The sequence below is a fragment of the Protomyctophum parallelum genome, assembly GCF_964188405.1.
Source record: "Protomyctophum parallelum genome assembly, chromosome: 3".
Taxonomy (NCBI): Eukaryota; Metazoa; Chordata; class Actinopteri; order Myctophiformes; family Myctophidae; genus Protomyctophum; species Protomyctophum parallelum.
The window spans coordinates 50,706,587-50,772,194 of record NC_139698.1 but is presented as its reverse complement, the minus strand read 5'-3'; the positions used below and the strand labels follow the sequence as shown (position 1 = coordinate 50,772,194).

Below are 65,608 nucleotides of genomic sequence, written 5' to 3'. Positions count from 1 at the left end.
GGAGCAGCTTTTTGCTTCTACGGGCCGTCGGCATGGAACAAGCTCCCACTGTACCTTCGCCAGGCAGCCTCTGTAGACATTTTTAAAGCTCAGCTCAAGACCCACTTCTACAACATTGCCTTTAATTGATCTTGTATTTTTTATTTTTCATGTCCTCACTGTACTGCATTACTGCTTGTTTTTTAATGTCGTTGCCTTGCTTTTCTTTTATTCTCCATTGTTCTGTAAAGCACTTTGAGCTGCATTTCATGTCATGAAAGGTGCTATACAAATAAAGTTTTATTATTATTATTATTATCAGTGAACCATGGTAGTCAATGATCATTCTTCTTAGCTGTATCTCATTTCTTGTCTTCTGTATGCACTGAATTCCCCCCACGGGATCAATAAAGGTCCATCTATGTTTAATAACGCAACATTGGAAATTCACTTCTCTCCTTTCTTTCTGTCATCTTTAGTGCACCCCTCTTTCTTTCCATATGGCCGTGTGTGTGTGTGTGTGTGTGTGTGTGTGTGTGTGTGTGTGTGTGTGTGTGTGTGTGTGTGTGTGTGTGTGTTAGTGTGCGTGCGCGCATGTGTGTGTGCTGTGTGTGTAACTGGGTCTCTCTGTCTGATTCTCCCTATCTCACGTCCTATCAGTCTGTCTCTGTCTACTCCCTCTGCCAGGCCCTGTCCATCCATCCCTCACACACACACGCACGCATGCACGCATGCACGCACGCTCTCTCTCTCTCTCTCTCTCTCTCTCTCTCTCTCTCTCTCTCTCTCTTCCATCCAATCAACCTGTTCCAGATTCACAATTACATTGCTTTGTTGTCAGAACAGAAACAATACTGCTTGTATACTAACGTTTTCATTTCTTTCATTTTCTTCTTCTTCTTCTTCTTCAGAACGAGAAGCAACAGCTTCTCCCATCTGGATCACATCGATTTGGCAGATAATTGCTTAGCGATTTGACAAAAAAGTCTTCCCTCTCTGACTGTCTCTCTGTCTCTCCTCAAACCAGTTCTACTGTTTTTGTTCTTTTCCATTAAACCTTCAACTACCCTTGACTTCTGTGGTTCCCTCTTTCCTGTCTGTCTCGTTTCTTTCCTGTCTGTCTGTCTGTCTGTCTGTCTGTCTGTCTGTCTGTCTGTCTGTCTGTCTGTCTGTCTGTCTGTCTGTCTGTCTGTCTGTCTGTCTGTCTGTCTGTCTGTCTGTCTGTCTGTCTGTCTGTCTGTCTGTCTGTCTGTCTTTCCGTCCGTCCATCCGTCCGTCCAGACTAGATGTCTGTCTGTCCAGACTAGATATAGTCCCCTTTTTTAACTCTGCCCTGTCTGTCTTTCTGTGTCTGTCCTCTGTATCTCAACTTTGGGTCGCTTTCGGAAGGATTGGCAGCTCAATATCAAAGCCCGGCCGGCATGTCAGGGAGGCAGAACGGCTTTCCTGTCGACAAAGTGTTTTGAGCGACAGAAATGAGATTGCTTTTAATCAAAGAGCCTATAATTACGCTGTTTCGTGGCTGTTGCTGCCAGTGTTGTCACCAGCGCTGACAAACGGCACGCCTCTCCTGTCTATCAATCTATCTGTCTATCTGTCTAGACTACACTGTGTCTTTACTGTCTCACTGCCCAAGGGCTAATTCATGCTTTGTTGCACGAAACACATTGCTCAACTAAAGTAACTGGTTTTTCATTGACGCGATATGGTTGTACGACAATTTAGTACAACCATATCTTAACTTTAAAGTAAGATATGGGCTCTGGGCACAGCTTACTGCATGAAGCCAAGCAGTGTTGATGTGTGCCATGCCTTCCAAGATTATTATAGTAAAGCTAAAGCTAACCAATTAATACACAAATCACAGCCGTGTGAAGTGAGGGGCGCTCTTATATCATCGTACATCATCATGACATAACAGGCCAATTTGCTCAGACGTATACAGTATATTCTCCATTCATTGTCAATGGGAATTTAATGTTTGTGTAAAACGAAAATCTACAGCTGAATATAGGAGGGGCTAGCGACCCTCAAAAACTAGAGTTAGGGGAAGAAAAAAAAAAAGCATTTGAGAGCCATGCGTGTACACAAAACCAACTTAAACCATGCAGAAAATATTGTAGTCTTTGGAAATATTTCTTGCATAATATTGTGTGGGTGTATTGATTCTATGTTCCGATTTTTGTAGCTGTGCCAGTTTTAACTACCATTTTTTTAATGGTATATGTTTTTGATAGCCCAATAACAAAAACAAGAATGACGAGTGAATGACTGCCAGGTGCAGAAAGCGCTGCTGCTTTGCATGCAGGGCCGTCTCCATTGTGCATCTTTTCTTTTTCTTTCTTTTTTTATTATTTCCCCCCCCCAAAAAAAACGTTTATGTCTCTCTGTCACAACCTCATGGCCATTGTTTTTGTTCGTTTCCGACGTCCTTTTGTTGGTTTCACTCACTGTGTTTCGTTATGGCTTTCCTCTATAGCTCCAGAACAGTTAGCTCATAACACAAGTAAGACGCGCAAACGCGGGAAGCGAACGCAGCTCGTAAATGGCAATTTACGAACAACAATTAGAATAAATTACATACTTTTTTAAGGTTTTCTTTTTAAAGTTCTCTTTTTTGTGTTTTTTATTTTTAAGTTAAGTTTTTTGAAGTTAAGTGTTTTGTTTTTTTGTTTTTTTTTTGCGGCTTACGCCTTTCATTGGTTTTTTTGAAGGGACAGACAGTAGGCTGACAGGAAACGGGAGAGAGATGGGGGGGAAGACATGCAGTAAAGGCCGTGTCGGGCTCGGGAGTCGAACCCGCGGCACACTGTGACTGGATTACCAGTCGGGTGCCCAGACAGTTACGCCACTGCCTGGGCCGTTAAGTGTTTTTAAAGTTTTTTTAAGTTAAGTTTTTTTGTGTTTTTTTAAGTTTAAGATTTTATTTTTAAGTCAAGTTTTTTGAAGTTAAGTGTTTTTAAAGTGGTTTTTTTAAGTTAAGTTTGTGTGTGTGTGTGTGTGTGTGTGTGTGTGTGTGTGTGTGTGTGTGTGTGTGTGTGTGTGTGTGTGTGTGTGTGTGTGTGTGTGTGTGTGTGTGTGTGTGTGTGTGTGTGTGTGTGTGTGTGTGTGTGTGTGTGTGTGTGTGAGTGCGTGAGTGCGTGCGTGTGTTTTGTGTGATACAGCTGCGCCCTCTGGTGGCGGGCGGGTGGTGTAACAGCGGGACAGACAGACAGACACACACACACACAGACACACAGACATGATCTGCAGGGTCTCATAGTTAGTGCAATTAGCTTCTATTGCCACTAGCTCCGTCCATCCAATGTCACTTACACAACAGCAGACTGTTTGTTTTATGGGTAAGTCTCCCATTCGCTTAGAGGCAGCCTAGAGGCAGTCACTCATGAAAAGGTGTCTACTGAGGTCGTGTGTCCAGGCACTTTTTAAGCACCTCGCGAAAAACCTCGAATTAACACAATAAACGAACAACTTAACTAAAGTAAAAAGGATAACTATACTAGCAAACACAATAATTAATGAACACTAAATTGTAATTGAAAACATAAAGCCAACACCAAAGAAAAATAAAGCATGAAAAATTCAAAACTATACAATAACATCGATGCCTTCGTTCGTGTGTCTCTCTTGTCCTTTTCCCCTGCAGACCTGTCTGTCCCAGACCCCCAGACCTGTCTGTCTGTCTGTCCCAGACCCCCAGACCTGTCTGTCTGTCTGTCTGTCCCAAAGATGCAGGAGGGTCAGAAGGACATGCACGAGCAAAAGAGGTTAGCACATCCCTCCGCAATCTGGGCACCACGTTTTGGTGCACAAATCAAGAAAATGCGGAGGCATAGCGTTCTCCCGGGTGCTTCAAACGCCACTGAGCAACTTCCCTTGTAATAAATAGCTGGGGGGCTCTCTAGTTTATATATAACTGGCCACAGACCACAGTGCCGCTGCTCTGTCCAGTCTACAGGTACCTGTCTGTCTTGCAGCATGTAGGCACACTCACACAGCAGCCATGGAATTAGCTCCATGCAGCAACACATCCCTCACGGACACAACGCTCATGTCTGCTTCCCACCACCAGTCAAGAGGGTCACGAGGGCAGGTCGGTGAGTGTGGGTGCACGGGTCTCAGCCCTCCTGACCTCAGCATGCTGCATCAACAAGGCGGCATTCTAATCTGGAGTCTGACGAGTCAGTCCCTATGTTGTTTGTCCGCGCGTTAAGCCGCCGTCCGTCCGTCCGTCCCGACTCGCGTGTCCACCTGACCAAGCCGCCCGCGAGCCTCTGCCTTTCTGTCTCTCTGCACGTCCATCTCTCTGTCCCGTCTAGCCGTCACTCAGTCAGCGCTATAAGCTGTCTGCCCTCCTGTCTACCTGTCTCCCTGCCTCATTGATCTGTCTGTGAGTCTGCCCTCCTGTTGTATATGCGCCTCCCTTTTAGCCTAAAGCCTGAAGCTTTTATTATTCTGCCCGCCCCGTGGCTGGTCTGTCTGGTCGGTTGCCGTTCGTTCTGTTGCTATGCCTGTCTAGTCTGTCTCCATACCTACATATTGTCTGTCTGACTGTGTGTGCGTCTGTCTCAGTGTGTGTCGACCCATCCTGTCTCTCTGTCTGTCTGGCTCGCTGTCACTCTCCCTCATGTTTAATTTAGTCGTACGGCGGCGTCGCACACCAGAAATAGCCGATCTATCATCCACCTGTGCATCTGTCTCCCCAGCAGTCATTCTGTCCGCCTCTGTGTCTCACTTGTTGAACCACTTTTAGACCGACACCAATGTATATATTGGTCTTTTGAACATTTTTCAGAAATGTCCAAAAAGAGCAGATGTACCACTGTGAGCTTGTATATTGGCTGCTTTTTTAATAGCAACGCTAAAAAAAAGGGAAATAAATTGATCAAAGTTTTTCAACAAAAAAAACAATCACACTCGTGTGAAGTAAGGGGCGCTCTTATCATCATTACGTCATCACATTCTGGCCAATCCCAATTGCCGTCTTAAATTTTCTGCCCTCACTTTTTATCCTCAATATGTACTTTGCTCAGCCAATCAAATCATCGCTATGGGGTGATCACTGATCAGCCAATCAAATCATCGCTAAAATTCGAGAGAGGGCGAAATCTCAGAACGACGTTCAACCTAGGTTGCGACTGAATCATTTTAAGTCTGGGCTTTTTTTTTACGTCGCAGCGTGTTTTGAATAATTCGTCGCAGCGTTAAGAATCCGTCGTGGCGTGAGGAGGCATAGGAGGGGCTAGCACCCCTCAACAAAACAACATTTTTTAAATAGCAGATCTACAAGCGGTGCCAGGCGCTGTGAGCTCGTAGATAGATTTGTCTATACTTTCACTGCGTGACACAAAAGTACACTAAGTATACATCATCAGGCTCATGTGGATGAAGCTCACGCATCCTCTTGTCTGTCTGCCTGTCCGTCTGTCCAATACAGACCCACATGCATGCTTCTACCACATGCATACCACCGCGGAACCCTGCGAAAGATAACAACCATTCAGTGCAGCTTCCCAGTCGCATACGACGACTTAGCCCCGAGGCCTAATTGATACTTCATCAACTGCTTTTCTCTCCAAAGCATAAATTAGGCTCGCTCTCCTCCAGACACTCTCCTCCACGCGCCGCTGAGCCCTGCTGTCGGCGCGGCGCTGAGGAATCGTGACACGGCTTTCATCACGACGCGTTGACCCCACGCTGGCGGCCCTGGCATCTGGGGGCACGGCGGGCAGGACGGGGGCACGGCGGGCAGGACGGCCGGAGACACGACCACGCACAGCCTGGCAGAGGTCTCTCTCTCTCTCTCTTCTCCGTCTCTCTCTCTCTCTCTCTCTCTGTCACCCCCATGGACTGGCAGAGGTCTCTCTCTCTTCTCCGTCTCTCTCTCTCTCTCTCTCTCTCTCTGTCACCCCATGGACTGGCAGAGGTCTCTCTCTCTTCTCCGTCTCTCTCTGTCTCTGTCACCCCCATGCATGGACTGGCAGAGGTCTGCTCTCTCTCTCTCTCTCTCTCTCTCTCTCTCTCTCTCTGTCACCCCCATGGCCTGGCAGAGGTCTCTCTCTCTTCTCCGTCTCTCTCTCTCTCTCTCTCTCTCTCTCTGTCACCCCATGCATGTCGCGCTGCCACGTGTCAAACTGATTCCTTGTCTGTAAATCCTTCCACACACACACGCACACACACACACACACACACACACACACACACACACGCACACATGCACACACACACACACACACACACACACACACACACACACACACACACACACACACACACACACACACACACACACACACACACATTTCGATTTCTTTATTTGAATCCACAAATTACAATAAATTTTACAAGGAAACAAATATAACGGGGTTGACAGTTCATGTTCACTTAAGGATACACATCGCACCTCCTTCTCTACACAGACAAACTGCCTATAACAGACGAGACAGAACAGTATTTGGCAAGTTGGCTTTGCTTTTTGTCATGCCAGCACACACACACACACACACACACACACACACACACACACACACACACACACAAGGTCATCACAGAATGAGGGACAGGGACAGAAAGGGAGTGAGATGGAGTGAGATATACATACAGTAGATAAGAGAGGGCAAAATGAGAGAAGAGTAACAGAGGATGAGAGAGAGATTAATGATCCAGTGGAGAGAAAGAGAGGACATGGAGAGAGAGAGAGAGAGAGAGAGAGAGAGAGAGAGAGAGAGAGAGAGAGAGAGAGGGGGAGGGATAAAAGAGTGAAAAGAGTTAGAGAGGGGGGCAATTGACAAATATGACAAGGAGCGATATAGTGAGAAAGAGATGGATGGAGGGAGTAATGGAGGAATAAACAGAGGGAGAGAGACGGTGAAGTGAGGGATAGAGAGAGTGGGGTAAAAACAGAGATGAAAGTGAGAGAGAGAGTGAATCGAACCGGGAGGAAAGTATAACTGCCGATAGAGAGAGAGGGTGAGGCTGAGGAGGGTAATGGAGAGAGAAGGTCAAGGCCAGGAGAGAAGAAATGGAGAGTAGTAGAGCATGGGAGAGACTGAGGGCGAGGAACACACACACACACACACACACACAGAGAGAGAGAGAGGGAGAGAGAGAGGGAGGTTTGAGAGACAGAGGAAAAAGGCTGTATTAATATTCACAGACTCCCAGTGCATCCTAAATATTTTATAACTTCCAGCTGTTTGATGTTAAGGAGACTCACCAGAGACACCCCCCCCCCCCCTTCCCATTCGCCCCTCCATTCGCACAACACACACACAAATGCGCGCACACACACACACGTACATGTGTACGTGCACGCACGCCAACACACATGCCATAAAACGCAGGGTGCGTACGTATATATACAAACGCGCACGGACGCACCTCGCTCACAACTCTGCAAACCTTATACACAGGTGCAGACAGATGTACAGTATACGTGCGCATGCCCGACTAGCGCCACGAATAGACTTGCCCGTACGTGCGCTGATGCCAACCAACATGTATGCAGTATGCACATGCACAGATTACACACCAAAAATGGCATGCATGCATGCATGCAGACACATGCCAACGTGCCAGCACGCTGGCGGAGGCACACTTAACTTGTCATCAAACACGCGCACATATGCGTCGTGCGAAACATGCTTGTGGACACACACACGCACGCACGCACACTCACACACACACACCAAACATGCATATATGCAACAAAAAAAAAAACCCAAATGTCTCTATGAACGGTTGCCAGCAAACATGAACAAATCCACCATCAAACACGCCAACGTACTCCCTCGTGAGCATGCACGCACTCATGCACACACACACGCACACACACACCCACACACACATATGCACATATGCACAGCTAGGCGGTCTGCACACATAGATCATAATCCGTCTTTCAGGAGTTCTATCACATTTATTCATTTATTTATTGGCTTATTTATTTATTTGTGCATTCATTATACGTTGGCCTGACTTTCTTTCTTATTTGTGCGCCCGGTTCCGAGGGGAGAGTGGGCTAGCATTCATCTTCTGACGAGAGCACTCATTAATTCAGAACAGGCACTTCCCTCCTCTCTCCGTCTCTGTTAGTCCTTCTGTCCCCGTCTCCCTCTCTCTCTGTCTGTGTGTCTGTCTGTCGCTCCGTAGCATTTTCCCTCTTTTCGCCCTTTTTCACAATTTCTCTCTCTCTTTCTCTTTTTGCTCTTGTTTCTCTGTTGTCTTTTTTTCTGTTGGTCTTCCTCTTTCCCGCACAAACTCTCTCTCTGTGTCTCTGGAGGTCTCCGTCGATCATTATGTCTTCTGGTCTCTCTCTTATCCCTGTCAGTCAGTCAGTCAGTCAGTCAGTCAGTCAGTCAGTCAGTCAGTCAGTCAGTCAGTCAGTCAGTCAGTCAGTCAGTCAGTCAGTCAGTCAGTCAGTCAGTCTGTCCACCAAACTCTGTCTGTCTGTGTGACTGTATCTAGTTGTCTATGGATTGTTCTCTGTCAAGCAGACTGTCACTTAACCCATTCTGACCTGAGATCAGATTCTAAAAGTGTCTTCGATTTTTCAAAAATAGCAGACCTACAAGCTCATATCGCGCCACTCGGTGGCGCGATATGAGCTTGTAGATCTGCTATTTTTCAATAGCTAAAGCATAACATGATGCCGACACCAAAATGGGTGCCCGTTCAGAATGGGTTAACCACATTTCTGGCGCCCCTATTTTAGGCATGTCGTTATAGGAAACATGTTCAAACATTTTAAGCATTTGTTCAAAATCTACAACCTCACAATGCGTTGAGCTTGTTGCACTGTTTTTGCCACTTTTGCACGACATTATCATAGCCGTATGTCGTTAATGTTGCTCTGTCTTATCTCTGGTGTGTTTCACTCTCCCTGCATCAGTCTCTATTGGTCTCCAACTTTTCTTTTTCTTTCCTTCTTTCCGCCTATCTCTTATCGTCGCACTTTTCCATCTCTCGGTTTCTGCAGTTTCTCGTTTTCAGTCAATCTCTCTCTCTCTATCCGCTCTGTCTGACGAGTCTTGTTGACTGTCATAACACCCCTCATTCTATGCTTCGGAAATTCATCCCCCTCTAATTCGCGCACACATCTCTATACAGCGTCTCCTCTCCTCTCCACTCTCCTCCCTCTGTCTCTGATCTATGTACCCCCCTGTGTTCCCATGCCTGTTAATCAGCAGATTGTTAATGAAGGCCCAAGTTCAAAGACAGACAGGGAGGGGAGCGGTGGGTGGTGAGGAGGAGAGGAGGCACAAGGGGGGCGGGGGAAGGGGAGGTCCAAACTGTCTGTTTGTCTCAACATGCGCGTCTGTCCGTCTGCTCACCTCCTCGTCTGATGTGCGTCCCTCAATGAGCTCCCTGCCAGGACCACAGCACAGCCAATTGCTCTTTGGTTCCCCTTTAATGTTCCATTAAATGGGAGAGAGAGAGGGGAGGAGGGAGAGTAATTAATAACTTCCATAGCTTCCATAATGCCAAATGTAATGTCATAGTAATGTCAATGTCATAGTGTTTTACGGAACGGTCTCTGTGACTCTGTTAACCCATTAACCCATTCTGACCTGAGATCAGATTCATACGAGGTTTCCACCGGACACACACTGGTCTGATGAACCCATTCTGACTTGAGATCAGATTCTAGAAATGTCAGTCGCTCTTCGATTTTTCAAAAATAGCAGACCTACAAGCTCGTATCGCGCCACTCGGTGGCGCGATATGAGCTTGTAGATCTGCTATTTTTCAATAGCTAAAGCATAACATGATGCTGACACGAAAATGGGTGCCCGTTCAGAATGGGTTAAGACCGGGGAAGCATCTGTCATTCTCTCTATGATCTTGTAGATCTGCTATTTTTGTAAAATCGTGAAAATCGGTGCAAATCTTTGAATATAAATATATTTTATACGACTCAAATTTTTGCTGCTGGGGGATCCCTGGAACAAAATATTTTGAGATGGGGGGTCGGCGGCCAAATACATATCTTTTAGGGGGTCCTTGGCATTGGAGAAAACAAATTTAGAAGACATTTGTAGAATGGGGACCTCCGGTTGTAATGGGTTAAGGGTGAGTTAGTCCCTAGGGGTGACTCAGGCAGCCGAGTCATGACGAGCTAATCTCCCTCACCGTCTGTGTCCTCCTCTCAACTGCACCTCCAGAGTATACGAGCCCTCGACCTCCCCTCTGTTGCCTTGTCTGCTAGCAGCTCTGCCACTCTCCTGGGCCCTTCTCTCACCATGGCTGACCCTCTCCAGAGGCCAGAGCGTGCATGTATACATGTACTGTGGTCAAGCCTTTTCCTGCAGGCAACCAGCCAAAAGAGGAGGCTCGGCCAGTGTCACTGGGGGTCTTGACGAGCTGAAACACATTGTATAGGGAGTGGTTTGGCTCCCCCAGCTGCAACAACGCCCATGTGTCACTCTGATGCTCCTCACTGTTAATCATTGTGAAACCATCCAGTCCCATGGCATTCCCTTCTTCCAAGCTCCTGTGGTCCTCAGCCAGCCATGCATGGCTATAAGACAATATAATCCCCATATCTGGCAGAGTGTGAGTTGGGTTTCATTCTCACCATTCCTCATGCGGGCAGTCTGCTCTTGTCCCAGCAGTGGCTGGGACAAGATCTCTGAAGCTCTGGAAGGCTCTGAAGTTACCCCTCGATCTATCATCCACATGCCCTCTGTCTATGGTGGGATCTATCATCCACATGCCCTCTGTCTATGGGGGAACTGCCCATAGATCCGAAGTCCCGTTAGTCCGAACATGCACTGCTCCCGTGCTTGCGGTTATAGGTTTAGGTTTGCTCCCGTGCTTGCGGTTAGGTTTAGGTTAGGGTTAGAGATAGGGATAGTCATTTCGGAACAATGAACCTTCTGACTAATGACACGGCGACGTCTATGGTGTGATCCTCATCCACATGCCCTCTGTCTATGGTGTGATCCTCATCCACATGCCCTCTGTCTCTGTCTATGGTGTGATCCTCATCCACATGCCCTCTGTCTATGGTGTGATCTTCATCCACATGCCCTCTGTCTCTGTCTATGGTGTGATCTTCATCCACATGCCCTCTGTCTCTGTCTATGGTGTGATCCTCATCCACATGCCCTCTGTCTATGGTGTGATCTTCATCCACATGCCCTCTGTCTCTGTCTATGGTGTGATCTTCATCCACATGCCCTCTGTCTCTGTCTATGGTGTGATCCTCATCCACATGCCCTCTGTCTATGGTGTGATCCTCATCCACATGCCCTCTGTCTATGGTGTGATCCTCATCCACATGCCCTCTGTCTATGGTGTGATCTTCATCCACATGCCCTCTGTCTCTGTCTATGGTGTGATCTTCATCCACATGCCCTCTGTCTCTGTCTATGGTGTGATCCTCATCCACATGCCCTCTGTCTATGGCGTGATCCTCATCCACATGCCCTCTGTCTATGGTGTGATCCTCATCCACATGCCCTCTGTCTATGGCGTGATCCTCATCCACATGCCCTCTGTCTATGGTGTGATCCTCATCCACATGCCCTCTGTCTATGGTGTGATCCTCATCCACATGCCCTCTGTCTATGGTGTGATCCTCATCCACATGCCCTCTGTCTATGGTGTGATCCTCATCCACATGCCCTCTGTCTATGGTGTGATCCTCATCCACATGCCCTCTGTCTATGGTGTGATCTTCATCCACATGCCCTCTGTCTATGGTGTGATCCTCATCCACATGCCCTCTGTCTATGGTGTGATCCTCATCCACATGCCCTCTGTCTCTGTCTATGGTGTATCTTGGTGGATTAGGAAATGTTGAGGGTGACGATTGACGAATGGCAGACCGCTTTTAACACTCCACTTGGCCACTTTTAAATATAACATTAAATATGACATTTGGCCTATAACTAAACTAAACCAGCCTATTAAGTAACGAACCGTCGATTTTTCCCAGGCCCTGCATGGTGAACAATTAATGTCCTCTGTGATTTCCTCTATCTCGCCTCTCACCTCCTTTTCCCGGACTCCGATACCATCGTCTACAAGCTAAAGAGGCACACTAAAGAGGTCTAAAGAGTTCACATCCACACCTGTCTGCGACTCCGCATCCGCAGCCAGAGCTTCTTGCCAATCCATGGTGGACTTTGACACCTCCTATATAGACATATCCGTGGTCCTGTAGGCCAGGTGTAGGCAATCAATGATGCAGTGTCAAGCTGCGCCTAATGTGACACCGCAGCTATGATTGCGCTCAAGGCAGCCTGCATGGATTTGACTATGGGGTCGGAGCTATATACTGCTCCCTCATTCACCAGTAGCGTCCCAAACAAGGCTGCATGGGGAGGTGCTCATGAGGAGGTGTGTCCTGTCATGGCCACAGTCATGCCTCAGTATCTTCCTTTCTGTATTTCTTTCTCCTTCTGGGTCCCCTGTTAGTCTCTGGCGTGCCTGCATACATATCTATGCGCGTGCCTACGTGTGTGCACTTGCACTCTGCTGCCCACTCACCTGCATCCTGCACACCTGCCTTCAATTAGCTCCTCACCTCCCTCCGCCAACACACCTGCCTTCCATCAGCTCATCACCTCTCCTTTATGTAAACCCTGGCTCTCCCCCCCCCCCCACTCATCTTCACATTGTTGTTTCTGCTCCAGAGTTAGTGATTAGTTCTTGGTGTTATAGTGCCCAAGTTTGCACTAAGTGTCTTCCATTGTGCTGCATGCAGGACCACTCCTTGTCTGCCTCATGCCTGCTCGCTTCCCTGCTATTCTTCAGGCTACACATACGTCATGTCCTAGCGAATAGAGGAAGGGGATCAACATCACACGATTCCCTTGTTTGACTCGGCAAACACACGGATGTGTGTCTCAAAGAATATGATTATTGGCAGAAGGTTTAGAATGTTTGGCAGTCCAGCTTTTTCATCTTTCACAAGATCGGTGGTTGTTGCAATTACCTGCACTATACAATTCTTCACCATATGTCGCACTATATGACGAAAGCAAAGCCGTAAACTGCAGACACCGTTTCACCGTTTCCTCCACTCCCAGCCATGCATCCAATGCGAAAAGATATTCGCCCATGTCTGTGTTTTGGGTTTGGGTTTGCTCTGAATTATTTAACACCTAATGTAGATTCATTAGCATAATGTAAAAGTTTATATTATCAACCAACCCAAGTGTGAGGCACACACTTGGGTTGTCATTTTAATGAGCAAAATGATTTCCTGACAACCTAAAAGTTGTTTCTTCATGCTGTCATCTCCCTTACCACCTCTCATTCATCATTCAATACTGTACAAACATCCCAACCAATTTTCAAAGCGTTTGGCCCACACATCTCTGACCACCATTTTTCTGACCATTTTGGTGTTAGCATCATGTTATGCTTTAGCTATTGAAAAATAGCAGATCTACAAGCTCATATCGCGCCACCGAGTGGCGCGATACGAGCTTGTAGGTCTGCCATTTTAGAAAAATCTAAGAACGACTGACATTTTTTGAATCTGATCTCAGGTCAGCATGGGTTCATCAGACCAGTGTGTGTCCGGCGGAAACCTCGTATGAATCTGATCTCAGGTCAGAATGGGTTAAATCAGGAGATCAGGAGAGTGTGAGGCAGCTTGATATACAAGTACACTCCCTGCATGATGCTAGTATGTCACAGGGACTAACCCGCCATCCAACCATTGATGTGTCAAGCCCATTTCATAGCATAGTATGACCCGAAGGGGATCGAACCCCAATGAATTGCATTTTTATAACGAATTGCATTTTTATAGCGCTTTCCCAAGTTCTCAAAGCTCTTTAAAATGGTTCATTCATACAGTACATTGGGAGGTGAAGCGGCGAACAGTCGACGCCAGCGTCCTCACTTCCCACATTCACACACCAATGGTGGCAAGCTCACACCGACCAACTTCATTGGAGACAATGTAGGGTTCATTGTCTTTCCCAAGGACACTTTGACATTGTGGACGGGAGGAGCTGGGATTCGAACCGCCGACCCAGAGCTTATTGGACGACCTGCTCTACCTTCTGAGCCACAGCCGCCCCAACCTCCCAGTCTCAGAGCGGACACTCTTAACCACAAGGTCACTGAGCTGGTATCTGACCACTTAACACCACTTAACAGCGGTCAGATGGGTGGGTTGCATGCATTTTCAGAGCATGTTTATTTTAATGATCAATCAATGATCAATCGATTGTGTTCCAAAGGCACAGATCAATGGAAGTTTCTGTATCACTATGAAAACGATTTAGGTTCTTAATGTGGGGTCTGGGGCCCCCCTGAGGTGGGGATTCCAGGGGGGGGTGGGGTCCCCAGTGAATCTGGTTCATAGAGTGTACCAACATTTGTACACTCCCAAAGTTGAATAAATACTGGGGATTTCGCATCGTAGATTGCGGTCCCAGAGATCAAATTCGTATCAAATGGGCAACTGTGGCTTAATGCATATAAAATCGGGGGATACTTGAAATTAAAAATAGCAAGACTCGCCTACAATTAAGGCAACAGTTGCATTAAGAGACAAAGGACTGATTAGCATAGAAGACAAAACTCCCACACACTGTCTTCAAATGCAAAAATAGTTTTTTTAATGGGAAACAACATTTCTGTTGGTAGAGAGACCTTCATCAGGTGATCTCTGTCCTTCAGCAAATAACCTGATGAAGGTCTTCCGACTGAAACATTGTGTTTCCCATTAAAAACTATTTTTGCGTTTGAAGGAATGTTTTGTTCTACTTGTACTTGAAATTAAAAGGTTCGAGAATCACTTTGTTACCACATACTTACCCGGCACATGCTTGCTCTCTCCCTGGGGAGTGCAAGAGGGAAGAGAATGTCACGTTAGCAAACATCTAGAAGTCACGCAAGCCCGTCAACCCTCCTCCCCCTCCTCCCCTTTCCCTCCGTGTTACTGGCGTCGCGCGGGCCTTGGCGGTGGTGGCTCCCACCGCAAAAAGTGAAAACACAGGATAAAGTGCCAGCCATTTGACTTAATAATCAGGCAAAGTGGCCTAGATGTTGTCACAAGTTGTCCCTCTCTAAAGACTGGCCCTCATTTATGAAATGAGTGACATCTAATCCATTCTGACCGGGCACCCATTTTGGTGTTAGCATCATGTTATGCTTTAGCTATTTAAAAATAGCAGATCTACAAGCTCATATCGCGCCACCGAGTGGCGCGATACGAGCTTGTAGGTCTGCTATTTTTTGAAAAATCGAAGAACGACTGACATTTTTAGAATCTGATCTCAGGTCAGAATGGGTTAATCAGACCAGTGTGTGTCCAGTGGAAACCTCGTGTGAATCTGATCTCAGGTCAGAATGGGCTAAGTATAGAGAGGAAGGACATGGAAGGAAAGCAGCAGGACAGAAAGTGGAGAGCCAGAAGGATATGGGGGTAAAGAGAGAGCGTGAGCTTCTAAACCACACCCCGACACCGCAGACCGGCTTCACCCCTTTTAACGGCACCATATTTTCCCCAAAATGTAACAGCCAAGGCACGTGACAGCCAAATGGCAGTGAAAATCTCTGATGTATAGTATGTGGGGACTGGCTTTTCTCAAGAAGCAAGATGGGGGACTGCTTGGGCACGGATGTCTGTTCTAAGAATTTACAAGCTAAAGAGGCAGGCAGGTCCAGCAGGGTACAAATAACCAAAATAAGCTGGCACTCACGCTCTGTGTGCTCGGCTCGCTCACACACACACACACGCATGCACACACACATACACACACACACGCACACACACACGCACGCACGCACGCACGCACGCACGCACGCACGCACGCACGCACACACAGCACACAGAAACAGAAACACATTCACAGATGTACTCTACTCACACATGCGCATGAAGGCAGACACATGTACACCCACACATGCTCATGTGTACAACGAGACACATGCGAAAGCAAAAAATACATGCTCTGCACGCGGAGAGAGAAACGATAGAATAGAGATGTTCAGTAAGGGCACCTATGGAGGCTTATTGCATGTGACCTTATATAACCCTGTAGCTTTGAACTCCTGTGAATGAACTCCGCAGAGCGGCAGGTGTAGTGCAGGCACACACAACCAAGGTTGCAATTCAAGCGATTTGCATGATGCAAAGCCAATTAAAATAGGACAATTTGTACTGGCCTGTGTGTGCGTGGAGGGGGGGAACTTGACTGAGATGTAGGCTATATACTATCGTGAGTGGGTTGCATTTATAGCGCTTTTTCCTAGTCTTTCCAACCACTCTAATGCACTTTACAATCTACTTCACACTCACCCATTCACACACACACGCACGCACACGCACGCACGCACGCACACGCACACGCACACGCACACCACAATGGCAGAACGCTGTTACACAATACGCGTTAAGCGGTATACACATTCACAAGAAGCAAGCCTCCAACAGTGCCCTTGCAAATTGCAATCATGCAAAGCAGCATCGGAAGGAGTTAGTGTCTTGCTCAAAGACACATCGGCATGCAGGAGGAGCAGAGGAGGAGCCCGGCGATCGAAGCGGCTCTACTCTACCCTCCTGAATCACCGCCGACCTGTATCGTTTATATGTCATCATTCATCATCATATGTTGAAAAGCTTGCGCTTTGATTTTTTAAATATTATCCAGGGATTGTTTAGTCGGATACGCACATGATGCCCCGGCTTCACATTCTTACAGTTCCGTGCATTCACACCTTGGGGCTGCTATTGCACATTAAGGTCCATCGACACCGGGAAAGCATCTGTGTCATATAGATTTTATTCGTTTTTCAGAAAACTCTTAAATTTAAGGACGGTGGTTCTCAGAAATAGCAGATAATACATCTGCAATTTTATGAACATTTTGTTTGGGGTTTTCATTTTGAAATCTTCTCGTCTGGGGGTCCCTCCCTCATGGCACAAAACTATTTTAGATGGGTGCAAATGCAATATCATTTTGTGGGTCCTTGGCGTGAAAACCTGAGAAATGTGAGAACTACTGATTTAGAAGGCATTTGTAGAATCGACCTCAGCCGATCTTATAAGGGGTTAGACAGGGATCCTCCATTGGCCAGAGTGGAACTCATCCATGTCAGAGTATACTATAGAATGGCATGATGTGGGAAAAGAAGACGTGTGTTTAACACATTCTGAACGGGCACCCATTTTGGTGTTAGCATCATGTTATGCTTTAGCTATTGAAAAATAGCAGATCTACAAGCTCATATCGCGCCACCGAGTGGCGCGATACGAGCTTGTAGGTCTGCTATTTTTGAAAAAAATCGAAGAACGACTGACATTTCTAGAATCTGATCTCAGGTCAGAATGGGTTGATCAGACCAGTGTGTGTCCGGCGGAAACCTCGTATGAATCTGATCTCAGGTCAGAATGGATTAAGCAGTAAAGATCTCTGGTTGAACTCTCACAACATGGAGATGAAGGCACTGGGGGGAAAAAAGACGAAAAAAAGAAAAGGAACAGCGGGCATCCGCCTCACACTCGGCTCTTGCAGGGCGTGTGTGTGCATGCGTGCGTGCATGTGTGCGTGCGTGCGTGCGTGTGCATGCATGTGGATGCGTGCGTGTATGTATGTGTATTTAATGTGTGCAAACGGGTTGCATGTGCTGTGCTGCGTGTGTTGTGTTGTGATGTGTTGTGCTGTGTGCTGTGTTGTGATGTGTTGTGTTGTGTTGCTTCGATGTGTATCCTTTCTCCGGCAGGACCCCCAGATCAAAACCGCAAAACCCACCCACCCTCCCTCTCGCTTTCTCTCTGCCTCTCTTTCTCCATCTCTCCACCCCCTCTCTCATTAAAAACTGCAGGCCCTGGCTTCTAATTAAATCCCACTTGAAAAGTCTTAAAGTCAGCCTCAGATTGATTCAATTTGCATTTCTGAACAGAGAACATTGCCTAAAAGGATTAATAAATTGGACGAAAAAATGCCTTCTTTTCCTGCCGCACGCTGTCGGAGGCTGTAAGACAACATCCAAAGAGAACTATCACCCCCCCCCCCCCTCTCCCCCCTCCCCCCCCCAACAAACGTCTATCCAACATATGCTCTCGCTCTCTCCTTCGCACGTCCCTCCCAGGAAGCCAGCATAGATAGCAAAGTGTGTGTGTGTGTGCGTGTGCGTGCGTGCGTGCGTGCATGCGTGCGTGTGTGTGTGTCCTTGTCTGTGAAACAAACTTGAAGTCCTCTGAGGCATAGTCAGGCTGAGACACACACACACACACACACACACACACACACACACACACACACACACACACACACACACTATATTCCCACTCTATGTTTATGTGAGTGTAAAGTGTGCGTGAGTGAGTGAGTGTGTACCAGATCCACACTGGCATGCACGTGTATGTGACACGAATATGCGTGCACGCGTGTGCGTGTGCGTGTGTGTAGAGAGAGAGAGAGAGAGCATGGTGGAGGAAGGCTTTCTGGAAGTGAGAGAACAACAGTGGGATAAAAATCCATCTTGGCTGTAAGTAAAGTGATGAGAGCATAGCCCACAGGGCTTCCCACCTACGTACAGCCGTATGTCCACCATTACAGCACTGCTCTTCAACACCGGGAGCCACATTCAATTAGTGAGATGAATTGAAAAGAGCAAGTGATGGGCTACATTTCACACGCCAAGGGAAACTGATACCGACAACCGGAGTTCCCATTATCATCCTGACAATATATACTGTAGCCTACTATAACTCTAACCCTCTCTTTAGGCCAGTGAGTCCCAATGTTTGAAGGACCTGCAGTTTGACATGCATTAGGCCGCAACGACCCCCATTTGATATGATTGTGATTGTCTTGTTTTTTCCATCTCTGGGGCCTCAGTCTAAACTGTGAAATCCCCAGTGTTCATTTACAGTGACATTGAGAGTGGAGCTCATCCAAATGGGCCTGTATAAGAGTTCATTGGGTTCCATTTGTACACTCTTGGAATTAACAGACCCACAAGATTCCATTGTGTTCCTATTCCTAACTATCAGCTAGCTATAGGGAGGGACATGCTGGAATCCCCTCAAGGTCACCTGGGTTCCCAACTTCCCTGGAGCCCACATTGAGAACCATGCAGGCTGCACATTGGCACAGTCTTTCACAGTGGGTGGTGTTCTACCTACAAGTCATTTTGTTAACCAGAATTCCTCTCATAGGTGATCAAAATACATTTGCTTGAAATTTGACTGCATTTCTAAGTTCAGAATTTCTTCAAATGATTGCCATGTGTGTAACGTGGTTTGAATTCAAGTATTGGCTTGGAGCATTTGAGATGGGGTTTTTTCTCCATATGAAGAGTGATAGAATGTAGCCTGACGTATCCTGTCAATATTGTCCCAACTTCTTCTGACGGAAGATTTTTTTTTTAACAGCCAGGGACATTTCTCATGACAAAGTCTTTGTGGACTTCTTAGATTTATTTTTTACAAGCTTGAGAAAAGAATGTTATATGGAGAGGAGAGCAGCTGATCCCAACCTTTTCTGGATCAAGGCCCACTTGAAAATCTTCGCGGCCCACCCATCTGACCTCTTAACCCATTCTGACCGGGCACCCATTTTGGTGTTGGCATCATGTTATGCTTTAGCTATTGAAAAATAGCAGATCTACAAGCTCATATCGCGCCACCGAGTGGCGCGATACGAGCTTGTAGGTCTGCTATTTTTGAAAGATCGAAGAACGACTGACATTTTTAGAATCTGATCTCAGGTCAGAATGGGTTCGTCAGACCAGTGTGTGTCCAGTGGAAACCTCGTATGAATCTGATCTCAGGTCAGAATGGGTTAACTGTCAGCTGCCTGTGTGATCCGATGGGTGGGCATTTTCAGAACATGATTACGTTAATGATCAATCAATTGATTGTGTTCTGGCCTGTAATGGAACCAACACGTTCTTATTTAATGGTATCACTATGAAAACACATTTTTTAATTTTTCAAAGAATACCATGTCATTTTTTAACATAAAATGTATTTTATATTAACCCATTTTGGGCGGGCATCCCTTTTGGTGTCAGCATCATGTTATGCTTTAGCTATTGAAAAATAGCAGATCTACAAGCTCATAGCGCGCCACCGAGTGGCGCGCTACGAGCTTGTAGGTCTGCTATTTTTTGAAAAATCGACTGACATAGAAGACATTTTTAGAATCTGATCTCAGGTCAGAATGAAAACTGTCGGGATGTAGAAGACATTTTTAGAATCTGATCTCAGGTCAGAATGGGTTAAAATCTGCCCACAGGGTGGGATTCATTCATGTAGAGGCGTAATGTGGCCTGGCGTTGGATGTGGCCAAACACCCATAGTGTTACTATTTCATTTATTTGCCAGGCTAACTGGCTTGTATAATGGCTGATGGACTTTCATAGACTCCCAGTACCGTAGCCTAGCGGTTGAAGAGGCTTTATTAATAATGAAGCAAAACCACATGGAGATCCTGAGGCCTTGTACTGTATACTCTGTTGCGTGTCGGTGTGGTCACTCTGAAAATAGCTGATCTACAAGCTCACAGTGCTTTGCATAGTGGCGCCTAGTGAGCTTGTAGATCACCTATTTTTTCCCACACAGCCAGGCACACAGGAGGCATGCACCAGTGGTGGGCAAAGCATAATTATGCTCAATGAAATACGTCAAGTGTTCAAGAGCACAACTTTACAAAGTACATTTTCATCATTGCAAAAAATGGAAAAGGAAATAGTGAGACATTTTAAAATAGCCGATACAAGCTCACAGCTCGGCTGTTTTCAGTAGGCCTAGTTTTGATAAGCCTTAAGTGGTTAATTCATAATGAGTTTGGATCTCAAGAGTTCCTTGCTATAAATGTAGCTAGTGGAGACAAAAGCACAATAGTTCTATTTGAATTGTACTACTACAAATACTAAACAAAATACTAAATAAAAACATTTATTATAAGAAGGCTATACAGTACTGAAGTACATATACTTAGTTACTATACAGTACACCACTGGGCACAACACACACACACACACACACACACACACACACACACACACACACACACACACACACACACACACACACACACACACACACACACACACACGTGTGGAGTACATGACGAAGGATGTGACACAACGCTGAGGTATAAACATGACCAATCGATGAACAAATGCGTCAGCTATTGATCCAGCTGTCATGTTAAAAGGATCAAAACACAATCGTAGAACTGGCACAACTGTAAGGAATATCTACGGGTGCTCACAGGAGCAACAACAAAAAAAGTCACTATAAGGTGCACAGTACACTGCACAGCAATATCCAGAGTTATAATTTAAGTCTGAAATATGAGAATAAGACGGGAAATAACGCTGGAGTGTATGGTGAAGTCGGAAGATGATACTTAAATGTACAGATAATTAGCTAGATTCCCAGAGATGTGTGAATATATAATAATTATAATAATGCAGTAAAGTGCATGTATATTATTGAACAGAAGTAAGGGAACCCAATCAACCCGTGGAGAGTTGATGCATAGTCATTTGATAAACCAACACTGACCCCTAGTGTTCTTACTCAGAACTAGGCTGCCTGTGACAGTGAGTGAGCACTCTTAAACCTGTGTACCTAGAGTAGTGCATCTGTGTGTGTGTGTGTGTGTGTGTGTGTGTGTGTGTGTGTGCGTGTGTGTGTGTGTGTGTGTGTGTGTGTGTGCGTGTGCGTGTGTACACGTGCAGGTGCATGTTCATGCATAGACTTCACTAGTGCACGGACGATGTGTGAGAGTGAGTGGGGGAGTGTGTGCACACTCCACATGACACACAAGGTATTGTCTAAGCCCTACAGGCTCTGTGTGTGTGTGCGCGTGTGTGTGTGTGTGTGTGTGTGTGTGTGTGTGGAATAATGACTCAGAGAAGCTTCTGATGGACTGAGGGGTCTCCTTTGATGCAATGAAGGCCGACAGGCGTGAAGCAGGTCCAATCAGGCGCGTGGGCGCCGCCAATTAACCCTTTTCACCGTGTGAAACCAAACATAATTGCCTGGGGTGCAGGGGGCCATTGGGCCGTGGCCTGTCCTGCACCGTAGGCTGAAATGGGCATTAATGTTGCTGCCAGGTGACCATTGCACGCAACTGAACCTCACTGCGGTATTCCTCCAAATCACACTGTTACAGTTGCTATCCAAGACCTAATTGGCATGGCATTACCAAATGGCCACCATTTCTCATTTTCACGCATACACTGATTTCTTTCTTTTAAATCTGAAATATCTTCACGATGTAGCTACTGTACTGTATTGGATTTTGGTGATGTATTTCAAAGCTGTTTCAGGTTTGTATGTGACTTCACGTTCAATGAGGCTATTATTGAGTTCAGACTGCGAGCAAATCCCGTTTGTTTCTCAAATCTGATCTTTAGGACTGACTGTCAAGTGTCAACACAGTCATTTCCAAGAAATCTGATCAGATTTGTGTATTCGGACATCGTCAACCTATCTGCATTCGCTGCTGTGGTATCGAGAGCAATTGAAGAGAAAAGTAAGATCCTGGTCAACAGCTACAACCAACAACCAGTCAACCACTAACCAACATTACCATGAACAGGCAAACAAGCCGTATACACTGGACAAAGTGAAGGACTTCAAATACCTTTTGGTCCTTTGTATTGTAAGTGAGGAGGGCAGTTTCACAAAATAAATAAAAACAAAAATTGACATGGCAACATCAGCCATGACAAAACCTGGCAGAATATGGAGAAGCAACACCATCAGCAGTGACTTTGTAAGTCACTGCTCTGTCACTACTCTCCACCCTAACTGGCTATGGCAGTGAGAGCTGGACACAGGATAAAGTCCTTTGAAAACAAGTGGTACAGAACATATGATTATGCTAGACAGTTATAGTTTTCCACCCATGCTGGAGAACAGGAGCCTCTACTTTCAAAACGTCACAAACTGAGCTGGTATGGTTATGTCACAAGACATACAGTTGTACATCCCTGTCAAACATCATCCTACAGGGGACAGTGGAGGGAAAGCGAAGAAGGGGCAGGCAGACAAAGTGTTGGAGAATATACACACAAGGGGATATATGTGCCTTCCTACTCTATTGATGATTATACATAAGTTACCTCGAACAGGATCGACATCAACAGGTGAACAAAGTCCATGAATGTGTCCTCTGTCTGTACAATGGGTCAATGCTTTAAGGCCCATGTTCTTAAACAACATGTAAACGGTAAACCAGGCAATGCACAATGCACTGTGAGCTTGTAGGATCTGTTATTTTGGCTGTTTATGATAATAATAATTAAAATAATAATAAATAAATAAACATTAAAGAGGGAAAAAAAAAAGTAATTATTTGAAATCTTTTGAAAATGTTTGCTTATAATAACTTGCCAACATAGGGGCAGCATGTGTCAAAGTGGTTCACTTAAATTAAAGCAACTAGATTTTGTAACCTACACACACACACACACACACACACACACACACACACACACACACACACACACACACACACACACACACTGCGATTTTCTTTTTAATTGGTCTACAGAAGACAAAACCTATATATTTCCTACAATAATGGTGTAGAAAATGGGTGCAATAATCATGAATATTAATATTCTGTAATATATTGTTTATTATTCATGACCCCCAAAATAAAAAAAATATTCATTGTCTCAATATATAGATATATTATATCGATATTGTGATATTGAGACTGGATATCATCTGGAATTTTGGATATCATGATATAGCATATGCCTAAATGTTGTCTCTTCCTGGTTTTAATCACTTATGCCTATTTGTTTTGCTTTAAAGACAAATTCAAACTTAAAAAAATAATAAAAAATAGAGGGCATTACGACATAATTGTGAGCTTGTAGATGTACTATTTTCGCAATTTCTTACAAAATATTTGTTACTGTTGCCTGACTTGCCTCTGTTGTTTACCCAAACCAAATCGATGGTTGTTATTCATCATCATCGCCATCAACCACATTTTGGACAATAACACATTTCGGCCGCCAGGGGTCAGTGATTCCCTGTTTTTTCCTTCCAGTCTGCGTGTGTCTGTCTGCCCAGCAATGTTGGCAAAACACCCCCTCCTCATCGCGTAAGGGGGAAAAATGGCGGACAGGCACTAAATCCACATCAGAAAAAAAATAATAACACAAACATTACAAAGCCAGGTAAACATGGTCGGGTGTGCAAACTAAGCAACATCTCACCCTATATGCACGACTTCAGTGTTATAACCCCTCATTATGCTCGTACAGTAGTCTTAACTTGCACGTTGGTTTGGGAATGCGCTGGCACGCTCATATATGTTGCTAATGCTAATATTTATAATCAGGTCAACGAGCTATTCGGCTAGCATGTTCGGATAGCTTCTATGGGCATGAGTGTGTGTGAGTGTTGTTAGCATAGCATAGCATGTTGGATAGTAGTAGTATAGTAGCAGCACACTGGCAATGAAGCCTGTTACGTCCCCGAGCGAGCGAGCGACGCCGTTTTTCGTGGGGGTGGGACACGTTTTTTTTATACGGTATGTAGCCTGATTTGGAACGACCGGGTCTGAACTGGAGCACACAAAACTGAGCACTGGCGTTAAAATGAGCTTGTAAAGCAGCTCTCATGTAAGTGTAATAGTATAATGTAGTAATAATATCAACTCGTGTGTCAGAGAGAAGCAGGGACGGCTTGGTTGTTGGGGAGGAGAGAGAGAGAGAGAGAGAGCGTCCATGTGTTGTTGTTAGCTTTTGTGTTTTGAATGGGGGAAAAACAGCCGATCTCCAAGCTCACCGCGCGTCGCGGCGGGACGCCCGGTGAAGCTTGTAGATCGGCTGTTTTTGTCGGACGCGCGCGACGCCGCAAGGTATGTTGTGTTGTAGTCTCAGCACTGTGACAGGCAGCGTGTTTGCATCCTTCTCATCTCACATGTGTCTCTGTCAGCAGACTCACTCACTCACTCAGCCACACGGGGATACTTTTGAGGTTACAGATGAGGTTTCTTGTTTTTGTTTTCTCGCTTTGTTACACGTATCAACTTTGTTATTGCTTATAGGTTTATAGGTCGTGAGCTTGTCTTATTATAGCCACCACCATGGCATGCATGCATGCAGTGAGTGAGTTTTGTTTCCCCCATCCATCCTGTCACTTTTCTTTTCCCCAGACGGGGAAAAAGGAGGGAGGTAGCGCTCTCATTTTGGACGCCGTCCCCCCTTTGACGCAAGAAAAAGGCGCACTTCTATTGAAAGGAAGAGAGAGGAAAAACCAACTGGGAAGAGGAGAGAGGAGCGTTTCCACACTGGTATGAAGTTCTAAGGTATGTGCATTCATTCTGTATCAACGTTTTATTCAGCTCTGTATATAAGTCAGTGTTAGTAGCTGGATTGTTCGTGTGGAAAAACAATTGCCAGAAAGTTGGTTGTGATCTTTTTTGTTTAGATGAAGATGCTATGGATTTGTTTATATTCATAAGGCAGCTGCATATTGAAGACGGAAAACAGAGTATAGTGTAGTATAGTCAATAGTATCAGATGTAAACATACCGCATTACTTAACTATTACCAATGCTTATTCATTATTTAGACTTTGTATTTAATAGCTATACCGTTAAGACAGGAGTATGGCTGTATGTGCACATGGCTATTTGTGGCTAAGAGTGTGTTTACATCCATTTGACCCGTTGACCTGTGTGTTGTGTCTAAGTGCCTACCACAGGTTGAGTTTACAGGGGTCACAGAACCTCAAAGCTGAACCTCTCCGCACACACTCCGCATCAACACTCAATGACAAGCGGCGGTGTAGTGGAATCGTTTCCGGCCGATTGATACAATGGCCATTTGTTAATTCGGGCATTTGTGTATTTAATTAGGCTTATCGCGTGTTCAGTTGTATACTCGCCTGCTGCAACCACATGTTGAGTAAATAATATCCTGCGGAGTTGAGTTAACCGAGTCAGCCGGTTAGCCTGGTGGATGTTGTGTAGTGTGTTTTGGGTGACTGACTAGGGCAGGCTGACAGCTGGGGTACCCTTTTTGTTGTAACCCTCCCCATCTGCCTCCCATGGCGGCCCCCTGCCTGCCTAAACAGGACAGCAGGCCAGCATGCTAACAAGACTGCCTTTGAAGCACTATAATACAGTGCAACAAGTTGAAGTAGCATGTCTGTAGCCCCCCTTTTAAATGTATTTTCTGCACCCTTAATTATTCTTATATTGGTGGTGTGATTGTTTCGTATGTCTTGCATTGTGTGACCGTAACCAATGCTGTTGATCAGGGGGTTTTAACTGATTGTGAACGACGGACCACCACCCTGACTTAGAACCAACCTGGGGACCACTGTTGTGTTGGGTGGGGATATGTGCTTTTGTAACACTTGCTATGCAGCATCCCATGTGTATACATGTGTTGTACATTCCACTGTTTCTCATCCAATGGTCCATTGACTAATAATGTCCTAATAATAATGACTCAACACACAACACTTCCCCCTCTTGAGATTCTAACTCCCTTTTTCTGTTGAATTTCTTGACCTCCAACTTCGGGCCAAGATCACTGGCCCCGCCATTATAACCACTGGCCCGGGATTCGTCAGAAGCCCATTTTTTTCTACCTTCTTTTTTTTTAATGCATGTAGCATTTGTTTTTGAAATACATTTTATAGCAATAAAAGACAATAGGTCTAAAAAAAAACATTGGCGACCGTACAGTTAAATTATCGGCAACTAAATAAATGAACGAATTAGAGATTGGTTCATTGGCTTATAGTAATAATAAGTAATAAGCAAGTAAGTAATATTAGGCTGGTCATTCAGGATCGAAAAATATAGTTGTCCTATAAGTTTCTTGCTGCACGCACGCACGCACGTACGCACACACACACACACACACACACACACACACACACACACACACACACACACACACACACACACACACACACACACACACACGTCTTTTCTCTCGGCATATGTGGGGATTTATCTGCAGAGCTCACAAAATACCTTGTTTTTTGCTGCATCATACCCCAGCCAACTCCAGTGGTCTCACCACACAGGTACATTTGAATGAAATCGATGAATAAGGATGATATGTCTGCGGCACGCGTTCTGCGGGAGCAAGCGAGCTGTGAACTGCTTGCAGACCAGCATACACTTTTCCACGCAGGCTGGCACAGCACTCCGTGCTGCACGCAGACAGTCTGTCTTTGAACGATCAGATTCGGGATCATGTAACGCTTTTTGTAAACTTTGATATCAATTTACATCCTAACTCGTGTCATCTGGAAAACATAATGCAGGGAAGTGAAGTGGCTCAAGGCAAGCCTTCAGGACAAGCTTTCAAGTGCAATCAGTCTCATCCTTCTATCAGATGCTATATATTGACCATCAACATGGCCTCAACGTTTTTAACCACTGTTTAGCCAACCATATAGCTAAACAGTTGTTAGTCCTTCGGGAAATTCATTGTGTGCCGTACAGTGGTTGTCAGACAAACTATTACCACAACCATTACAACAACAGCCGATATCAAAACACAAATATGTCTGATGTAGACTTGGAGATCTCTCATATGAAGTTTCATGATCTTTTGTAGTTTTTTAATGATTAAATTGTGAGTCATTGTGGACAGAGTGGCATTACGTAGTTCATAGTACAGAGACGAATACGGTACCTCATTCCAATGTCTTTACAGCTCATGTAATTGTCTGTGAACGAAACTGTTGAACTCCACAAACGCATGGCTGCTGCTATCTTTTATGTTTTTGTTCTTTTAGAGAGCTCACTGTTGTAGTGAACAGTATCGCTGGAGCATGAGGAAGCCAGTGCCACAGAAAGGTACGTCTTTTTTTCTCTTCCTAGGCTTTTCTCTGTCTTTGGAACGATTTCAGCAAAGATGTGAGGCAACTTGTAAACACATTTAAAAAAGATGTAGTACTACTGCTACAGTTATCGATCCATTATCTTTTTTAGTGATTATTGTATCGCTTTGCTTTTCAATTAATCAGGTAATCGGGAAGCGTACCGCGCTGAGCGGTGTCTTGCAAAAATATTGAATACAGCTGATCTACAAGCTCACAATATATCGCAATGCAACGTGGTGCCTTCTTCTTCTTATTAAAGCATCTCTTCTCTATCACATTCTGCTTTAGCTATCGAGTGGAAAGATGCCAGACGGATCAAGCATGCCCGTAGTGGACGCCCTCCCCGGGTGCCTTCCCAGTACCAAGGAGGTACAGCAAGTAAAGCACTGAAGTAGGGCTGCAACTATCCATTGTTGTCCTAGTGATTATTTGATCGATTTATTTTTGGATTAATCAAATAATAGAGCAGCAGTAAAAAAAATTAAAATTTGATATATTTATTGTCAACAAAACAGCATGAAAACATTCAAGTTTTCATTCAATAGTTTTTTAATAATCTGCTAAATCGATTAGTGTGATTTACTGTTGCAGCCCTATTAGACTTTTTGGTCCATTTATGCTACTGTATTTAGAGACATCTACTGTCTGTGTATTGTGTGTACTGTATAAAATATATTTCACTGTTATCTGTAGATATCATCGAAAGTGTTCAAGGCTATAATAATAATCGCACACACTAAATAATGCTTAATAACACTGTCCTTTCCCTTGTGCGCAAAGGTGAAGTGACAAGTTTAGTTTTTCCAGAAGCCCTTGAACATAGGTTGGAATGCAGTCAATGATGAAACGATGATTGTGTTCATATAATAAGCTTACATTTCATATAACATATCATATGGACTCCTGTAACTTTCACCAGCAAAGAAATACATTGAATGAAAATAGGTTATTTTATTAAATTGATATATATTATTTTCATAATTGATTGAATTTATTAGTTTAATTGTTGCAGCCCTTACACTCAAGCACTAATATGCATTGTTGGCGGAGAAACTCGCCTCAGTTATCTTATCTGTCTCAATTTCTTTCCTATTGTGGGGGAAAAATTGCACAAATTAATACGTTACCGGTATGGCTAATTTTGATTACAAATCACTAAAAGACTAAACTAAATCCCTTAACAACACTGCAGCCCTCTCCAAAGGATGTCAAACTTCAGCAAGACTTGCTAAACTTCTTAGAGGACACCACAATTTTAGACTTACCACAGGCTCTGTCTTCTGAACGTTTAGACCAGCTGAAAGAACTGCTGAACAGGACGTCAGCAAGTTTTGTTCTTATTGTCCTGCCAAAGCAGCACATAGTTCTTGTTTGGTTGGAGTATGCTGCAGCCTTTACTGTCCTGCAAGGTCATCTAAAATAGTATTATTGTTTTAAATGTCATTGCTGTCAGACAGAAAGCATGTCCCAACCTTTTGTTGTTGTTGTAAATTAATGTTGGCTTAAAAGAGTAATCCGATCTACAAACTCATAATCCAAACTTGTAGATGGCATTTTTAGCTATTTCTGCTATTTTTGTAAAGTTTAGAAAGTGAAAGTGTCTGTGTGTAACATAAAAGGTTGAACCAATTAACAAGAGCTCCACTGGAAGGAACACAGGTTCCCTTTTCCATTTCCTGAAAAGTAACGACTTTGGACACACAAGGTTATCATCCGACAGCGACGTTCGTTTTGACTCCATTGTACTTGCAACAAGTTTCAGCCCATCTGTGTGCTCCTCCGTTTGACCCCGCAGGTCATTTCAGCTGGGAGAAATACCTGAAGGAGACTGGAGCCAGTGCTGCACCTGCCTCCTGCTTCAGACAGGTGAATGAACTGCTAGAGCCAGACCGAGGCATCGGTTTGGCCCCATGCGTTGGCCATTCTTTGGCTTTTTTGATCATTTCATCAAGATCAGGAATTATGCAGACGATGTGTCCCAACATGATGACGTACAAGGAACCTGGTGTGTCCATATTTTGGTCATGCCATTATAGGAGAACATTTGAAAAAATAGCAGATCTGCAAGCTTATAACGCGTTTCGTTGTGATGCATTGTGAGCTTGTTCAATTATTTTTAAAACTTTTAATAGGTAACCATAAGTGTTTAAATAAAAACGTATTTGTGTTCATTAAATTGTTTTAGCTTATAATTTAAATGTTTCTGAAGACAAACTTTAATCAAATCTATATGTTTTTCAAATTGATTAAAATATTTTGCACTATGACAACATAATTATCGGTTTAATGGTCTCTAGGATCAGGGATTGGGATCAGCACCAGACCCAAAATTCTGGCATCGTCCCGGCTCTAAAAATTAACTACTAATACTACTAATCTACTGGTCACTGTTCTGGAGATGGAGAACCACACATTCTTGGATTGCTTTTGTACCTTAACAATCAAGCTTTCACACATGTGTGAAGCCCGACACACACCGTCTGCGACCGCCGCGCGTACCGCCGCGGTACAGTATTGCCGCGCGCCATAGCCGCACGGCAACACCAACAGGACGCTACCACGCGGTTGGGGAGTTTTGTTGACTATTCCATTGCCACGCCCACGGATAGCCGGGTGGAGGCCGCGCGGCAACGCCTGGAAAATAGAACAGTGGTGCATCGGCGCGGCAGGCGAGGCGTGACCGCGTGCCAGCGCGCGTCGGACGCAGCCGGTGTGCGATAGGTTCATTGAATGGAGGCGGCTGTGTCCGACGCGCGGGGGACACAGCTGGTGTGTGGTGGGCTTTATAGGGTGAAAACAGCTGTAACTACAGTAATATGATTAAGAGTACTTCTGATTTGCAAGCATTGACATTGACAATACTATTAACTATTGTCAGTGCCTGCTCTTTTCTCTAAATTAAACCGATTAGTTTCAATGAACTGCAGCTGTCATTAATCTGCAATGCCATGTACCTGTGAAAAGGGTAGATAAAACAATACTGTATAATTAGATATTTACATTTTAATAGATTAATAATCATAGAAAATATCAATGACCAATTAGCCATTGAGACACATTGAATTTAATTTCGATCTGCTGTATAGTTTATAGTGAGAGAATATATTCAAATTATTTCCCTGACTCATTGAGTAACAATTATGATTAATTAGCATGACCACACTATGGAAGAAATAATCACATTGATCACTTTATCACCGCTGTAGTATATAGCGCGACTGTGCGAGAGAAATAAGTACATTCCAATAATTTCCCTGAATCATCGAGTCTAACAATTATGATTAATAGTCAGGACCACACTCGGTTATCATTTTGTCATTACTGTGCAAAGTGGTCGGCCTCAGATACTCCATTGTTGTCGTTCTCTCCTAACCCATTCTGAACGGGCACCCATTTTGGTGTCCGCATCATTTTATGCTTTAGCTATTGAAAAATAGCAGATCTACAAGCTCATATCGCGCCACCGAGTGGCGCGATACGAGCTTGTAGGTCTGCTATTTTTTTAAAAATCGAAGAACGACTGACATTTTGTTAGAATCTGATCTCAGGTCAGAATGGGTTAATCAGACCCAGTGTGTGTCCAGTGGAAACCTCGTATGGATCTGATCTCAGGTCAGAATGGGCTAATCGTTTCTAACCCTCCAATCGCAGAGCGCCACGCCGCCGGTGAACGAGTTCAAGGCGGGCATGAAGCTGGAGGCCCAGGACCCGCGCAACACCACCTCCACCTGCATCGCCACCGTGGTCGGCCTGACGGGATCGCGGCTGCGCCTGCGGCTGGACGGCTCCGACAACAAGAACGACTTCTGGCGACTGGTGGACTCCTCCGAGATCCAGCCCATCGGCAACTGCGAGAAGAACGGGGGCATGCTGCAGCCGCCGCTGGGTGAGAACTTGCTAGCGTGCACACGCACACGCACGCGCACGCGCACGCTCACACACATCCATGTTCTCGTAGAAATAAAAGCATTGCCACGAGGGAACATTTTTTTTATCTTGGCTGTTTCAGCATTTCCCATGTCGACCACAAGATGTCAGTCAATTAACCTGCTATGGCAGATAACTGTGACCATAAATAACTGGAAACAAACGTTTAGTGTAGCATGCAGCTTTAGGTCAATATAACAGGCCACAAACCTTAGGGCTTTGTTTTGTTATGCTGTGAGGCCAGCTGCCTTCAGAACTTATAAGCAGGCGACAAATGATCTGACCCAATTTAACTGTATTTTGTATTGCACAATGCTCTGGGTTCTTTGACTGTGGTCAGGTCAGTGTTATAATTATCCAGAATGAGACGTTTACTACATCATGCATCTAGTTCCTATATATATATATTCATATATATATATATATATATATATATATATATATATATATTCATATATATATATATATATATATATATATATATTCAGTATAAAAAATAATTATAAAGATCAGTATAAAATTAATTCTAACGCATATTTTAGGTATGGCATGGAAGCCCTTTTGGTGTTTTAAACATTGTTATAATTTAGCTATTAAAAAATAGTAGATCAACAAGCTCATAGCACGCCACCGAGTGGCACGCTATGAGCTTGTTAGGTCTGCTATTTTTGAAAAATCGTGAAAATGTGTCGCAAATTTGGAATATATATATTTTTTAACTCAAATCTATGCTTCCCCCTGGAACAACATATTTTTAGATGGGGTTCAGTGGCCTCTTACATACAAATGTTGGGTTCCTTGACATGAAATATTGAGCACCACTGATATAGAAACATAGGTATTTCAGTCAGGATTTAGAAGACATTTTTATAATTTCGACGTCACTGCCAAAATGGGTTAAATGAGAAAGAGCACTCATTGAGAGGCCAAGGTGGTATGACATTGGTGATTGGACAGTGCTCAAGAGGCATGGATTGCAGCACAAAGTCACCACATTTGTCCAAGGTCACACTGCCCACAGCAGATTGGCACCAGAACCAGTTGCATTATGAAGTGGCTACACGATGTACTCGCTTGAAAGGGTGGTTTTAGTGTTGCTCTTGAAATTCCTGTTGCCCATGTTTTTGGTTCAACATCAAGGTTTTGGATGTTTTGAAAACAAAATGTCACTAACCCTTATCTGTGTGTGGGTGTGGGTGTGTGTGTGTGTGTGTGTGTGTGTGTGTGTGTGTGTGTGTTCGTGCGGGTGGGTGCGTGTGGGTGTGTGCACCTGTGCGTGTGTGTGTGTGTGTGTGTGTGTGTGTGTATTGTTGCTAACAGTGGTGGAAAGTAACTCACTACTCACTATTTTCAATACTTACTACATCTAATATTGTAATTAAATTAAAGTATTGAATTTTCACTTCAATACTTCATTTGAAAATACAAGTTATGGTTCGCGTACATTTTGATGCCAATTACGTGTGTACTTTTGCTCAAGTAACATTCTGAATTCTCAAGTTCTACCTGTGGTATTTTATTTGGCTTTTATTTAAGTTATTGATTCTCAAAATGGAGTCCGGGTCTCCGGAGACCCCCATGGGTACTTAGGGGGTCCCCAGCTAAATGTGTTAACCCATTCTGACCTGAGATCAGATTCATACGAGGTTTCCACTGGACACACACTGGTCTGATTAACCCATTCTGACCTGAGATCAGATTCTAAAAATGTCAGTCGTTTTCAAAAATAGCAGACCTACAAGCTCGTATCGCGCCACTCGGTGGCGCGATATGAGCTTGTAGATCTGCTATTTTTAAATAGCTAAAGCATAACATGATGCCAACACCAAAATGGGTGCCCGGTCAGAATGGGTTAATATAGTGTCTCATTAATAAATTGTAACCACTTTACCCATATTTTATACATTTATTTTATTATTTAAAAAAATAGCACATCTACAAGCCACAGCACCACTCTGTGAGCTTGTAGATCTGCTATCTTTTAAATCTAGAAAGATATGTGAGATTCTTCTCACATTATCATGTTTTGCAAGAAAGCTTTAATTCTGGGGGTCCCTGGCACAAAATACTTTCCGATGGTGGTCCGCGGCCAAATACATATAATTGTGGGGGTCCTTGGCATGAACAAATATAAGAACCACTGACTTAATTAAGCAAAACATCAGAATACTTATTCCACTGCTGGCTGCTAAATCCCTTGAACAACCTTCTGTCCACTGGTCAGGCTTCCGTCTCAATGCGTCATCCTGGCCCATGTTTCTGCTGAAGACCCTCAACGGGGCTGAGATGGCCCCCTCACGCATCTTTCATAAGGTAACTGTACAAGGCTCACGAGCTCTGCATGCCCTCAACGTTCACACATTCATGAAGATTCATTATCACTCCAGATTGAAGAGAGGAAGTACATTGTGTTCAATAGCTGCTTGTTTTGTTCAGATTCATTGGGTGTGGATTTTATGTTCAGTCGCAACACAGCAGTTAATCGAACTGCTTATAAAATTGATTATGAAAATGATCATAAATAATTCATTATTTAGTCAAATAATCGATTAATGATCGACCTCTATTTTGGGCATTCCATTCTAAGCGAATAACGCAAAGTTAGGAGTTAAACACTAAGGAAATAATCGGTAATTCCAGCCGTACTGTTCACACATTACACTCATACATTGACCCCAACTTCTTTATCTTGACCCATGTACTGTATGTGTATGCCGAACATGTGATGAACAAATACCTGCTCCCATGCGTATACATAGATGAGACAGGCAAACTGCACCCATGTCTATGTTCATGCAAGGCACAAGATGGTGTGTTCAAATTTGATTTAGTTTAGTTAAAGTCAGTGTCATATTTAGTTTTGACACATATTATTATTATTATGCCCACAACCTTTTATGTTGAATGTTGCAATTTGTAAATACGTGTGTTAGCATATTATGTGAGTCATTACTCATTCATTCATTAACCCATTCTGACCGGGCACCCATTTTGGTGTCGGCGTCATGTCGTGCTTTAGCTATTGAAAAATAGCAGATCTACAAGCTCATATCGCGCCACCGAGTGGCGCGATACGAGCTTGTAGGTCTGCTATTTTTTTTTAAATCGAAGAACGACTGACATTTTTTTAGAATCTGATCTCAGGTCAGAATGGGTTCGTCAGACCAGCGTGTGTCCAGTGGAAACCTTCGTATGAATCTGATCTCAGGTCAGAATGGGTTAACTAGGTGATGAAATCCACTAACCAGTCCGTTATTGCCATCCCTACCTCTGCCACCCCACCCTCCAACCTCTGCCATCCTTCAATCCTCTGCCATCCCCTCACCCTCTGCCATCCTCAACCCTCGGCCATCCCCTCACCCTCTGCCATCCTCAACCCTCGGCCATCCCCTCACCCTCTGCCATCCCCTCACCCTCTGCCATCCTCAACCCTCTGCCATCCCCTCACCCTCTGCCATCCTCAACCCTCTGCCATCCCCTCACCCTCTGCCATCCTCAATCCTCTGCCATGCTGCCCTCCTCCCCCCCCCTCATCACACTGCTCCCCAGCAGGAACCTCCCGTGCCGGAGCAGAACTCCTTCCAGGTGGGCATGAAGTTGGAAGCGGTGGACCGCAAGAACCCCCACTTCATCTGCCCGGCCACGGTGGGCGCCCTGCGAGGCGTGGAGGTGCAGGTCACCTTCGACGGCTGGCGGGGCGCCTTCGACTACTACTGCCGCTACGACTCCAGAGACATATTCCCCGTGGGCTGGTGTGCCCTCACTGGAGACAACCTGCAGCCGCCGGGCACCAAAGGTCTGGAGACAACAACCATGTTGTTATTTTTTTATATTATACACAATTCCATTATCTGTAAAGTGTCTGTAAAGGCTGTCATTTTGTAAAAAAGTCATTATTTTTGTTAGCCTTAGGAACAGATAATTGATTATTAAAACTTTGAATATTGAAATTTGTTATATTGGATTGGATGCAGCCAGACCTGTCAGAATCTTGATCTAATCATGCAGCATCATGCACCTGGCTGTAACCCAACATGCCTTGCACTGCGTCGACGCGTGTGTCACGTGATCGGCCGTAGCCAATCGGAAGAAGGAAGCACAGCAGTCCACTTCGTGTTTATGCTCTGTTTAAAAATACTTTTTTCTCAGAATGTTAGGCTGCATCCGCAGTGATTGAGCAGAACGCTGCTGCTATGGGATCATTTCTGGTGTAATGATGTGTTGAGGTTACAATATTAACGCTTCTGAGGGGCCTGGAGGCGTGTGGAGTGCCGTCGCTTGTTGAGATAGCCAGTCGGGAACGGCATTTGGCCTACGTCATGGTCTATGACATGGCGACCTGAACTGGTGCACATTTTTGCGCGTTTATTGTGGAATTCTGGGAAATGTAATAATCGATAGTACTCCTATGCGAGAGTGTGCATCATTCAATGGTACATGGTAACTGCTGCATATATATATATATAGCACAACTTTATCCAAATTGTTTTACAGTGCACATTACATTCAGCCACACAATCAGTTGTTTTGTCACCTTTGCTCTGACGTCAGAGTGCTGTGTTGAAAAGAAACATTCCCCACAGTTAGCCACCATGCCATACTGAATCCAAATCACTTACAGGAGTATGTTTCAATTCACAGTATGTTTTTGAGTTTCTTTGAGGATCTTATGCAAGTATCTGAGGAGCAACACTATGTGTGATCCATTGTCAGCTCCGCTTGCGATAATTATCTCGAGTTTGTAACAAACAAAGGAGCCTCACTCTGTGGTGGCAGAACAGCCAAACAAACATTGTAACCTAGAGCAACTGATTAAGTATGAGAGAGAGAACCTCTTCGTGAAAGTGCGTGCGTGCGTGTGTGTGTGTGTGTGTGTGTGTGTGCGTGTGCGTGTGCGTGTGCGTGTGCGTGTGTGTGTGTGTGTGTGTGTGTGTGTGTGTGGGGGGGGGGGGGGGGGGGGGGACAGGATGTGAAGGAGTAGAGGAAACAGCAAAAGGAGGGGAAAGGGAGGACGTGTCCTCCGCTGCCCGTTCTTATGAGGTGCCTGGCTTGCATTCACCCAGTTGGCAAGTGGGGAGGGGGGGTGGGGGGGGTGGCAGGCGGTTGAAGTGAGCCTGCATGGGTATGGGTACCCCTCTATAGGGCCCCATGTTGGCACCCTGGCAAAAACAAAAAGAAAAGACAAACACTTGTTAGTATATAGACACCCCCCCCCGGAGACAGGCGAGGAATGAAAGGCGGAAGAGAAAGAGAGAGAGAGAGAGAGACATATGCCGCGACAAGGCAGATTGTTTACATTGTCTTGGAGCGTGGAGGGAGGGAGGGAGGAAGGAAATAAGGAAAGAGAGAGGAGGAGGAGGAGGAGCGAGGCCAGAGGCAGAGTGGGAGAGCAGTAAGTGGAGGTGCTGTGCGGGTTGAAGCAGAGTACAGCTGTGTGTGCACAGAAAGCCAACCGTTGCCTCGTCGTCACGCGGAGAAGAGAGGTGAGTAGAGAGAGAGAGGCAGGAGGAGCGTAGCGTCTCGTTGAATGCTGTTCAAAACCTCGTCTTTTTGTAGAAGCTGTCTAACTTTGTAACGTGAATCCTCGGGTGAACCCAATGAACTCGGTAGAGCAAAAAAACAAAAACAAAGAGTTCTGTTTTTGTGTGCCTGTGTTTTACATACTTTTCCCCCATAGATTCAGCATGTGTGCTGCAGCTGTAACCTTTCAACCTTCTCTAGGCATTTTAAACCGTTTATCCTGCGTGCCGACTGCCGAGGCGCAAAGGTTGTCCTTTTCAACCTGCACCATTGACTTTGGTAATCTCCGCTCGGCCAAAAACAGCAGTATAACTTGCAGTCTAGGCTGTGTCTATTCATCGATTCGTGGTGCATCCTTGTGTCGTTTCAATAAATGCACTGTATTTTAAATGTTGCACGGCCCCGCAGGCCAAGGCATGTGTTAATGGATGCAGACCGCTTTCTCCTCGTAAATCTGTCCAGGGGTTGATCCAGGACAAATACCTCTGCAGCTTAGTCTATATACACAACTCTGTGTGTGTGAGGGAGTGTGCATGAGCGTGCATGAGAGAAACGGAGAGATGGGGGTATGTTATGTTCCATAGGTTTGCACTGCAGGTGCAAAGTGACTAGCTGCCTTGCCTTATATATAGTAATGTCTTCTATATAGTACTACTGTAGGTTCATGGTATATACTGTATATGTTGCATTATGTTACAATGCTGGCTATTAATGCTGAGATAGTTTTACATCAATATAGCTTGACAAACACGTGTGACTGCATACTTTATAGCCCACTGTTCAATTATGAACAATTACTGTGGTTAAAGTGTTTCTTCTCTCTCACGCAGTCGGTATTATCTGTGATTTTGATGTGGCTGACAATGTGAAACGCCGTCCCACCGGCTCAATGTTATCTGTTCTAGATGAATTTAAGCTTAAGCATCATGGGTGGGAGATACATGTCGTGCGCCGTCTCTCGGCTGTCAGCTGCTCGCCACTTTATTATGATTTTTCATGAAGCACAATTTTCTATCCACATTCCGCCCACACTTCTATCTCTCGTTACTCAGCCCTTTTATGGCTGTTTATGGTTCTCAATTTACGCTCCTTGATGTCAAAAGCAGCCGACAGGCAGAAGCTGAGAGACTAGGGCCTGTTATTGAACAGCCAGGTAATCCTCTGCTGAAACCATTGATCTGTTTTTGAACCATCAGGCCAGATGTTATTATTGACTGACAACTAGCTTTCATCATTCTACAGCAAACCCATCATTCCACGTAGAACCTATAGACTTGCATGTAAATCCCCTAATCTTTAGCCGGTTTCCCTGAACAAACACAAGCATGGGTCAAGATAGTATTTGTAAATACATATTGCAGTTGGTTGACACAGCTGGTTTACAGCTCCTTGGACTACCGGATTCATGGAGTCTGTCTCAAAGGACGATATAATGAATGCTATAGTGTATTAAAAAATAGCAAAAATGATTTGCGATGACTGTTTCCTGAGAGCACTTTCTCTTAGTGTTCACCCTTACTTACACCCGTATTTAATGAACCGATTCATATTGGACAATTAAGAGCGCTTGCAAAGCATGTTCAAATGAACCATACTCTGAGCCATCTTCTGAATTTAGACTTTTTGAAAAGCCTAAGATTTGTGATCATCTATCATGGTGTGATGTGCAAAGCAATGCCAACTTCTTACTATTGCACTCATCCGTTAGGCCAGTATTAGAACAACTGCAAAAGCCTGAATCTACAACTTAACACAAGAAAAGCGGAGACATCACATACTGCTATTAATGTACATAACCCTAACCCTAAGTAGTGACTGTACTTAAGGGTATTTGTACTTGAGTATTTCCAATACTTTTACTTCTACTCCACTACATCTTGGATCCAAATATTGTACTTTTACTCCACTACAATTATTAATTAAGTGAACTTTAGTTACTACTAGTTACTTTGTAGATTTTGATTATTATTACAAAACATACATTAACCACTTCAGCCCTATACTGAATGAATGAATGAAACTTTATTGACAGCCGTAGCCAGTAGATGACAAACAACAATTAAAAACATAAAAAATCTATAGGAGGCACTCATACCAATGTTTCCACATCAAAGAGCGGTATCTAACAGTGCTAAACCTAGGATTAGTCAACACCTTAATCACGTTATTATGTGACCCATCAAGTCTGCTTTTAAAGCTGAACATGAGGTTTCTCAAGAGAGCCTGGAAGGTGGTTAGACCAGAGTCGCAGAAGAGCTGACTAGCATTTTGTCCTTTTGAAAATAGTCGATCTACAAGCTCGCGATGTGTTTCAATGTGACGCATTGTGAGCTTGTAGATCTGCTATTTTCAAAAGACGTGTTATACATTTGGAAACTTGTGAAATGGGACATTCTGCATAATGAGTACTTTCTACTTCTGGTACTTTAAGAACATTTTGATCCCAATATTTTTGTACTTTTACTGGTTGTTAGTTGATGACAGACTCTTAATAAACTAACTGGCAGGAGGAAGTCTCTGTACTGCTGTCTGTCTCTGCCAAAACATAAGATGCCACATGTAAACCGCAAAATCATCATTATTTTAAACACATTAATTTAGAAAGACATGAAAGACAAATGACTAATATGCGTTTGTTTCATTTAAAACCTTTTATTTATTCTCAAAAAGGCAGTTCACAGGCATTTTAAAACAAGCAAAAGAACAAACGTATCAATCGCAGGAAAAGAAAAAAGAATGTATTCAATTAAAACAGTTTTCAGCTTGAGAGCAGTCCTGAACTCTGCCAGAGAGCCAACCAAGAACTTTAATCTGTAGTTGGAGGACATTCCAAAAGGCATCAAAGGAGAATGCCGTTTTACCAAGTCCAACGCAAGCCTGGGGGACTTTTAAGAACTGTGGAATCATGAGAACAAATCGTGTAGGTTCCAGAATAACATTTTAACAAGGTTTAAGGAGGTAGTTTACCAGTAAGAGAATGATGCATAATATTAGTATACCTAGAGATGTAATGTGATGTGATGTGTGTATGTGCGCGCGTGTGTGTAAGCATTTTGTTCCCATTTCTGTCTCTGTCTAGCACTCTCTGTCTTTCAATAATTATTCCCTGATGTATTGTATAACTTATTATGCAGTGAAAGTGTGTAACACATGAGACCGTAATGCTGTGCCTGTGTTTGTTTGTTTCGTGTGTAACACAAGCTGCCTCTTTGTTCCTTCTAGCTGAAAGCAAACTGGGTCATTACAGCCTTTTTGCACAAAGGCTGTCTGGATGCACGTTTGACATGTCATTCATCCTCATCCTACGATATGCAAAGCGTTACGCCTCATATAATAATACTCTGCTCTTTACAACACCTATGAATGGTTGAATTAACCAATAGTTGTTGCTGCTGCTGCTGTTGCGTGTGTGTGGTTTAAGTGCGTGGTTATGCAAGCCAAACCAGTCACTGTTGTGCTTGTGCAAACTCTGTGGGCGTGGGTGTGTGCAAATCTAATTAAAATGTTTGCGCAATTGTGTCCAGAAATAATTGTTTAGTGTCAGCCAGCCTTCGACATTGCTAAAAATGTCAGTTCAGGTTGCAGGTTTTGACTGAATTAAAATGATCCATTTATATTATTTTGCAGGAGTTTTCATATTCAACATGACTGTTTTCAATTAAAGCTATATATGTGCCAGACTGCCAATGCTGTTGCTAATGCCTATGTTCTATTACTATTTCACATGTTTTTTGTCATTGGTTGTGTTCCTATTTCTCACCATGTCCCCTCCATGGTCCTTGTGCTTCTATAGTGTTACCTAAGAGCCTCGGGGCCCTGCCAGACGGGACTGTGGAGAGCCCGACTATGCACCCCACTCCCACGGTGGGGAGACCCCCGGGCCAGAGGGCCCGGGGACGCAAGCCAGGCCGAAGGAAAACCAAGTTGACGGGGCCCTGGGCTCAGAAGGGCTCTGCGGTAGGAACGCAGAGCAGCACACAGCCGGGCAAGAGCCTGGAGCCCATCAAGATCCCCAAGAAGCGAGGCCCGAAGCCTGGCAGCAAGGTAAGAAGTGAGCTTTAGTTACGGACGGTCCTTCTGTGACATAATGCATTGGCACAAAATACCCCCCAAAGTGCCCATTGTTACACTGCTTCTATTCGATACTGTATACATGAATGTCTGTCCCATTTGCATTGCATTGACAACATATGTTCGGCGTGATGATGAGTGAATTTACAGTATCCTCTTGCATTCGGATGATTAGTTGTGACGGAATACCAGGGAAATGTTTTCCAGCTGTTCAGATTGACGACATTCCATGTAAGCGTCTTGTTGCCAGGAAACATTTTTATAGACCTACGTATGTTGCCCTTTTCTGGCTGCATAATATTCCATCTTCATTAACCCATTCTGAACGGGCACCCATTTTGGTGTTGGCATCATGTTATGCTTTAGCTATTGAAAAATAGCAGATCTACAAGCTCATATCGCGCCACCGAGTGGCGCGATACGAGCTTGTAGGTCTGCTATTTTTTGAAAAATCGAAGAGCGACTGACATTTTTTTAGAATCTGATCTCAGGTCAGAATGGGTTCATCAGACCAGTGTGTGTCCAGCGGAAACCTCGTTATGAATCTGATCTCAGGTCAGAATGGGTTAAAAAGTAAAACTCCAGAGTCCAAGCCTAAATCTGTGTTATGCTTGACATTAGGCCTGGGTAATCGAATGAATCACAACGTTGATCTTTGACATGTGATGGTAATCATCTTTGGATGTGGGGGAAGTCATTCATACAATTTGCAATTCATCTTTGCAACATCCTTTTTTTCGACATGCCAGCATTTGTATTTATCCCATTCTGACCTGAGATCAGATTCATACGAGGTTTTCCACTGGACACACACTGGTCTGATGAACCCATTCTGACCTGAGATCAGATTCTAGAAATGTCAGTTGCTCTTCGATTTTTCAAAAATAGCAGACCTACAAGCTCGTATCGCGCCACTCGGAATGTGCCCGTTCAGAATGGGTTATATTCAGCTATTAGTGTAGATTTTCGTCTTACACAAACATTGACAATGAATAGAGAATTTACATCATATGTGTCCGAGCAAATCAGCTGTTTTCGTCCGACACATTCACATTCATTGGCAATGAATGGAGAATTTATGTCATATCTGTCTGAGAAAATCGACATGTTACGCCATGATTATGTACGATTATAAGAGCGCCCCTCACTTCACACGGGTGTGATTTCTAAGGTGCGCTAGTTATAGATATATTGCCGAGCCCAAATCGAATGGAGAAAAGCAAGGTACTGAACCGGCTTTCTGCTTTTGGCTGGTTTTGCTACCAGTTGATGTGATATCTTCATTAATAGATATCAGTCTTGTGACATCACAATCAACAGTTTGTGATGTGGGGTTTAGTTTCTATTTTAACCCACCAGCAATATAATATGAGCATTGCCCCACCACAATAACCTTTTCCCTGCTGTCTGCATATAGATGGGCTGGGCCAAGAGAGCTGGCTGGCTGGAGGGCGCCATGGCCGGCCCGGGGGGGAGGCCAGTGACCGGCCCGGGGCGACCCGTGACCGGCCCGGGGAGGCCAGTGACCGCCCCGGGGCGACCCAGAGGCAGAGTGCCTGCCAACTGGGCCCAGAGGGTTGCTCTACAGCAGGTCCAGAGCCAGACAGAACCCATCAAAATCCCAAAGAAAAGAGGTCCCAAACCGGGCAGCAAAGTAGGGAAAACAACACGTTAATGTACACACACACACACACCTACAATTTAGGTAATCAGTGTATGTTTACAGCAAATGTGCATCGAATCGATTACGTGTGTGTGTGTGGGGTGTGTGTGTGTGTGTCTGTCCAGAGAAAACCACGGGTGGTCCCTAACCCAGTGCCCACGTCCCCCACTAGCAGCACCCCAGAGCCTGACACCAGCACTGTGCCTCTGGACAACGCTACCATCCCCAACTCTGCACTACAGGCCCCCACAGGTACTGTACATGTACACTACAACACCACAGGGACTGTACACTACAACACCACAGTACACTACACACCACAGGTACTGTACACTACAACACCACAGTACACTACACACCACAGGGACTGTACACAAGTAAGACGCGCAAACGCGGGAAGCGAACGCAGCTCGTGTGTGTGTGTGTGTGTGTGTGTGTGTGTGTGTGTGTGTGTGTGTGTGTGTGTGTGTGTGTGTGTGTGTGTGTGTGTGTGTGTGTGTGTGTGTGTGTGTGTGTGTGTGTGTGTGTGTGTGTGTGTGTGTGTGTGTGTGTGCGCTACAGCTGCGCCCTGTGTGTGTGTGTGTGTGTGTGTGTGTGTGTGTGTGCTACAGCTGCGCCCTCTGGTGGCGGGCGGGTGGTGTAACAGCGGGACAGACACACAGACACACACACAGACACACAGACATTCAGCCCTTGCTGTCATAGTAAGTGGCTCACTGCGTTCGCAACTACAACACCACAGTACACTACACACTACAGGTACTGTACACTACAACACCACAGTACACTACACACTACAGGTACTGTACACTACAACGCCACAGTACACTACACACTACAGGTACTGTACACTACAACGCCACAGTACACTACACACCACAGGGACTGTACACTACAACACCACAGTACACTACACACCACAGGTACTGTACACTACAACACCACAGTACACTACACACCACAGGTACTGTACACTACAACACCACAGTACACTACACACCACAGGTACTGTACACTACAACGCCACAGTACACTACACACTACAGGTACTGTACACTACAACACCACAGTACACTACACACCACAGTACACTACACACCACAGGTACTGTACACTACAACACCACAGTACACTACACACCACAGGTACTGTACACTACAACACCACAGTACACTACACACCACAGGGACTGTACACTACAACACCACAGTACACTACACACCACAGGGACTGTACACTACAGCACCACAGTACACTACACACCACAGGTACTGTACACTACAACACCACAGTACACTACACACCACAGGTACTGTACACTACAACACCACAGGGACTGTACACTACAACACCACAGTACACTACACACCACAGGTACTGTACACTACAACACCACAGTACACTACAACACCACAGTACACTACAACACCACAGTACACTACAACACCACAGTACACTACAACACCACAGGTACTGTACACTACAACACCACAGTACACTACAACACCACAGTACACTACACACCACAGGTACTGTACACTACAACACCACAGTACACTACAACACCACAGGTACTGTACACTACAACACCACAGTACACTACAACACCACAGGTACTGTACACTACAACACCACAGTACACTACAACACCACAGTACACTACACACCACAGGTACTGTACACTACAACACCACAGTACACTACAACACCACAGGTACTGTACACTACAACACCACAGGGACTGTACACTACAACACCACAGTACACTACAACACCACAGTACACTACAACACCACAGTACACTACAACACCACAGTACACTACAACACCACAGTACACTACAACACCACAGGTACTGTACACTACAACACCACAGTACACTACAACACCACAGTACACTACAACACCACAGTACACTACAACACCACAGGGACTGTACACTACAACACCACAGTACACTACAACACCACAGTACACTACAACACCACAGTACACTACAACACCACAGTACACTACAACACCACAGGTACTGTACACTACAACACCACAGTACACTACAACACCACAGTACACTACAACACCACAGGTACTGTACACTACAACACCACAGTACACTACAACACCACAGTACACTACACACCACAGGTACTGTACACTACAACACCACAGTACACTACAACACCACAGTACACTACACACCACAGGTACTGTACACTACAACACCACAGTACACTACAACACCACAGGTACTGTACACTACAACACCACAGTACACTACAACACCACAGGTACTGTACACTACAACACCACAGTACACTACAACACCACAGTACACTACACACCACAGGTACTGTACACTACAACACCACAGTACACTACACACCACAGGTACTGTACACTACAACACCACAGGGACTGTACACTACAACACCACAGTACACTACACACCACAGGTACTGTACACTACAACACCACAGGGACTGTACACTACAACACCACAGTACACTACACACCACAGGTACTGTACACTACAACACCACAGTACACTACACACCACAGTACACTACACACCACAGGTACTGTACACTACAACACCACAGTACACTACACACCACAGTACACTACACACCACAGGTACTGTACACTACAACACCACAGTACACTACACACCACAGGTACTGTACACTACGTTTAGCATAGACCAAAAAGGTGTTGGCTGAAGCCTTAGCTTATCGTGCCTACCCTTTTAACATTTGATTAACTATCATAAGTAGGAAAATGCAACAAAGCAACAGGACCATATGTACAATACACATCGTTATAGACTTCTCTGGAAAACGTAAGAATATTGCTTATAGTGAATAGGGCTGCCACTGGTGATTTATATTAATAATCGAGCAATCTATGTAATCAATCTAGACTTAGACTTAGGTCCAGTTGTCTAAAGCATAATTTATCCCAATCCCATTCAGGACGGGAACCCCCTTTGGTGTTCTTGTTGCTATGTACTAGGGCATTAAGCGCTCTCTCCCCCCCAGTATGGGTGTACCTGAACTAGGGCATTCACTTCTACTTAATTTTTACTATTTGACTAGTTGCCTAGTTTACTAGTTGACTAGTTGTTTATGTAAAAAAAGATATATTTTATGTATTGTTTTTAAATACATGTTTGTACTGTGAGCACTGAGCGGACACCAACACACAAGGCAGGATCAGATTGGGCCACCACGGCCGTTTATTATGATAAGTGCGCTTCAGGCGCGCGGCATTAAATGCAAACTCAGAGTGTCTCTTTAAACTACAGAAATCCGCCTCTTCTCTGCCGTCTGTCGCACAGGCAGGATTGGGCAGTCAGTTAGGGGCCTTTTCCCTAACTGGGCTTAGTGCGTCCTAATATAAATCACACTCAGTCAGTTAGGGGCCTTTTCCCTAACTGGGCTTAGTGCGCCCTAATATAAATCACACTCAGTCAGTTAGGGGCCTTTTCCCTAAATGGGCTTAGTGCGCCCTAATATAAATCACACTCAGTCAGTTAGGGGCCTTTTCCCTAAATGGGCTTAGTGCGCCCTAATATAAATCACACTCAGTCAGAATGTCCCCGGGTTTGACAGGTACTTCGTTCTAGGGATGCACCGATCCGATACTCGTATCGGAGATCGGCGCCGATCCAGGCTAAAATTCTAGATCGGGTATCGGATCGGTGGCCGATCCATTATCCGATCCGATCCGATCCGATAATTATGTGTAATTACAGTATGAAAACAACTCTACCTCCTCTGTGACACAGCAGTGTCAGAATGGGTTAATCAGACCAGTGTGTTGTCCAGTGGAAACCTCGTATGAATCTGATCTCAGGTCAGAATGGGTTAAAACATGTGTACATCGGTGAAAAAAATATTCGACTAGTTGCTTAAAGCCCAGGGCTTAAGGTTCTCAGTCCTGGGGACTGATTTCAGTCCTGAGGATCTCATAGGGGTCATTTAATGAGATCAGTGCAGATTTGCAAAAAAACATTTTCAGTCTTGGGATTGTTTTTGGGCTTTAAGCCCTGTTATAGCCCTAACCTGAACATACAGTTGTTTTGCTCTCTCCTCCCCCCTCTCAGTATGTGTGTACCTGAACAAGTATGGCAAGGTGGGGCCCCACCTGGACCAGCGGCGGCTCCAGCAGCTCCCGGACCACTTTGGCCCCGGCCGGGCGTCCTCGGTGCTGCAGCAGTGCGTTCAGGCGTGCGTGGACTGTGCGCCCAACCAGGCCATGGTCTTCGCCTGCCTCAAGGCAGGCCACGGCGGGGAGGTCATCTCAGGTCAGTGTTTTACATATCAGTGGTTCTCTCAGCCTTTTTCAGATCGCCCCCCCAACATGATCATGTTCTGGGTGGGGACAAGCACTTGGAATTGTAAGAGTTGAGGCATTACATTTTGATTCCGCAGGTAAAAATTGTGAAAATAGCCGATCTACGAGCTTGTAGATCGGCTATTTTCACAATTTTTGTCTCACAAATCGGCCAATGTTTGACCAGTTTTTATAGTATAGTTTGTTGATTACTTTTGATGCAGTACTTGTCTTTTTTTCCTTTTCTTTTTTTTTAAGGTATTCGTATCGCGCCACCGAGTGGCGCGATACGAGCTTGTAGGTCTGCTATTTTTGAAAAATCGAAGAGCGACTGACATTTTTAGAATCTGATCTCAGGTCAGAATGGGTTCATCAGACCAGTGTGTGTCCGGCGGAAACCTCGTATGAATCTGATCTCAGGTCAGAATGGGTTAAATGTCCTTCAATTGTCATATAAATGTGAGTGTAAACATGTATTTGTTTGTGTCCCTCCCTCCCCTCCAGCCTTCTTTGAGCAACAGCAGCACACGTTGACCCTGCCCACGGTCAGCAGCGTCACGTACGTCCTCCGCTTCCTGGAGAAGCTCTGTCACAACCTCCACTGTGACCCTCTGTTTGGCAGCCAGCCTGTGGCCAGAGGGGGCCTGCACTATGAAAGCCACACATACAAAACAGGTGTGTTTTGTATGTGTCTTCGCGTCTTGCTACTAAAATCCTACTCAATCTTATGTCATTCTTCTACTCCGCCTGTGCTAATTGGACTGTTTTTTCCTCCTGTACGTGCCGCTCACAGAGAGGAGAGGCTTTGGAGACGGTCTGACAACAGGACCGGGCCGAGGTACCAAACGATTCCTGCAGGACTCCTACACGAGTCCCCTGCCCCACAAACTACCCAAAACCCACCACCACTCCACTGAAGGTACGACACTGCTGTGTGTACTGTGGATGATAGGGCTGGGGCCGTGTGGCTTCAAATCACTATCACCATTATTTCAAGCTTTTGCCTCAATTATTACGATGATGTATCATTATTGTCTCCACCAGCCGAAGGCATGGTGGGAGAGTATGTTTTGCACTCCGTCCGTCCGTCCGTCCGTCCGTGTGTCCGTCCGTGTGTGTGTCCGTGAGCAGCTAATCTCGGCCACCGTTAACCCGGTCGATGCCAAATTTTGCACACACACTCCCTGGATGCCAAAGGTTAACCTCTGCCCCAAACTTTCCAGAACGGCCTGTTATAGCGCCACCAGGAGGCCGCTTTGTGCAAAACAAGTTTTTGCACAGTACACCTACAGATTTTGTCCAAACATCGTGCAAATTGGTACACAGTCTCTCTAGAGCCATTCAACGAAACCGGTCTTTCAGATTTCTCAGACTCCATCCTGATTGGTTAAGATTGGCTTCCAAAGTTCACAGGAGTGCTCAGTTTCAAACAAAATGCTGCAAATCATGAACACATCGCGTGATTTCCGTGAAATTGTGCACGCACATTCCCACTAGGCCGAGGACGAAATGCCACTTGAACAATTTCAACTCAGCCTCAAGGTGGCGCTATAACTGGCCGAAAAGTGTTTTTACCTCTAACTGCACGGATCTGTGGATAATTTACTTTTGTTGCCCTTTTATCCAACCACCAGATGAAGGCAAGCTGCAATGTCCTACATTCCTATCCTGGTGGAGACCTGTGCCCAGAAGGGCACTTTTTCTAGTTGTTTTATATTTTTGAATGTTTTCAGAAACCTTAGGTTTGGTTTTATGCGTTTTGTTTAGAATCTGCCTCAGGTCTAAATTGGTTAACTTATCCTATTCTGTGCCACGCTTACAGGAGCCACTTGATTCCGCAGCACACCTAATTATTGACTGTTCAGAAGTGTCTGATAAAGTCTAGTAGGGTCTTTGGAGATAGCATAACTATATTAGGAGCTGTTGCCATTGGTGGAAAATGTCATTAACCGTATCTGTGCGGGTTAATCATTTATTCATAGGTCAATTTCCTTAGATTGTAATGAAGTTAATTGGATTTTAAGAGCTTAGCTCCAAAATGGGATATCCAACATTTGAATAGTCACTCAAATACAAATGATGGCGCACAGTTGAATGGACTCAAATTAATTAGTGAGACTGTCAAGTACTAGGTTTTCGAGAATGATAAATATGGTTTCTGTAGTTTTAAGATATTCTATCGTGTAAAGATTCAGAAGTTTTTATTTGTGAAATTAGTACATAATATTATGGGAAATCGATTTGGCTACTGTACTTGTACTGTAACTTTTGGTTCGTACATTTGAGCAAGACATATGATCAATACTGTATTCACACCCTTGTGCCAGAATGGAGCCATGCTGTAATAACTAGAAGTTGTTTATGTAGGTAATGTAATTTATATCTCTGATCATCTCTATTCCTTTCAGCAGCTCAGTTACCATCACTGTCACTATAAATCAGTCAAATGTTCATAGATACAACATAGCAGACAACACCCTAGTTTTAACACATGGATGTGCTATTCAATCTAGAGTTACATATGCCTGAATAGCTACCATCCTTTCAAAGTAAAGGTTTTGTGTGGACGCACCAAAATTAATTTGAGGCAGTTTGCCAAGGCAGGAAGTGTACAAGCTGAGAGAAACAAAGACTGCCGAAGCAGACAACCCGCAACACTCCGATTTAAAAGGGTAAATTCTTATAGGTGCCCGGCTCAAAGATACAAGCAAAAACCACTGTTAGAAACTAACATTAGCTATGACAGCAGTTTAACTTTGTTTCCTTTGACCATACTGATGATAATCTTGAAAAATACTTGCAGATAGTTATCATTGCAAGAAATAAGAAGGCATGCACGATGCAACATATTGATACAACTAAACAACAGCCTGATACTGGCTTCAAAATAGGCCACATTGTATGTTTATTTCAGATTGGACATTAATGTCCGACTTTGAAAGAAGTACCATACATAAGTCTTGATATCTTCCTGCCTTCATGTCCCCAAACGCAATACCATAAGGATACCCCTGTTCCCTCCACTGGAGGGCACCAGACTCAGTTCTGTGTGTCCTTTTTAGTTTGTCATTGAACTGTGTGTTTGTTCTTCCATAGCATCGACATCATGGACACTGCTAAAATCTAAAAATATCTAAAACCACATATTACACACACATTGTACAGTCGGCGTACACATTGTACACCGACACGGCGAGCCCTGAATTCCGAATGAACCGACATCAGTCACAAAATGGCAGGGACTTCAGCACCGGTGGGGGACGACATTCTGACTGCCTCTCTCTCTCTGATCTCTCAGTCTTCTGATTCTATCTTCCACATTTCCTCCAAGGTGAGTCGTATGTGGAGAACGGCGTGGGAGGGTCAGAGCACTTAAAGAAGAGCCCCCTCTCTCCCCGCTCCGCGGGCCAGCCCCTTGGCCTGCGCTCCCCCTCTAAGCTGCTGCATCTCAACTCCACAGGTAAAGAGCTGAGTGGGTTATTGGCCCAGTGCTCGCCATGTCCATCATTGCAGTGGTTCCCATGTCAAGGACCCCCAAAAAAACGAATTAGCCCACGGATCCCCATTACTCTGGCAGTGAATTTTCACCGATTTTCATTTCAAAGACCCCAGGTTTGACTTGAATTAGGCTACGGACACCCATTTAATGGCATTTCTATCTCTGGGACCCCAATGTATATTGTAAAATCAAATGTCATTTCCTGTCAATCTGTCCCTCCATAAAATATATAAAATAAAACATAGGGGTCGCATAGCGGTCCCCGGACCCCACCTTGGGACACTGACGTAGATAAGATACACCTTTGTTGATCCCCAGAGGGGAAATCCAGGTGTCATAGCAGGAACAGCAGTGATTTAACCCATTCTGACCTGAGATCAGATTCATACGAGGTTTCCGCCGGACACACACTGGTCTGATGAACCCATTCTGACCTGAGATCAGATTCTAAAAATGTCAGTCGCTCTTCGATTTTTCAAAAATAGCAGACCTACAAGCTCGTATCGCGCCACTCTGTGGCGCGATATGAGCTTGTAGATCTGCTATTTTTCAATAGCTAAAGCATAACATGATGCTGACACCAAAATGGGTGCCCGGTCAGAATGATATAATGAAACACATACTGTAAGAGGCACACAGGTCAAAGTAATCAGATCAAAGAAAGTAGTGACCTGCTGGCCCTAGATACCTGCAATGGATCTCTGTGCAGTGAATCAATGTAAGGGTGAATATTTTAAGTAATACACACCTATCGCCAGAGCAAATTATATAAATGAATATACTATGTACAGTTTATCAACAATGAGATAGTACAAAAGGAAAACCTACACCCATAAATGGATACTAAAGTGTTTCGTTCTTTCTTTCTTAGTTTCTTTCTTAGTCTCTTTCTTTCTTTCTTTCTTGCAATGTGATAGAAACACTTTGCAGCATAATAATAAAATACTAAATGAGCATTCTGAGTGTTTGACATTTAGCCACAGTAACATTCCCCCATTTGGCCAGGCTCAGGCAGTTTCCGGGAGAGCCCCAGACCCAGCAGTCAAGATCCAAACCTGTGGACAGTGGAGGACGTCATGCAGTACATCAGAGACATTGACCCAGTATTGGCCCCACATGCCGACCTCTTCAGGAAACACGTGCGTATCAGGCAGTCCCTCATACAGACATTCATAGTTAACCACTTATACACCCCCTATGTAGTGTACTGTACATACTGTACATGAATCCCCCAGGGCTCTAGTCTATACTTGGTCCACTGCTTTTTTCCCCTCTACTTCAAATGTCTTCGCCTTCCAATGTTTGGCCCCAGAATAAGGCTGCTAGGACTCATGTACTAGTTAAGGTTTTGTTGCCAAACTAAATCTGTCGTTTTGGATAATCTTTTAATTTATTTGATTAGAAACTTCTGCAGATAAAATGACTTACGGTAGATATATCTGCAGCAATAGACTGCCTTTCATTATTTTCAGGTTTACTTTGCACAATCCATTGCGTGGTACCAGCTCAACTTGACTATCGCTTTACTTCCATTGCAGATTTTAAGCTAATGCTAATAGCACCAGTGCTATCGGGGAAACAATATTTATTTCAGCTGTACAGTCCCAACAAAACAGTTTATGATTAACATTTTAGGAGAAAAATAGCCCATGCAGTTGCTCAATAGTGATTCATTTCACAAGTTTAAATGTGTGTTAACAGTATTCAGGAGCTTCCATGCAGTCCATTGTGACATAAATACACAATTGTGATGATCTTTCCAATTAGTCTGCAGTGTTTTCACATCATGTTTGCTCAGCTCGCTTGGAGGATACTGTTACCAAAAAAGTCCCAGGTATTTTGGCCTAATGGAAAACCACAAAAAGCAAATCAGGTTCAGCTGGTACCATGCTGTGGGAAAAGTGCCATAATATTGTCAGAGATTGATGCTCTGAACGATCATTTAAACTTCTCCCTGCCTTCTGTTACAGGAGATTGACGGCAAAGCCCTGCTGTTGCTGCGGAGCGACATGATGATGAAATACATGGGACTGAAACTCGGCCCTGCCCTCAAACTTACCTTCCACATCGATAAACTCAAACGACCTTAATGCAGTCAGCTGGCTGCTCCTGAAGGACTTGTCCCCCCCGCCCACCACCACCACCACGTTCCTCCGACCTACCCCACTCAATGCCATTTCCAAATCCAGTAACATAACGCACTGCATATTGGACATATATGCTGACCATCACATGTAGCAGATGCCATCAGACGGCCATGTCTGGTCCTATGGGGTTAACATACCCAGCCTCTTGGCAGCCCCTGTCCTGGCCTCATCCAATGAGGAATGTTTTACTTTTTCTTTTTTTTTCGCGGCACAATCCTTGGCCTAAGGCATCATGGGATGTTTTGCAGAATCTTCCTCTCTTTCATCTTAATTCAACTTTCTTTTCCCTCTGTTTAGAGACTCAGAAGAGAGGAGTTGGACATATAAACTAATAAGAGGCTATTTTCTGGGCCCGGCTTTGAGTATGTTACTTTTACTCTGTACGTTTCATGTTTTTGTACCCTCTGAAAATACAGACTTGCATTTTTGGGGGGGGGGGAGGAGATATTTTTCAGCATTTTGCGTTGCTATGGAATACTGTAAGAAGGAAAAAGAGAAACACTAAGTTGATCCCAGATGCTGGGACGTTTCTGACTGACGTCTCTTTTTTTTATTTTTTTGCAATGATGACACTATAAAGTACAGAGTAAAAAAAATAATTCATGTTTTATGAAAGAAAAAAAAACACATTTATTCAGAAAATACTGCCATGATAAAAGCTGTTTCTTTTATCTTGTTCTGGATGTTGTTTACAATGCCTTGTCCCGTCTTGGTTGTTATTTGTACTTTTTTAATTTTTTATACTATATTATTAGAGTCAATACAATGAGAGCGGTATCATACTCAACAATGTTCAATAAATATATGATAACTAAACATGGCATTATTTACTAATTAGATATTTTACTCCCTGCTTGGTTTGTGGAACCAGGAGGAAAAATGTATGCACTTTTCTCTCTCCAATATGTTCCAGCTGCATGGTGTCAACATGGTGAATGCATCATGATGGTGACTGCTGAACAGAAGCTTTAATGACATCCAGCATCACTCCTGTAGGCCCTAGGGTCTTAGAACCTGTTTCAAAGCAGGCCAGCCACTGAAAACGAATGGTTTTAAATTAAAGTTATTGACTTTAACTCTTTAAAAAAAGAAAAGAAACAGGCCATGGTAATGGTGGTTTCAGTTCAGTATTGTATCGGGTACATGGAATTAGCGTTGCCTTGTTAAGTAGTGTCAGCCTTAACACAGTTAAGTACATGTTCATACACAACTCACATCAGTGTAATTGCAGAATATTCCTTCGGACAATGATATATTTTATCACAACCTCGGCCTACATTTAACGTTTAACTTAAATGTACAGCAGTTCATCAGCAGAGGGCAGTGCAGCCTCGTTAAACTTGTCCTTGAGCCTGTCTCCTTGCTCAGCCTCCTGCTTGGGATGCACTCACATGCCCTGCCATGAGTGTATCACCACCACCCCCCCTCACCCCCCCCCCCCCCCCCCTCTCCATCTGTTGACCTCAGCAACATAATCTCATCATATTTTTCATATCATCTGAGGTGGACTGTTCTTTTTCTGCATCTTAATCAAGTAGTAATTCTATGTTGTGTGGACACACACGGGTGAGATTCTTCAAACCGCTCAACCTATTTCCATTAGATGTTGCCGTTAATGAGTCAGTGGCCTACGCGAGTGGGCTATTAGGCTCGTGGGCGACAATTTGCAGCAGCCGTTTCGAAAATGGCTTGAATGAGAAAGGACTGTAGCCTGTGTGATACAGTAAAATGTAACCACATCCTCCAAGTGAAAACAGGAAAACGCATGAGTGGGGTGAAATCACTGACCTGCTGATATTGCAACAGATATGACTGTGTGCATGCATGCGCATCTCTGAATATATAGTATATATATGTGTGTTTGCATGAAGACACTTAGAGATAAGACGAAATGATGATCTTTCAATCGTATGACGTCACATTCTCTTGCATAAGCCACACCCACTGTGCTTGGATTGCTTAATTTTTTTACCTTATTGAGCAATCTACAGCAAATTGGCCACATATCTGGAGTCTGGACCAAGCTTGTTTTTTCTGATTTTTGCTATTCAATGGTTTTTAACTTGAATGACGTGAACCCCATTCTACGGTCAGGTTCAGTTCATTTGTATATAGTCAATATTGCCGCCTCATTTGTTTCGCTTCAGTCTGGCATGTGATGCCATTGCCTCATTTTGTAATGTGTGTGGAAAATCATAGTCGTTTCACAATACCAGTACACAAAACAATTACAATAATAATCGACTTCTAGGATTTGGCTGTCCCACGATCACACATGTCACATCCCAGTGCATCCTCGATAAAGTGAGTGGATCAAGATCACAATCACATCCAGGCATTTGGACTGTACTTGGCTAGATGCAAACATTTGAATTGGGCTAGTGACTGGTGACTTTTCACAAGGTCACAAGAACATGTACAGACAAGGGGTGTTCGCAATTTAAACTTCAGAACCACGTGGCAATTTATGCATGCAGCATATTTTCAAATTATTCAGAAGGTCATTTCATAATTGAACCCACTTTACCTTCATAGATTACCACTGTGTTTAAACCAATGGATAAGGATTTCATGAACATGAAACTATGTATGATTTATTAGATACTAATTGAGTGTCATGTGTGTGAGTGTTATTTGATATATTTCTTTAATCTCATTAAACACTGATCAAGTGTTCCTTGACTCCCAAAAAAATAATGTGATATGGCCTACAGGTAACAGAATATGGAAATCTGCCTCACCTCTATCGAGAAACACTGTTTATACATGATCACATTCAAATCTGAATAAATGTTATAATAATAGAATAAAGTCAAAGAATAATATAAGCTCTAGCAGATTATAATTGAACACACGAGATGTGTTTTTTACACTTTCAGAATGTGCATACCAGGCCAGTATTACGGTAAGTTTGTCTTTACTGTTTAACTGCAAACGTTACAAGCAGGAGCTCAATCATTCTGTTCCAGCAGGGCAGCACTCTGCTAAGACAACAACAGTAACTGTGTAGTTAATACACAATAATAATGGCATGATACTGACATAGTAATGACATGAATACATTACTGACCATTATACCGACCATGATACTGAAAATGATACCGACATGACCCGTGTGCGTGCACGCCCGCACGCATGCGTGCACTCGCCAACACGCACATCCAATTTGGCCAAAGTGTGTTTACAACCTGCTCAAGCACATAATGTATGACAAGGCCAGAGCCTGGTGAGTGAGGGCTATGTTTGCTGCAATGTCTAATAGTGGCCAAGGTGTCATTCATGCACTCTGAGCTATTTATAGCAGCAACTGCTCCTTTGCGTTGCATGTTGTGCTTGCTTGGGACATGAAGTGAGCTGCACTTATACACACTTCAGTTTCAAACTATTGACCTCCACAGGTCAAACACTGCAGTGTGATTTCATTAGGGACCGTCCTTGCATTGCTGGCACAGAGGGAGACCAGCCAATTGGGGGGGTTTGAGCTCTCGAGTGAGTGTTAAGTTGAATGAAAAAAAGCCTGTAGCAGGATTTCTTGAAACCATTTATTGAGCTGTGTATATATAACCACCAGTTTCCCGCTGACATAAAGGGAAATCAGTATTTTTCCATCTCATGGGAAACCCGTGCTCTCAATATTTACCAACAGCGCTGAGCGGACCGGCACCCATACGCCTTATATGCCACATCACAGCAGTCCTTCAAGACCTGCTCTGAGTCAAACAAACAATCAACATTAACGACTCCTCACCATCTACAAGGCCCTCAACAACCAATTATGTACTACCCTCCTGCTCCCTCAGGTCTGATGATGCCAATTAACTCCTGGACTATCTACAGGATATTTATTGTTATTATTATTATTATTCTACAATCTATGCTTTTTACGTAATAATAAAGTTTATTATTTGTTTTTTATCCAATGTTAAGTGGCTTTGAGACTTGTCATATAGCCGATATAGCACTAGATCTGAGGCGTTTCTCAAGCATTTTTGGAAGCTGACATCACTCCGTGCCACAGGCGCAACCTTTTTACTTCATGATGATAAACGTCACAACAACCTGCGTACTAGAAGTAGCCAACAGCAGTGTTGCTGTATGTTCCACAGTGTACACAGACCAGTGTGGTGCATGGTGGGCACAGAGACAGAGAGAGAAAGACACATAGGGGAGGCAGAATAAATAATCAGTGCAGTAAAGTGGTCCTCTGCCACTTTTCCCGCTGAATCACTCACTTCACAATTCCCAGCATGCCTCTGGGCAGAAGGTTGAGTGAGTGTGTGGTGGTGCAGGTCTGCCGGCTGCACAGCAGATCCCCATATCCCTGACGAGCCCCGGAGCCTCAATTACAGAAATGTACTTGGATTCCATCTTTAACTCCATCTTAGGGTCATTTTTCAAATTGTGCGTACGGCTGATGTATTACCAATATAGCTGTGCATGCACTTTACACACATCGAGTGCAAATACCGAAGGAATCCGAGCACTCAGGAATGAGCTTAATTTCCTATACCTTATTGGAGGAAAGCCTAAAAATCTAAATCTTATCGCAATGCCCACTGACTGTGTCCTGATGCTAGCTTGTGCTGGTGCGGTGGCACTTGTGACTTGTCCTGACTGTCCTTAGTGGATCGAGGCTACGCTTATACTAGTAGATGCTAGTGACTTGTAGCAAGATATGCATTTTATTTATTTATTGTCCTCGCCAGGCCAGACGGCCGAATGCTGGATGGCCGAATGTACATAAATGTATACGTATATCTACATTATCCTACAATTCTAAATCCTATGTGTTTAGTGTTGTTTAAAATCTGGCTTTTCAAACTTGCAACATCTAAGAACTATCAGGCTTAAATTAATGCAATAACAATTAATGCACTGAACATGTTCCATTTGCCACTTGTCATTTGGGTCCCAAAATGACAGTGATAGTACAACAGCTTGAATCACAACAAGCATCAGCAGCAAAGAAGCAAAAACAAATCACACCCGTGTGAAGGGAGGGGCGCTCTTATCGTTATACTATGCCACATACATGTGGAACGCTGTTTACAAACTCTCCTCCCTTCTCACTCAGCCTTGGATGTTTAGTACTGCACATAGCATTCTGGTGTAGTGCAGTGGTCAGGGATGTGGGTCGTGCTCTAGGCTATAGGGTCCAGCATTCACAGCATGTCACAGGAGAATGGACTCAGAAGCTGACTCATGTACCCGTGGAGCAGGTTGAGAGAGACACCATAATTCTATAAATGTATTTCAGTCAGATAACTCACGAATACAAGTGTGCATACAATATAATTATATTGGCGTTCGGCTCTGCTGCAATTTTCTCCCTGCTCGGCACAATTAAACACCATCATTAAACATAAAGAGCAGGGAGATAGATATACAATAACAATCCCCCACGGGGAACAGAAATAACAGAGCCCACCGGTGGTGCTGGGGTGGCGGTGGGAGCAAACAGGCATAACAACCAGGATCCATATGCAGAAGGAAGGCAGGAAGAATGCATGCAGTCTATAGGTGTCAGCCGACTGCCACATCAGCGAATTACATGTGGGTCTTGCAAAGGTCTTGCAAACACTGCATACACCCACATAGTAATGCAGCATATTAACCCCCTCGAATACAGTATGTCCCTTGAGCATAGCATGAACCCGCTCGAGTATATCTGACTGAACTAACCCCCTGCAAGCTATACGTATCATATATGACCCATGCACACAGCACTTCAAGCACATTTGTTTGTTAATTTCACCCTCCCTCGGTCCCTCCCTCTCACTCACACTCACACACACACAAACATGTATGCACGTGCACGTTAATGCTTAGCATAGTCTAGGTAGCTGACAGCAGCAACATAAGAGATTAAAAACTTTGACCCCAGCCACGAAAAGGAACGGCGGAGAAGGGCAACACTTGCATGGATATTTGGGGGCGCCAACTTTTGTTCGTACTGAGCTAACGCGTTTGGCATGACCGAGCCCTTCAAAGTACCGGTAGGCAGCTGACTGAAAGGTCAATAAAACAACAGTTTAATTAAACTAACGAAGACTAGCAATTTTCACCAAAAACCCTGACTTTTGACGACGTCTGCACTGGTTCCCATTGGTTTAGCCCTATTTCAAAATGGCGCAGACAACGTCCTGAATGTGTAGGCAGAAGAATGAAGATGAATTAACTTCTCTTTCAAATGTCACACTCTTGACAGAGCAGTTTTCACTTCCTAACAACCCAGACTTACACCACTCAACTTCCATGAGGTGTAAAGTTACATTTTTTCACTCTTTTTACTACCAAACATGAGGAGCTGTGTCTGTCTGTTAGTTTGCAGTAGTGTGTAGAGGGGGAGGGGGCGGAGCTACCGGATGATTTATTTATTTATTAAACATTCTGTTTATTGGATTTTTCTGGGATGTTTTACATACTCAAATCTGTGAATGTCATATAGTCATATACCGAAGCAGACAAACAAGAGTTAACAAACACATATTAGTAAGAAGATATAAACAGAGTGACAAACAACAACGAAAAACTAAACAAAAGCAAACAACATATGCACACAGGATAGGAAGAAAACAATAATAAAATGAGAAAAATAAATGAAATAAGCAAAGGAAAAACAGAACGTAAACTCTCCAGTAAAATCAGTATACAGAACAGTCCATTGTCATAAACACATTTAGTTAAGATAAGGTAGTGTAAGTGATTTTCTTTGGTTAAAATAAGTGTGAAATAGCTCTATTGTGATAGTACTCATTGTTGTTTGTTCAGTAACGGGAGTCTCCATGTCTCTCCAGCTTTTTATTAAACAGAAAATGCGTTTTCAGAAACTGAACTGTCTAATCAGGTCAGGATATTGATTGATTGATTATTTCATTAAACAATAGAAAATGCAAACAGTAGGTTCATCTTACAGTATGTTTGCCTGAAAAGGAATCTTTGAAATGTTTCATAGTTTTAGAGATAATTTTTCTGAGGATTTAAAAATAAATTAAAATATCGGAAAAGCGACAGGCTATAGTCCAACGTCTCGTAACGCATGCTATAGGGTGCTATTTTTCACGATTTCGGAGGATCTGAAAATATCGGAAAAGCGACAGGCTATATATAGTCCATCGTCTCGGAGTGCATGCTATAGGGTGCCATTTTTCACGATTTCGGAGGATTTGAAAAAAAGGTGAAAATCACAGAAAAGCGACAGGCTATAGTCCAAAAATGATAAAAAACGAGGATTTGAAAAAAAGTCGAAATTCACTTCCCATTGTATATTTGAAAGCACTATATTTCTAAAACTATGAAACATTTCAAAGATTCCTTTTCAGGCAAACATGTCCACCGTAAGATGAACCTAAGTAGGCTAGAATGGGGTTGCTAGGTGTAAGAATGTAGGACTAGTAGCATGCCAAAGTTTGTGCTATTGCCATAGAGAATGCATTGGGAGTTTAAGTTAAATAACTCAGAAACTATAAAACATTTCAAAGTAAAAAGTTCCAGCATGTGTGTCTCCACAGTAAGCTGAATAATAAAAAGTGTGAATGGAGTTTCTAGGTGAAAGTGCTTTTTTGACGTGCCAATGTCTGCCATTGAGCCCCATTGTAAATGTCTCAAATTTGAAAGCACTATATTTCTAAAACTATGAAACATTTCAAAGATTCCTTTTCAGGCAAACATGTCCACCGTAAGATGAACCTAAGTAGGCTAGAATGGGGTTGGTAGGTTTAAGTATGTAGGACTAGTAGCATGCCTGTCTGCCATTGAGCCAGTGTAAATGTCTCAAATTTGAAAGCACTATATTTCTAAAACTTGTCAATCCTAGCAAAATAAATCAGCAAATGGCGAAGTTGTGCATTAGAAAAGGTGATACTTGCGGAATTTAAAGTCATAAAAAAACATCCTCAATTTAGCATTTTTTTTTTACACTTTTAGAGGTGATTTTTGCTTGTTAGGGTGCAGTCACACCGAACTTTAACCATATATTTATGACACTCGTCTGCATAATTATGCAGGCAGATTCTGCCAATGCTTTTCAATGGAAATGGACCGTTTCTTTTTTCGGAGACCCGCGAATGGCAACAATTAACCGCTTTGTTCCCTTTGAAAAGCATCGGCAGAATCTGTTAACCTGAGAATCTGCTGCATAGGCAAAATTATATAGCTTCAAAAGGTCAAATTAGCTTTTTATGTGAATTGCTTTTTTATAGGGTTACTTAAATCAAGCATACAATCTAGAGCTATTCTGATTCTGAATTTTAAGGGCAGAGCTCTTCTCAGCATTGACAAGACTGACTCATATTCAAACCTGGCCTCTGCTTAGTGATCAGTCAATACAGAACAAGAAAACATTTCCCAAACCTTACAGAAATCATCATCAATCCCAAGGTAAGTATTAATCATGTTATTAGCAACACAACTCTTTTCAGCCATACATATGTAGCCAGGCAGAGTTTGAGCCTCAGGGGCCACCATACAATGCCTGCAATTCATTTCCTCATTGTTCAATCAGAGTGAGTATTTATAGGCCCTGCAGTCAGTCAGTCAGTCTACCAAACACAGGTTCTGGGTGTTGCTGGCCTGGCTGTGGGTCTTCCGACCTGAGCCTCATTTGTTCTATGTTTTATCTTTTCCCTGACTGGGTGAGTGACATGATGCATTGTGTGTGTATGTATGCATGTGTATTGTGTGTATATATATATATAGCATTTTTAATTATTTGTGTTACTACCCATGTTTAGGTCATGTGTGACGAGTCCATGTGCCAAGAAAGATAACATGACAGAACACAGACACTTGAAGGTATATATGTAAACAATTTGGTGTTCTGATTAGATGCTGTATTTTGCTATATTGTACTAAATGGTTGTTTGTCTCAATTTCCTTAGTATCAAAAATAGCAGATCTACATTCTACAAGCTTGAAACATGGCTTATGTGACCTCACTATGTAACTTTTTTTTAGTGATTAAAATGTAATGTTGTCCAATCTGTATGCTAATTAAGCCTCAAATATAACTTATATTGGGGTGGTTGTATTTCGTCTCTCTGCTCTTCTATTGAGACATTTGGATCGTGTCCAAATGTCTCAATCGCCTTTTTTCACGATTTCGGAGGATTTGAAAAAAAGGTGAAAATCACGGAAAAGCGACAGGCAATAATCCATCGTCTCGGAGCGCATGCTATAGGGTGGAATCTTTCACGATTTCGGAGGATCTGAAAATATCGGAAAAGCGTCAAGCTATAGTCCATCGTCTTGGAGCGCATGCTATAGGTTGCCATTTTTCATGATTTCAGAGGATTTGAAAAAAAGGTGAAAATCACGGAAAAGCGACAGACCATAACATAGTCCAGTGGTATTCAATTGGCGGCCCGCGGAGCGCCCCCCTTGTGGCCCTTTTTAAAATGTATTCTGGTTATAATAAGAGGGCTAATGAAAGTTACAGGTATGGTGTGTGCGATATGATGGCATTTTTACTGTTGAAAGAAATGTAAATGAATGTGATTGCTGTTGGACCTGTAAATTACAACAAAACAAACTAAGGCACTGGTTGTGGTACTTCCTGGTTTACCAGAATGGGGTTCAACTCCCTGCGGTGCCCTGCTCAATTTGTTGTATTTAAATGCTTTTTTTTAATATCGTGCCGTTTCATAGATGATAACCCCCAGGTTCTCTACTGTGTTTGTACTCCATACAGTTATGTTACCAACTGAAAATATCGGAAAAGCGACAGACTATAGTCCATCATCTTGGAGCGCATGCTATAGGGTGCCCTATTTCACGATTTCGGAGGATTTAAAAATAAATTAAAATATCGGAAAAGCGACAGGCTATAGTCCAACGTCTCGTAACGCATGCTATAGGGTGCCATTTTTCATGATTTCGGAGGATCTGAAAATATCGGAAAAGCGACAGGCTATAGTCCATCGTCTCGGAGTGCATGCTATCGGGTGCCATTTTCCACGATTTCTGAGGATTTGAAAAAAGGTGATAATCACGGAAAAGCGACAGGCTATAGTCCAAAAATGATGAAAAACGAGGATTTGAAAAAAAGTCGAAATTCACTTCCCATTGTAAATTCCTTTTCAGGCAAACAGGTCCACCGTAAGATGAACCTAATTAGGCTAGAATGGGGTTGGTAGGTTTAAGTATGTAGGACTAGTAGCATGCCAAAGTTTGTGCTATTGCCATAGAGAATGCATTAGGCGTTTAAGTTAAATAACTCAGAAACTACAAAACATTTCAAAGTAAAACGTTCCAGCATGTGTCTCCACAGTAAGCTGAATAATAAAAAGTGTGAATGGAGTTTCTAGGTGAAAGTGATTTTTGACGTGCCAATGTCTGCCATTGAGCCCCATTGTAAATTTGAAAGCACTATGTTTCTAAAACTATGAAACATTTCAAATATTCCTTTTCAGGCAAACATGTCCACCGTGAGATTAACCTAAGTAGGCTAGAATAGGGTTGCTAGGTGTAAGTATGTAGGCTTCTCTGTTGTTAGCAAAACATGCTAATGTTTCTCATCCTCCGCAACACCCATTCTCCTACACCGCTATACTTTTAAGTATGTTGCGGTAGAGAACGTCATCATTTTGGACCATGGGCATGGCCGTACGGCATACTACCATCGTTTTTTGGATTTTAGAAAAAAAAAATTAACCTCGTTTTTCATCATTTTTGAACATGGGCTATAGCCCATACCGTACGGCATACTATAGCACTGCCGTTTTTCATCATTTTTGAGGATTTAAAAAAAACAAACAAACATGGGTTATAGCCCATCGTTTTTTTTAATTAAAAAAAAAAAAAAAAATCCTCGTTTTTCATCATTTTTGACCATCCCACTGAGCAATAGCCGGCTATTAGATGTGCGTCTAAAAATGGGATAAAAAACGTCTAAAAATAGATGTCTAAAAAACGTCTAAAAATAGACGTCTAAAAAACGTCTAAAAATAGACGTCTAAAACACGTCTATTTTCTTTTACAGTATGCCGTACGATATGGGCTATTAGATGAGCGTCTAAAAATGGGATAAAAAACGTCTAAAAATAGACGTCTAAAACACGTCTAAAAATAGACGTGTTTTAGACGTCTATTTTTAGACGTTTTTTAGACATCTATTTTTAGACGTTTTTTATCCCATTTTTAGACGCTCGTCTAATAGCCCATATCGTACGGCATACTGTAGCACGCCGTTTTTCATCATTTTTGAGGATAAAAAAAAAAAAAAAAAAAAAAACATGGGTTATAGCCCATCGTTTTTTAAATTTTTGAAAAAAAAGAAAATTAACCTCGTTTTTCATCATTTTTGAACATGGGCTATAGCCCATACCGTACGGCATACTATAGCACGCCGTTTTTCATCATTTTTGATAATTTGAAAAAAATGGAAAAAAAACAAAAAAACATGGGTTATAGCCCATAGTTTTTTGGATTTTTGAAAAAAGAAAATAACCTAGTTTTTCATCATTTTTGAACATGGGCTATAGCCCATACCGTACGGCATACTATAGCACGCCGTTTTTCATCATTTTTGAGGATTTGAAAAAAAACAAACAAAAAAACAAACAAACATGGGTTATAGCCCATCGTTTTTTGGATTTTTATGTTTTGTAGTTTATGAGTTATTTAACTTAAACCCCCAATGCATTCTCTATGGCAATAGCACAAACTTTGGCATGCTACTAGTCCTTACACCTACTACTACTACTTACACCTAGCAACCCCATTCTAGCCTATTTAGGTTCAGCTTACGGTGGACATGTTTGCCTGAAAAGGAATCTTTGAAATGTTTCATAGTTTTAGAAATATAGTGCTTTCAAATTTGAGACATTTAACATGGGGCTCAATGGCAGCTCTATAGGCACGTCAAAAGTCACTTTCACCTAGAAACTCCATTCACACTTTTTATTATTCAGCTTACTGTGGAGACACATGCTGGAACTTTTTTTTATTTTTATGTTTTGTAGTTTATGAGTTATTTAACTTAAACCCCCAATGCATTCTCTATGGCAATAGCACAAACTTTGGCATGCTACTAGTCCTACATACTTACACCTAGCAACCCCATTCTAGCCTACTTAGGTTCAGCTTACGGTGGACATGTTAGCCTGAAAAGGAATCTTTGAAATGTTTCATAGTTTTAGAAATATAGTGCTTTCAAATTTGAGACATTTAACATGGGGCTCAATGGCAGCTCTATAGGCACGTCAAAAGTCACTTTCACCTAGAAACTCCATTCACACTTTTTATTATTCAGCTTACTGTGGAGACACAGGCTGGAACTTTTTTTTATTTTTATGTTTTGTAGTTTATGAGTTATTTAACTTAAACCCCCAATGCATTCTCTATGGCAATAGCACAAACTTTGGCATGCTACTAATCCTACATACTTACACCTAGCAACCCCATTCTAGCCTACTTAGGTTCATCTTACGGTGGACATGTTTGCCTGAAAAGGAATCTTTGAAATGTTTCATAGTTTTAGAAATATAGTGCTTTCAAATTTGAGACATTTAACATGGGGCTCAATGGCAGCTCTATAGGCACGTCAAAAGTCACTTTCACCTAGAAACTCCATTCACACTTTTTATTATTCAGCTTACTGTGGAGACACATGCTGGAACTTTTTTTTATTTTTATGTTTTGTAGTTTATGAGTTATTT

The 65,608-nt window shown here is 43.6% G+C and overlaps 1 protein-coding gene across 4 annotated transcripts; it reads left to right on the top strand.

The window, feature by feature from the left end:
• The first annotated feature begins 24,037 nt into the window (after positions 1-24,037).
• On the top strand, positions 24,038-53,768 carry LOC310855956 (polycomb protein SCMH1). 4 transcript variants are annotated; one of them, XM_083761171.1, is made up of 18 exons: positions 24,038-24,111; positions 25,095-25,247; positions 27,704-27,764; positions 28,079-28,159; positions 29,586-29,656; positions 31,442-31,676; positions 33,942-34,030; positions 35,267-35,513; positions 41,031-41,281; positions 42,726-42,779; positions 42,825-42,962; positions 43,097-43,223; positions 47,077-47,277; positions 47,811-47,981; positions 48,100-48,225; positions 50,638-50,766; positions 51,811-51,944; positions 52,776-53,768. In XM_083761171.1, exons 3-18 carry the CDS (start codon positions 27,740-27,742, stop codon positions 52,893-52,895), a joined length of 2,199 nt encoding a protein of 732 aa, XP_083617297.1. In that variant the 5' UTR covers positions 24,038-24,111; positions 25,095-25,247; positions 27,704-27,739; the 3' UTR covers positions 52,896-53,768. The 4 variants fall into 4 exon arrangements, with proteins under 4 accessions (XP_083617297.1, XP_083617296.1, XP_083617294.1 ...); XM_083761170.1 differs by having other exon boundaries at positions 35,270-35,513; positions 42,726-42,962; XM_083761168.1 differs by having other exon boundaries at positions 42,726-42,962.
• Positions 53,769-65,608: the final 11,840 nt, after the last annotated feature.

Excerpts from the sequence above, each read along its gene's own strand:
- LOC310855956 (XM_083761168.1), top strand. The coding sequence starts at position 27,740 with ATGAGGAAGCCAGTGCCACAGAAAG. Across the intron at positions 42,963-43,096 it reads GTCCCAAACCGGGCAGCAAA|AGAAAACCACGGGTGGTCCC; the intron begins GTAGGGAAAACA and ends GTGTCTGTCCAG. Across the intron at positions 47,278-47,810 it reads CGGCGGGGAGGTCATCTCAG|CCTTCTTTGAGCAACAGCAG; the intron begins GTCAGTGTTTTA and ends CCTCCCCTCCAG.